The following is a 54,687-nucleotide window of genomic DNA, read 5'->3' on the forward strand; positions in this document are numbered from 1 at the left end:
GTTTATCATATAAGCACTCTAACTGCTCACCTGACTTTTCCCTGGCAGAACATTTCTGCTATAGGAATTTAACCCGTGGGCACACATAATTAGCTCTTCCACCTTAAAGTTGCTGAAAGAATGGTTTGCTTAAGAAGATTAGTCCTTTTAGTGTTCAATAGAAGTACCGACAAATGAGCCTAAAATGATTATAGGTGAACTCTTTTAACACCATCTTCTGATCTTTTATTTTAAAATGGCGTGCCTTTCAATCAAAAAGACTTTTTAGTCTAACCTTTTGTGTTTTTCCAAATCAAGGCTCAACTTCTAATACTTCCTGTATTCAAATCTTGTATGTGATGAGATGGTTTTCAAGCCTCTTTCGAGCCACATGGAAGATGACCAGAATAGTTTCTTTAAAGAGAACTTCAGTGCTACTTTATTTCTTCTGGACATTGTAACTGCATGCAGCTTTCTGTCTGCACTGGAGCACTTTACCATGTCAGTGCTGACAGGACAACTCTTTTTGAGCTCTGCTGTACCAGCTTTACTTGAGTTAAAAATAATTTTCCAGAAGGGGGGCAGGGTTTAAGGGCAGGTGGAAGACAGAAGAGGTGATACTGAAAAGCAAAGACAGGAACAAAGCTGTCTCAGATGGGCTATGGCAGGGAAATGGATTTTTCCATCAGTTTGCCTGCATACCATAAACTTGAGGTAGATTAAGCACAGTAATAGAGCAAGCATTGCACTTCACCTATAATGACTCTGCAGCTGTTGTTTACACGGCAGTCTATTTCCCCATATAAAAGCTAAGGATAAAATTTTGAATTACTGATACAGACTTACAGAGTAATCACCTTTTTTAAGGTATGGAATTATCTGGATCCTTCATTTGCTACAAAGTTTTATACAAGTATTGAGATTATGTGAATTATATTTCTATATTTCTATTTTTCCTATTAATATAATTCTCAAGCTTGGGAAATTTATCATACTGAGTTGTTAGCATAAATTGAAAAATGGATGCCATAAACAGAAATCAATTTATATTATTAATTCCTGCTCAGGAAAAAGGAGTAGACTTTCCCATTTCAGTTTTAAGTCATGCTGCCATCTACAGGTTGAACAAACACTTGCAATACTGTGCTTACGATAGCAGGGCAATCCAAGTTGGAAAAGGTCTCTGGTCCCTGCCTCCACAAAACAGGGTTGCCTCTGAGCTTACCTCCGGTTGCTGTCATGGTTTAAGCCCAGCTAGAAATTTAGCAGTGGAAGCTGCTCACTCACCTTCCCCTTTCTCTCCCAGCTTGAAATTCAGCAGTGGAAGCTGCTCACTCACCTTCCCCTTTCTCCCCCACACCCCAGTGGAATGGAGAGGAGAATCAAAGTAAAGCTGGTTGAGATAAGAACAGTTTAATAATTGAAAATACAGTAAAAGACAGTAATAATAGAAAATTATAACATTAACGATAATAAAAAGGGAAAACCTAAGTGATGCAAAATGCAGTTGCTGATCACCTGCTGTCCAATGCCAGAAACCCCTTCCCAAGCTCAGTTCAGTTTCCCTTCTGGGTAACTCCCACCAGTTTGTATACTGGGCATGATGTTCTATGGCATGGAATACTCCTTTGGTCAATTTGGGTCACCTGTCTTAGCTATGCTCCCCCCCCGCCCCCATTTCTTTTGCATACCTCCTCACAGGCAGTCCATAAGTCAAGAAAAAAGTTCTTAAGATAAACACAGCTTAGAAAAAACCCAAACCCAAAACACAGCACTGAACAGCTACTGAGAAGAAATTAATCCCACCCTAGCTGAGACCAGGACAGTTGCTCAGAGATTTGTCCCATTTGGTCTTAAAAATCTCCTTAGATGGAGGCTACATAGTCTCTGGGCAACCTGTTCCACTGCCTGACTGTCCTCCCAGGGAAAAAGTCTTTCCTTTTAACCAATCTGAATCTCATTTCGCTTTATGCTCGTCTCTTATTCTCCTGTGAGGAACTGGATTTTTGAATTGCCTTAAAACATTGCTGCTGCAGCAAGCTGTGCAAAGAAGCCTCCTGCCAGGAGACTGAAAACAAAGGCTGAGTGGAGGAGACCATAGCCTACAAATTGTTAACTTTGTGGAAGCCTGGGGGCAAGTCTTTAGGTGTGTCTCTGGGTGTGTGATGCTTATCTCCTAAGAGCCAGACTATGTCAAAAAAGGCCCTTAGTGCACACACTCATCCACTACCCCAGAGAAGGCCCCACTTTTAGCAGGGGGTGCCTCTGAAGCACACACACCACCCTCCTCCAGCCTAAATGAGTGTGGAAAAGCCAGCACCTCCAGCCTCTGACTTATTCCTTCAAAGCCAGCATGACTGTGCAAAAACAGCAGCCCCTCCCTACACAGGGAAGGTACCAGGAGGGTTTCTGAGGGTATATAAACCCACCAGACTTCATGTTTTGCAGGCTTCTTCCCCCATCACTCCCTGATGGACCAGCAAAAACCACCAGAGGAGACCTCGGGGTGGTGAATAGGAACTTTTATTTTTTCTCTCTCTCTCTCTTTTCCCTCACACATTTTTTTGGGTGGTACCTTTATGCTTTTATATTGCCATATTATTATATATAATAACAACCAAACAGCTACATACCTGTTTTCCTTTGCAATCAAATTGTTCTAAAATAAACCGTATATATATATATATATATAGGGTTTATTTTATATATAGTATATATATATATGTATATATATATATATATATGTAAACACTGATTATCTGGTTTAGATTTACTTTAATTCACCCCAAGGGATTTATTAGCAGAAAAAAAGCTACTTCTGCCTTGCAGAGTGGAACATAACACCTCCTGCCACACTGTGCCTGGCTCCATCTTCTTGCTAACCTCCTCATAGATACTGGAGAGCTGTTATTGGTTCCCCCCCCAAAGTTGTATCTTCTCCAGGTTGAAGAGGCACAGTTCCTTCAGCATGTCCTCAATGGCAAGGATTCCAGTCCCGTAATATCTCAGAGGCCCTCCTCTGAGCTTGGTTGTTTATTTATCTTTTTCTTGTGCTGGGGACCAAAACTGAACGTAGAGGTTAAATGTGATCCAACAAGTACTGAACAATGAGATGTAATACCTTCCCTTGACCTACTGGTTGTGCCCCTGCTAACACATTCCAGGAGGCTGTTGGTCATTCTTGTTGCCAAGGCACATAGTTGGCTCATGTTCAGCTGCCCACCAGGTTCCTGGGGCCATTCCTGCAGAGCTGCTCCCCAGCCTGGGCTGCTGCATGGGTGCTTCCTTCCCACAGGCACCACTTTGCATTTTTCTTCCTGAATGTCGTATGGTTCCTGCTGGCCTGTTCCTTCAGCATATCTCGGTTGCCCTGAACAGCAGCCTGATCCTCCACAATATCCATCTGATCCCTTCAGAGTCATGAAGGTGAACTCCATTCCCTTGTCCAGGCCACTGACAAAGACATTAAACAGGATGGGGCCCAGAAGATATCCCAGTGACACTCACTCCAGGTAGATGACCTGTTAATCACTATTCCCTGAACCTCATCATCCACTTTTTTACCCATCTGGCTCTCCACCCATCCAAACCAATATGTCCTAACTTTCACAATGTAAATATTGTGGGACACTGCCAAACACCTTGCTAAAGTCAAGGTAAATTATGGATTTTTTGTTCTTCCCTCTTTCACAAATCCACTCATTTTTATCACAGTTAATGGCCTTTTATTTTTAATCAAGAAAGAAAAGCTTTTTTATCCCAGAGTTGGTTCAATTAATATTTTTTGTGCTACCATAAGGCTTCACAGTAACAGGAATAGACTCTTTATCCTGTAAACAATATAACATAGTTTTGGTTTTATTATTATTGGTTTTTCAGTGACGTTAAGTACTCACCTCATCTTGAGGAGCTTACTGGAAAAGGCATTAACAACTATGCACTACTTAATTCTGGAATCCTTAACATTGACTTAAGTTGGGAGATTCATTGAATGTCTGATAAAGCAATAGACTGTACAATAACTTTTCAGTTAGATACATGTAGGCTGCAAACTTCTAACATTATTGCTTGAACAGCATTTAGTATAAAACATTAAAGAAAAATACTATGAAAAACAAGATACATTTGTTTGCTGCAAATACTTTTCCAGGATTTAACTCTGCAAGTCAGATATCTACACAAAGAGGAAATTCATGCTAGCTGCCCATGGTTTCTTTAAGTTCTGTTAGATCTGCCTGGTATAACATACAACTTTACTCCAATGCTTTCAAGGCTTTGCATTTAGAGTTTGGATAGTTTTTTGAGTATTCCAAAGGATTTGTGTGAGTTTTTTTCCTAATCTCTATGAATCTCAATCTACACATTTTTCCTGTTCATGATTTGAACCTGTTATTCTCCCTTATGTTCTTGGCATTACACATAAAATATAAACATTGAACAATATTCCTGCAATCTTTCATTAAGTGGAATCTTAAAAGTCCACTTTCATTATTTCTCTCAGACAGACCGTTGCATAACATGAAGGATCAAGGTCAAATGATATATGAAGAGAGACTTTTAAATCATTCAGATGGTTGTCCTCAATTTTGATCCCTTTTTCACCACCTTCCAAAAAATATGACAGATTCTGAACATTTTTCAAAATGAGTCGGTAGCATCCAGGTATATTCAGCTGTAATGATGACACTCTGAATTTGCACATTTCCAGTTCATCCTTAGAAAGTCTTTCATGGTACCACTCTCCAACTTTATTACTGGGATACTTGATACTATGTCCCACCATTGGAAGAACCACCTTCAAAGAAAAAAAAACAAAACAACAAACATATTTGAAGTAACACCCCTTCTTCTTTAAATACATGTAATAACAATTTCAAATGTTTTTGAACCTTGTGTTTTAGGGCCTGAAATAGTAAACCAGAGTGCTGCAGGTATCTCAAATGCAAGTAATGCAGAAAAAATAATCAATGTATCAGGATTCCTAAAACAAACTAGGAATATATTAAAAATAACTTCCTTGCTTGTTGGGAAAGATACAGCAATAAAGACATTCAGCTGCCATGTAAGACTACAAAAGTACGCACTCTGAAACCTTCAAAAATTAGAACGTCAACTATTTTTGAAAGTTTTTGCCAGTAGACTGAAATTTTTTCAAAGTATTCAGCTTCATGATAAATATTGCCATACTGCAAATGACACTGTACTTATTTCCATTACAAAGTAAATTTGTTATGAGAGTGGAGGTTAGTTTACGTGTGTTTTCTTTAATATGCCTTCTGGCAGGGAAGAAGAATACACCAGTTAAATTAATCACATTTTATTTAAAACAAAACATTTTAATCAAATAAAGAGATAACTCAGAATTTTTCAGACAGACTTACCTGGTATATAGAATACTTTCTAGCTGACTCTTCTGAAGCAGTGACTACATGAACCTGACAAGACATTTAAGAAGTTAAGAAAAAAGCACCCACTTTTTAAAAAGTAAAAACATATACTAGTTTTTTAGGAATTATACGCTGTACTCCCAAACTTGTAAAGGATTCTAAGGTTATTTGACTGCTACAAGGACAATAAACTCTTTCAGGGATGGAAAAAATCTTAGGATATGTTTAATATAATCAGTTTACTGATAGATGGTATTGCATTAAATATTTACTGATGCTAGCTACCACTAATATTCTTTGAATCTGAAGTTAACTAAGTCAGTGCAACTCCTTTTGCAGCAGCAAAAGCAAAAATACGAAGAAAAACGTTCTATATTAAATAGGAATATATCTACATAAAACTCAGTAACTCAATACTGAATTTGATACCTCTGCTTTTAATTTCATTTGATCTACTCTTTTATTAACATTTATTCTCAAAAATATTGTTAAAGAAAAATTTCAGTGGAAACAGAAGCCACTCCATAGGGACTGGAGGTTATCTTCCAAGTGCTCTTGCCTTCAAATTTGTAAGAGGTTCACCCAAAAGAAATTATTACATTCTGCCTATTCACACACCTGTTAATTCTCCAGTAAAACACTGCACAGTTCTATGATTTATACGATGATCAGGAGGAAGATATAATCATAGAATCATCAAAGTTGGAAAAGATTGAGTCTAGCTGTAAACCCAAGCCCCACCAAGTCCACAACGAAACCCTCATCACACACCTCCAAAGATGGTGCCTCAACCACTTCCCTGTGCAGCCTTTCCAGTGCTTGATAAGCCTTTTGGTGAAGAATTTTTCCTAATACCCAATCTAAACTTGTCTGTCACAACTTGAGGCCGTTTCCTCTTGTCATATCAGTTGCTACTTGGGAGAAGAGACCCAAGTGCTTTCACAGTAAGGAAAAGGTATGCCAACCCTAAAAGAAGAGATGGCTTCAGAATTGACTTCAGCATGCCAAAACCTGGGACCAGACACTCCAGTGCTGGATTCTGCTCATTGGCTCACCCACGGCTCCATGCACAGCTTCCAGGCTGTGTTGTGGGCAAGCAGAAGCACTTCCTGGCCCCTTACTACTTTCCCAAGAAGACTGCTATATTTTCTACATAGAATAACTGCTAATAGTTTAGACCCACTATCTGTGAAATTGTGCTAACCATGCTTTGCCTTTGTAGTTGCAATGAGATTACCAGTTCAATCTGAGGCCACCTTTCACCATTGGTTTACACTCAGCAATATATATAATGGGAAAGCCTGAGCTGGGAGTGAGACTCAGATCTGCACTGATTGGTAACACAGGCACACCCAGAGTCCACTCTGAAGGTTTTCCCCAGTCAGATCCTAAGAAGAGCATAAATTCTCACATGTATCAATTCTGACATTCTGTTCCTTCTTCCCACTTGAATAAAATGAACAGCCAAAACAGATAAAAGCTAATATATGTCTAGCTCCTATGTCTGTTTATGGTACAACAAAAAAAGCTACATTATGTTTTTCAACGTTTTCACTAATATTAAATATTTTAATGAATGAACCAAACTAAAGGCATTAGCATATGTCTGAGTATGCATTCAAGTGTATTAAGTTGGTTGGGGTTTTTTGGTTTTGTTTTGTCTGTGGGGTTTTTGTTTTGTTGGGTTTTTTTTGGTTTGTTTTTTTTTGTTGTCGTTGTTTTGGTTTTTGTGTTTGTTTGTTTGGTTTTTTGTTTTGTTTTGGTTTTGTGGGGTGTTTTTGGTTTTTTTGTCGTTGTTGTTGTGTTTGTTTGTTTGGTTTTTTTTACAAGAAACTACTTTGGGAAGACTCACCTTGTCATTTAGAGCAATGCTTTCATCACTTTCTTCTGAGAGGACAAGATCACCCTCAACCGCTTTTAAGCCATAAATCTTCAGCCTATATGATGCTGCTTCATTCCAAATTCTACTGCAATAAGCATGGACATAGAATATGCGCAAGGAATGAGGAATGTTGAGCCATCCTTTGGTACAGCCTTCATGATTTACACCATAGCGATTTAAAGCTCGTAGCAACATCTTCTCTCTTACTTTAAATTCTGGCAGCATCACGAGCGTGCCCTTTGCATCTTCTGATATAAACAAAAATAACCATGTAAGTAATCCCTGATTTTTCACATATTACCTGAGAGAAAAAAATACACTTAAGAAGATGAAATAATCAAGTAGGAAAAAACCGTGTCAGTCCAACCTCTTTAAGCCATTAGGTTATTATTTCCTTTCCTTCTACATGCCATGTTAGACAAACTTCATCTAATATGGATATCAACAGTCCCATGAATTTTATTATTTCATGCAGTATAAATTAAAATAGTTGTCATTCAGTTATTCAGTCTAGTTTGCCTTTTTTTTTGAGAAACTTATTTCATCACTCCTAAGGCTTTTTTAGATCAGGTAACAAAGTAAAAACTAAGCTATGAAAGAACATTAGACCACTACTTTGCATCATTTGAGAATATGTATTTCACAGTGGGTAAAAACATGTCTTTATTTTAAGGGCACAAATTACATTGGCCACTGGGAAGTCTGAGCCTCAACCAAGATGAAAATACATTTAATCAGATTCGTACTAAATTATTCCAATGTTGTATATTTAAAACGTTAAGGTTTACGTATTTTCTCATTACAAGTGAATACCTGATGAGGCCTTTTGCATAGCCTTTTACCTTTTGCTTTCAGGAAAAGGCAATTAGCTGCTTTCACGGTCCACATCAATGTCTTTCCATGCATCATACAGCAATGTACAGAAAAGAATGATTCATCTTATATTTTCTTGTGAAATGAAACATATGTGTGTCATTTGAAGCTATATATCATAGTTGTTCTATCAATCTACAGATAGATAGGTAAGCAGGCTAATAGATGTGGGATATTTGAAAAGAAAAAATATATTTGAAGTTGAGAGCAAGTCCAAATTTTTAGTTTTGGACAGAAAGTTCAGTTGAATGACAAAAGCAATAAATATGGCAAACAGAGCACTTAGCATACTTCTGCTTTTGATGTATTTTATTGATTTTAGGTCAAGACAGAAAGAGAGTAGATGTGTCAAGTTGGGTACCACATTCCTGTCTACTTCTTTTATTAGGAAGGATAAGTTTATAGTCCAAAAGCAGACAGATGGAAGGAGGCCAAAAATCCTCTGCTAAAATGATCTTAGTCTTTTCCAGCATTGTGATATACAGCGTTTGCTTCTATACTGTCTTGCACCTGAAGTACATTAATTTTCCACTATTTTGTACATTTAGGGCCTCATTCTCATCTAATTTTTAAGTGTGCAACTATACGGAGTTCCACAGAATAAAGTATAAGTGGCATAAAGCAGTGGGAAAATAAAAAGTATCTCCCTGTGCAGCAACACCTTACTCTCTCACAATAAATATGTGGACAAATTAACTGGACATACCAGTTTGAAGAAAGTATCTTTTTGCATTGTTTACAGGATCATCAGTATCTTCAGGTGTGAAGAACAACTTCACAGCTTCCACCTTTAAAGAAGAATATTAAAAATTTATATTTTTTTGCAGTTAAACATAACTATTTGTCAATTATACAGACAATCATGCATCCAGTTCTGTCAATATATTCTGCAAGGTCTCAAAATTGTATCAGTTCTTTAAGGGCAAAGTCAAATTCTCCCTTTCACAGAAAATGCCATGAACCGCAGATCAATGTGTTGTGTTCTTTCTCAAATTAAAGGCAAGTTTTAGTCATCAAGACACAAGACAGTTTTCAAAGCTCTGTGAAAAATCAGTCACTCTTCTTGATCATCCAGTTAAAACTTCTCCACTTTAAACTGTCATCCTTCTATCCTGAACAGGAAGGGCCCCTCTTTCCCTCCTGCATGCTGCATGCAAAATTTAGACTGAACATTTTCCACAGTCTCATACAGAGGGACAATCATCTTTTTTTTTTTTCCTTTTTTTTTAAATACTGATCTATATCAGGTTAGATGACACTGTGACAAGGAAAACACTACAGTAATCTCTGCTACTTGCAATATCAGTGGAGCCACTCAATTTGCTTGCACTTATACTGACCTGTGACATCTGGTTCTTGTTCTCCTCCATATTGGACTGTGCAAACACATAGTGGCACATTTTTAATATAAGTAGTAGTTCCTACCTGTTTTAAATTAAAGTAACTGAGTTAAGACTAGAGATTTAAAACATTACTACCCAGGGACTGGCACCTGGTACCAACTGCCAGCATACCAGAATTCAAAGTGTCAGATACATCAACACTAACTTTCATTGACTGCCCTCAAATCTTGATTCTTATATTTGGAAGATAACTTTTCCTGACTTTTCTTAGAATCAAAACAAGATTAGAAGAACAGGATACTCAGGTATCCTTTTGACTTTGTAGTCTGCGGTTCGTCTTTAGATCTGTGCCAAGTACTGTATCATATACATTGAAAAGTATATTTATTTTATGAATTATTACTTAAGAAGTAAGCTCTCCTTAGCTTACATAGGGGCAATCACTCAGAACTGAGTTTGGGAAAGTAGCCAAGGAATAATGGAAAGCAGCAATCTTTTCTATATAGCAGATAAATTACCATGGTATTGAAAAAGCAAATTGTTTCTTATGAACCTATGTGACTTTTTTAAGAAGTAAACAGACCCCAAGCAGGATAAAGAGGTCCAGCTCAAAGTCAGGAGGCAATCAGAACCATGAATAAACACTGTATAAAGACTACTTCATTTCAGTATTGAAACCCTGTATGGAATGCAATCACTTCCCTGCCAAGTGGCATGAAGACAATCGTAATCACGTTCCAATCACAGACAGAAAAATCACTTCCTGAACTATTTAAATCTGCACCTGCTGCTTAAAAAAAGATTATTTATTTCAGTATGAAGATCTTCATGCTTACGTTATCAAAACTGATCTGGCAATTGCTTCCAGCACACAGGTGGGTTTATCTCACAAATGAAATTGTTCACTGGGAAGGACAACTCTAGCCCTAGACATTGCAACAGTAATGTGAAATTGTCTTGACAGTAACTATTTAAATTACAAAAGGGAAGTACCATTTTTTCACTCAGTAAAGCCAATCCTATTTGATCTGTCTGAACAATTTGTCCTTGTCCAAATCGCTGAGGTCCGTAGTAATTTACAAAACCTTTTGTCTAGAATGGTAAAGAATAAATACGTTAAAAGCATGAAAGTACCAGGTACCATTAGTAAGACTATGCATACAACACACATATCTATATTTATATCCCAAATGCACACAAACAGGGTTTTTTAATCAGAAATAATACATAAAAACATTACTCATGATTCATTACAATATTTTAGAACTTAATTTAGAAACATCTAAAAAGACAATCAAGTTCTACTGTTGTCTTTGCATCATTAAAAAAACTCAGCTAAGTGAAACAATATTATTTCTATATAGTTAATTATAATAAATACAACTACAGGTCAAGTCAAAATAATCGAGCTTTTTATATGCATTGGATTACAAAATTGCTACTCAGGCAAATGCAGCATAGCACAGGCAATGAACAGTAAACACTGCTGGACATTTTTTCTTAAAAATACTAATTTTTTCCACATTATATAATTTCTATAATTATTGTAATATAAAGGCCAAGAGTGAATACTTCTGCTAATTGGGATTTTAAATCTCCTGATGAGTTCTAGGCCACACGTGAGAAGTAAAACTACAGTCACGTGACCCAATGAGAACACCTTTTTCTAGAAAACAGTAAGTATACATGGAGTAGACAAGCAAGAAACATATGGTATTTGTTTTGGAAATGGTTATTCAATTCAAATTATATAACCTTGCTGTGGACATTCATAGGTCCCATATGCAATTTTGCTTTCATGGAAGGTGAAAAATCCATAGTTTGGATTAATACACATCCTGTTTCGTCATTCATCACGTGACCAGTAGAGGCAAATCTAATAAAGCAAGACACACAATCGTAGGAATTTCTTTTCATTTTCCAAACAGTAAAACAAATCAAGTCAGATGGAGCAGAGAGAGAGAAAAGCATTATGGTACTGGTTGAATGCTTTTTTCAACAATAAAATTAATTTCCAAAATACATGTAATGTATTTTGCTTACGCACACTGGATAGTTTTCATTCAAGACTTTATTCCTGGATTAATCTTCTTAAAGTAAATTGTACTATAGTTATTATTTAGAAAGATAGAGCAAGAAAATTAATGCTGTAAAAAACACCTACAGTTTTTCCTTTCCATTTACTTTTACTTTTCTTAGTGGTTTAAGAATGTCTGATGATGGAGTTTTCTTCAGGGACTAAGGATAACAGAATGAAAATCCATTGATTTTCAAGGGATCTTCCTTCTCTGATATGGGTATTTTATGTGTGTTCATGCCATGAAAGTTCTTCACCCAAGCAGACCGTGCATGTTCCTCACATGACCAAAGAAGGCAACCAATTGACATATGTATTGTGTATATGAGTAACTATATCCTTTCCCCCTTCAAATCCTGCAGTGAAACCCATCACTTTGGCCTCAGGTCTGTGCAGCAATGGCTCATATATCCATACTCATTTGCTACTGAATTCCCCGTGTCTTTTGCTGCACCACTCTGCGGTCTGTAGTCCATAACACAGAATGAATTCACTTGTGGTCCCTTCTTGGAAGACAGTTTTACTTCTGATTCCATAAATAATGCAGGAATGACATAAAACCACAAGAAGCATCAAAATTAGGAAATATTGCCATTATTGTGCTATTACAAGCATTTTCCTTAAAAGCATTTTTTTTTAACAGCAAAGAATTAAAACTGTTCATTATTGGCAACGATGAGGCTTTTCTTACCTCAACATTTTCCATTGCTTCAGATATTCTTTTTTTTAAATCTGCAGAAGAGTCGTGACTGTGCTTTTGGAGATCTCTCACAATTATATCAAAGTGATTGCCTTTCAGCTGACCAAGCCTGAGGTGCTGGTAGGTTGAACGTATGTTGTATATTCTCATGCCCTTTTTTTCCATTTTGTTTCCAATTTCTTTCAACCTACATAAATAAGTGGGAGAAATTACAAACCATCCTCTACTAAAGCTATCCAACTTGTAATAAATATCTTCTTCACCTTTGCATTAGAATGAAAAAGCTCTTAAAAAATAAAATGGGATGTAAAACAGACTACTATGAGAAAACCAAAACAAATACAGAGCTAGAAGTCTTAAAATTTAGTTATAATCCAGAAATACTTTTAAAATGTTTGCATCATTTGCACTTATATGATATTGACATATATTGGAATGAAGCAATTAACTGAACTTTCTCAAGGTAACTACCCTGAATTTTTAACTTTTTTTTTTCGAAAAACAAGTCATTTATTTACTTTTCAGTTCTAAACCCCTTATTTTAATTTAAAAAAAAAAAAAACAAACGAAAACCCCTCCAAAACATAATTTCCCTGCACATTGATTCTCTGATATGCTTGTAATTGGAAACACAGCTGACAGTTCAAGTATGTGCCCTTTAAAATATCCAATCAACCTGTTTGTTCTTATGTGTAAATAAGTAATCCAAATTAAAGGAAAGTTTCAGCATAAAATCTTACATTCTAAGCAGTATTTTAATAACTTTATAAATTGTTTACTTATAAAATTCATTTATTTCTTCTGTTGCAGTAGTGGTTTGAATGCATTTACGTGTTTTGCTTCGTCATTTAAGCACTAAAGCAAAGTTTTGCTAATTATCTCTTGGACAATTGGCCCTACAGCCCAGTTTGCAGTAGAATTTTACCACTGATGTATACTTAGGTTAGTAATAAATCCTGAAACCATAAATTCTATTTTTCTTCATTCCTAAAGTGCACTTTGTTGCTATGAACAAAGCCCACTAGAAAGTTAAAGCTGAGGAAGAAATAAGTTATGGTTTTGACTCAGGAATTTTTTTTCTGTTACTATGGCAAACAATATATATTTTTTTCCTCACTCATTTGGCTACAAAAAGTAACAAAAATGAGGAACGGAAAGGCACATATTGTATTACAAACACATTGTTCAGAATGCATTTCCTTCCCTCAGGTTTGGTGATATCTTCTTTATTTAGTCCTATGTTTCTAAACTGGACAATATGGCAGAAGTTGATACTTAACACTCAAAGACAGCATCTGTCCAAAGTACATTTGTAATGATTTACTTTAGTTTTGTAGCACTATAATGCATTTAAGCTGTCGTCTGGGGATTACAAGACAATACTTTGACAGTATGTGGAAACCTGTTGCATTCTGTAGCATAGGCTTCTTCTCAATTCCAGGTAGTGGATGGTATTTCAGAAATTGTAAAGTGGATCCCATGAACATGAATTGCAAGAATACTGTCCCAGACAACACAGTATATTTGCATTACAAAAAATACAGAGAAAGGCAACACTTTTCTCCAAGTTCCCCACTGGGGGACCACTGCTAAGCTGCATATTCCCTAAAGCCACAAAATATTAAAGCCATTTTCACTATCCTCCAATATAGGCAAAGGGAAGACACATCAGTAAAAACATTTCACAACATTGTACCAGATTGATACTTATTAACATATAAAATTATGTGCTAAACTGAATGCACTCAGATTCGAAGTACCTCTCAGGAGTCACCTTCTTCACAACCATAGGTTGGAAAGTGATAGCCTTCTTATCTTTGATGCCAGTGTAACTGAAGTCTGAAGGAAGAACGTCGAGTTCTGCCGCCAACAAGCCAATTGCTTCTAGTGTTTCTAGATTTTCTTTCTGAAGGGTGAAAGCTGAAACAATCATCTCAAAATTACTAGGAATTTGCACTTCTAAATCATACAGGTGGTCTGCTGTGATAGATGAGCAGGTTCTTTCCCTTAAACTGTAATAGCATGGAAACTGCAAAGAAACAGTCCTCCCACACCACAAAAATAAAGGAAATGGGACTTTTTCAGCACAGAAAGAAAGAATTAAAGACACAGTACACAAAACTTAGAACAACCACAAAAACCCGCTGCCTTTAAAAACAGTACCTGAGTAAATGAAACACAATTCAAAAGACATGCATTGATGTATTTCTAGAAACATTCTCTAAATCAGAAACCAACTGCTTGTAGGAATGAGATCATATATCATGTTTGACCTAACTTGTCCAACATCTAGATACACCTCCTAACATCACCCAATTACTTTCAAGGGAAAGTTAACACACCGAGAATACCACAGTTAGTGCTACAACCAAAAGAACTGTAACCATTATCACAGAACAGTTCATTTAAAATCACTGCAGTAACTTGGTTCATCCATGTCATTCTCCAGTAATGTAACTACACTACATTGATAATGATTTATTTCAGCATAAACAATGAGTCAATCGGGCCTACACGTCATAGAAGAATGATTCAGTTTGTCTTACTACAGAACAGCATAATACCTGCCATCTTCAGTAAAAATGTAGTATTTACCTGTATAAACATCTTGTTTTTCCTGTGAACCACCAGCAGACCTTTTTCTGGACCCACATTTTTCTCGAAACCGTACCATTATTGACATATTTGGCTGATCATTGACATCTGTCACAGTAAAAGACTTTGTTTCTAAAAGTTTTCCGAATTTTCTATTGAGAAAATGGTGAACTACTTTTCTGTGCTCTTTGTTTCCATCAGGCTCAAAAGAAAAAGTCGAATTTTCTAGCTTTGCATCTAAAAATTTAAAGAAATCACTTGTTTCTTTTTCAGTCACTAACTGACAAAGTTCTCTGTAATCAGCATTTCCTTTTACAATCATTTCATTGTCTTTTGTAACAGTGACTAAAAAGGGGAATGTCTGCCTAACAGCACTGTGTAAATCAGCCCGACTTTTCTTATCCAGCCTGGGTCCTAGCGAGAGCTCCCTAGTGCCAGCACTCGGATTATTTTCCAAGCCCCACGCTTCCTTCAGATCGCAAGCAAACTTATTGAGCAGTTCGCTCATGGGTTTGCCGAGTAAAGACTCCAGTTTGGCTTCCTCGAGGCCGGATTTCAGCTCAGGTGCTCCCTCACGCTGTTTCTTGCCAGAGGATGCAGCACAGCCGCCCCCTGCCCGGCCCGGGTCGCGCTCCGGGGTCCCGGGCGCAGCCCCCCGGGGACACAGGGGGGCACCCGGGCCGGGGGCCTCCGCTCTTCGCTGTTTGGGCTGGGGGGAGCACGGGGCGCTTTGCTCCGGCAGCGCCTCGCTGGTTTTCTTAGGTAGTTCAGCCCCGCTGTCCCCAAGGAAGCGTTCGGGCACCTCTATTTCTGTCACTACGAAGTCGGCGGGGGAGTTTTTGATGGTGCCGCGGAAGCCGGTGTGTTCGGTCAGGTAACTGAAGGAGGGCAGCATGGCCGGGCCTGCCCTGCCCCCGGCCGGGCACGCCGCGATTGCAACGGGAGCGGATGGGAAACGGGGAGGGAGGAGGGCGGATAGTAACAACTGCTACTGGAAAGGATGCTGAAAGGCTGGGAGGGAGGAGAGTAGGCAGGCAGGGATGGGGGCCGGGAGACAGGCCTGGAGGCAGGGATAAAGGCCAGGAGGCAGGGATAAAGGCCAGGAGGCAGGGATGGGGTCCGGGACGGAGGCCGGGAGGCAGGACGGGAGGTAGGGATGGAGGCCGGACGGAGGTAGGGATAGGGGCCGGGAAGCAGGGATGGGGTCAGGGATGGAGGCCAGGAGGCAGGACGGGCGGGCCGCGGCTCCGCGAGCCTCCGGTAGGGCCGCCAGGGGGCGCCACGACTTCCCCCCCACGGTAAAAGGGTCCCAAGGACGGTACCAACTCACACAGGTCCGGGGGGAAAGAGAAGAAAGGAAGGAACCCCCCTCCCTGCTGCCGGACGTGTTGCGCGCCGAGGGGCGGGGCACCCCGAACAGCCTATGGGGAGGCGGCGTGGGAACGGAGCGCTTCCGCGTTCCCCTCACTGCGCCGGTGACGTCAGCGCCACCGGGGGATGGCACCGCCCTCTTAAAGGGGAAGCGGTGCCGGGGCGCTCCCGGGTGGGGTGTGGGCGCCGCTGCCGGGAACCGACGGGGGCGGTGAGGGGACTCCAGGGGGCTCCTGCCGCCGGTTGCGGGGCGGAGGGGGCTCCCGCCTACTAGGAATGGTGGGCGGGAGCCGCGTCGCGGGGAGTGGCCGCGGGCGGGCCGGGAGGCGACTGTGAGGACGGGCCGGGGGCCGGGGCCGGGTGTTGTCGGGCGGGCGCGGATGTGGGTGTGGCACCCCGACAGGTGACGGCGCCACTCGTGTCCCCAGGAGCTGAGGATGGGCGAGCCCGTGACGGCTTCTACGCTCGTCCGCTGCCTGAGCTACGGGCTCGTGAGGCGGCTGGCGGACTACATCGACCCGCAGGAGGGCTGGAGGAGGCTCGCCATGGATATAACAAATCCGTCCGGTGAAGGCAGATACAGCCAGATGCATATAAGGTCCTACATAAAAGTCATGTAGCGTAACCTCGTGTGTTACCTGTTTAACATAACTGCCTTGTCTGTCCCGTACCGGTGTCCGTCCCGCTTTCCATCCCATTACTGTAACTTGCTGTAATTTGTGTGCTATAAAAGTAAGGTACTCGTGTCTTACAGTGCCGTTTCCTGAGGGAACTCAAAGTAATTACTCCTAATTGTTCTGTAGCTCAGTTTTTAGACAAGCCCAAGAAAAATTGACTAAGGAAATTAGCCTTAGTTACAGCCACAGACATGTATTTTTAGCAATACAGCATTGGCTGTGTAACTGTATCCTACAGACCAGTAAAGATTGACCTCATTGTGCCCGAGAGACTACTGAGCTATAACTCCCAATTCACAGTTCCCAAGAAAACGTCCAACAAATGTTAGTAGACAGACCTAGGGCTATCTACAAGTTTAATTAAGAAGTAATGCCTGCAGTATTTTATGAACACCTTGTTGCTTGAAGGGCTTGTGGAAGGAATCCCAAAGCTATTTCAGAGATTGTGAGGTTTTAAATACTGTATCTATCATTTTGGGTTTCCTGTCTTTTCTAGTGATGTTAGCATTAAATCTTTGTTTGTCTTTCTATAATAGTAGTAAATCAGTCAGAATACTAGATCCCAATTTCTGCTTAATGCCCATCTCCAAACATTCAAAATGGAGTGTGAATGCCAAATGGACAGAAAACACTGAATTTTTTCCATTTGATCTGGCTCTGACTTACCCGCTGTCTCTTGTCTGTTAGCCCCATGTGCCAGTATATTATGTGTCCCGGACAAAGATGCTGAACCCACATATACATGCTTTTACCTTAGTTTTTCCCATATTTTCTAATATTTTCCCCTGATTTTGAATGTTTTTATGGCTTTTAGCTGCTTTTTTAGAAGATTAGTGAATTTGTACAGTACTTTCAGAATTTTTTTTTATGTGGGGTTTGGTTTGGGTTTTTTGGGCAGTTTTTGTGTGGGTTTTTTTTTTTTGGTAATTTGCCTTTAATCTCTTTCCTTTCTTCAGGTCACTTTTTTTTTTTTTTAATGTTGGTCTTAATTTATGTTTTAAGGAGATTTGAGGCATTTGTACAAATGGGAAAGAGTCCTACATGTGAGTTGCTTTTTGACTGGGGAACAACAAACTGTACAGTTGCTGATCTTGTGGATCTGCTGATTAGAAATCAATTCCTAGCACCAGCAAGCCTGTTGCTTCAAGGTAACTATTACTCTTGTACATTTTTGTACTGTATTCTCAGTTTTCTAAGATGCTAAAGAGCTTGATAGTAACTAAAAAATCAGAAAGGATTGGGTCAAAATAACCCAAAATGGATATACTTTCTATTACTTGTAATAACAATTCAAATGAGTTCCAAGTTTCAGTAGGAGTGCTGGAGTTGACACAGGGTGGCAGAATATAACCTTCTCATGATGCTTACGTGTCTCCTAATTTTAAAAAATACTGGCATTAATATTACATGTTTTTTTTCTGGTTTCTAATGTAGTTAACATTTTTTCTAAATTCCATTTTCAGAACCTGTAAGGATGCCACAAGAAGTTACATTACCTCTTTCTTCACAGGAAACTTTGCCTATACATGAGAAACAACTACCTGTACAGGAAAAAGAAGCAGCATCTATAAAGCCTGTTTTAGCTCAGGGTACTGAGAAGCAACATTCAGATCCTTCCCACTTAAGTCAAAAACCCAGCAGTTCACAGTCCAGTAACACAGGTAGGCAATTATTTTGCTAGAATTAAGTACTGTTTTTTTTTTTGGTGATCTGTCCTTCACCCCATGTGAAATAAATTACAGCAAATGCATAAGAGTGATGACTCTATTCCTATCATTGTGCATTTATGGGAAACAGCATCTTTCACCTTGCTAACAAGTCACCTAATGTGATGGAAGACTTGACTGTTAGTTACATTGCAATTTATTTTGTGCCACATATAATCCTGTTGCCCTTTTCCAATGCTTATTTTATAGACTGTTCAGCATCTTATGTTTTAAAGCTGGATTTTATATGTCAGAAATCACTAAGACTGTTGGAGAAAAGATGACTAAAGTAGGCATTTTAGGAGAATGTATGATTGATCTATTCCTTCCTAAAGGTCCACTTTTGTGTTACTGCCAGAAACATGATGTGGTCTAGGTGTATTTTCTACATCTAAGGCAGCATGGCTCTCTCTGTGATCTGCAGCATGTTTAATTTCTATTACCTGTATTACAAGTATGAACAAGAAATAGAATCAGAAGGCTGCTACAGTGCTAGTTGTGAAGAAAATTATGCATAGCTAGTTATTTATCTGCCTTTTTTTTTCTGGTATCTTCATCACAAATCTGGAAGTAGAGCTCCACTGTGTCAGGATTTGTGTGGTATCAAGTTTTTGTTTTAATAGAACCGAAGCAGGAAACTATTCAATACACTTGTTCCTTAAGTGAAATCAGAGCTTTATGCTAAATGTCAAATATGTCTTTCAGATTTCCATAATTTTTTGTTTCATGACTTGGAAAACATTACAAATAATTTTGATGCCCGACCAGAATCATCTGGAGGTAATAAACTGGGAGAAGGCGGCTTTGGTGTTGTATTCAAAGGCTTCATCAATGGCAGAAATGTGGCTGTCAAGAAGCTCGTTGCTGTGAGTTTCCTGGGTTTTTTTCATTTTAATGACAGTTTACTTTATAGTATAGACTTATCTTGCTTATTGTGGAAAGTGTAGAATGATATAATTCAAAAAGTGTCACCATGTTAAATATTAGTTGGGTTGAGAACCTTATCCTGTAGTCCCATGAATGAGTTGGCACAGTCGTGTGAAACAATTCTCACCTTCTCTGTAGCTCCCTTTGAGTGGCTCGGGCAAGTTGTCAGGAAGAGCAGAGTGCTCTCCCTGCTGAGAAGTGGCACAAGGGAAGGGTTGCTAAGGATGTTTCCATTTCAGATTCGTATAGGTAAGATTCACAAGCTAAATAGGTATTGCCATAGAATTTTAGTCTTCATAACCATTGGTTTGTGTGAATAAGTTAATTTTATAATGAGCATGCAGTGAATGGTAGATTGGTGACTGTGCTGAAACTGGATCTATTTGTCCAATAATGCTGTGTTCCAAGGAATTAAAAGTCATGTTCTGATACTTCATTTTTGAGCTGAATAAACAGTTAACTAGTTGTTACATGTAACACATCTAAAGAAAGGTTTACGATTCCATTTTTTTTTTTAATTAACAGCTGTGCATTTCAATATGTCCAGTGATATTAACGTCAAAAACTTCCTTTTGTAGATGGTCGATGTTAGTGTTCAGGACTTGAAGCAGCAATTTGAACAAGAAATAAACATGATGGCAAAGTGAGTACAGTCTTATACAATTTCTGTATTTCTAGGATAACTTTCATGGTAAGTGAGAATGTTTCTTGTACAGCATGACTATGTTTGTTTTCAAGCATCACCACAGAAACTTGGCTGTGTGCAGCAGAGCTGAAACAAGTAATTGGGAACCAAGCTCCCTCTGCTTTGTATTTTCCTCAAATGTTCAGTGTCTTTCAGAACATATATGAACAGATTTTTTTTTTTTTTTATCCTTTGCTTTAGGTGTCAGCATGAAAATCTAGTAGAATTACTTGGTTTCTCAAGTGATGGTGCTCAGCCTTGTCTGGTGTATGAATACATGCCCAATGGTTCATTGCTTGACAGACTTGCTTGTCTGGTAAGTAAAATCTTTTCTAGCCTCTAACTGTCCTTCTTTGCTAAAGTATAAGTATCCTTGGAATGTCTCTGAAACAGTACTGAATTGTAATGGCCAAATGATGTTTTGCTACTTGCTCTTGTGTTTTAGAAGAAAATATGATAAAAAGTATTCTTCCAATAACATTTTATTCAAATTGTTTAGATAGATTAAAATCAAATCAGTCTGATAATACAATGTCATGTACCAGTACCTGAAGCAGCACAGGAGGTTGGACTTGCTGTGCCTGTGTGAAGCAGTGCAAAGGGTGCTGCAGTACTGTTCACAGTTCTAAAGTTGGCATGTTCTCCACTAGTTCTTGAGATTCTGGATTGTAAAATTACCCTTTGTTCATTGTCCTAGTGATAGTGGTTATAACACAGTGCTCACAGTTTACATATCTCTTTCTAAATAAATGGGAATTACATTTTTTTTAAATTATTGTTTTGTGTAAATGCAATGTTTTATTCTGATTTAATCAAATGGTGTATCTTCTAGCCTTGGCTTTTAATAAATAATAAATTGCTTTGGTTTGATAAGGCAACTCTGTCTATGAAGGACAGACAGAGTGATACCAATAGTAAGTCAGACTTAAGCTAGTAGATCAGTGTCCATGTTAGTTTGTTGAAGGAGTTCAAAAACTCTGCTTTGTACTAAACAGTCCTTTACAAAGAAGAGACAGATTTACAGTATAAATAAAAAAATCTAAATCAGAATCTATAAATCAGAAAGAATCTTTTCCTGATAAGGTCAAATAGGTGAGGAATGTACTTACTGGATGTTCTTGCTGATAACTTCATTTTGTGACTTCACTGGATGTGTTTTGGGGCATGGACTCTTGCTTATGTCATCTTCTTGTCTAAATTTTGAGCAGGCGAGGGAGGTGATGGAATGGTGAGATACTGTAATCCTCTTCTCTCGGCCACTGACAAGATTAAGAAGTGGTTTTGAAATGTAGGTGTCCTCACTTCTAAGGCCTAGTTAGTGACACGAATAAAACTTAAACTCCTGAGAAGTGGTAAATCCAAAACCACTGGAAGATTGACTTCTCATTGTTAGTAAAAGCTGTGGATTGCTTTGAACTATTTGTTTTGGGTAAAAGGCTCTGGTATCAGTGCCAGAGTGAAGTGGAAGGTGTGGTAGATTCTCTGCAGGGCAGCTGATCTTGTAAGGTCAGAGTTGAATATTAACCAAGAACATTTTTTTGCAACTGGTGAATTAATCTACGGCAAAATGCAGGGAAAGAACAGAATGTGACAAATGCATGTATATCTGCCCAAGTCAATTAAGAAAGGTATGGTAGTGGTATTTTTAATGATTTACTTGAAAACAACAAATCATAGCAAGAAGTCCATTTTGGGTTATGAGGGTTTTGTAAATTTTGTTTTGGTTTATGTGACCACATATATATATATGTGTGTGTATGTGTGTGTGTATATATATATATATAATTTTCACTTTTTTACTTGCCTTTCTCTTTTCTTAACCAAGAATGACACTCCACCAATTTCTTGGAATACAAGATGTAAAATTGTTCAAGGTACAGCAAATGGCATCAACTTTTTGCATGAAAATAATCATATTCACAGAGATATTAAAAGGTAAAAGCTGCAGACTATTGCTGGCTGCATTTTCACTTTTTTTCTTTTTTCTTTTTTCCTTTTCTTTTTTTTTCTTCCCCGTTAAAATAATTTTAGAGAGAACAAACTAAAAAGCGTTGCTTCAGTCAAGGGCACAATCTTTTCTGCAAGTGACATCTATCACCGTAATCTTGTCTGTACCACAAGGACATGACCAGTACAGACTTCTATAGATAATTATGAGGCTATTAGAACCATAGAGTTGTTTAGGGTGGAAAAGACCTTGCAAATCATCGAGTTCAGCCGTTAATACAGCACTGCTACATTCACCACTACACCATGTCTCTAAGTGCCACACCTACACATCTTAAATACCCCAGGGATGGTGATTCAACCACTTTCCTGGGCAACCTGTTCCAATGCTTGACCGCCCTTTTGTTGAAGAAATTCTTCCTAATATCCCGTCTGAATCTCCCATGGCACAACTTGAGGCCATTTTCTCTTGTCCGAATACTTGTTACTTGGCAGAAGAGACTGACCTCCACCGTGCTAAACTTCCTGTCAGGTAGCTGTAGAGTGATAAGGTCTCCCCTGAGCCTCCTTTTCTCCAGGCTAAACAACCCCAGCTCCCTTAGCCACTGGACAGCTTTCCAGCCATGAGATTTTGCATTGTAATTGTAATTTGTATTATAAATGTAATTTGTAAAATGTAATGTAAATTGTAATTTGTATCGTAATCTGTTACTATCAGATAGTTATTTGAGTGCTGCAAGAACATGCAGAAAGTTCTGTTCGTTCACAACTGCTGCTAATGAATAAGCTGCTGTTGGAAAACAATGAATTTTTAAATAGGGAATTTTTCAGATGAAAACCCACACTTTTTTTTCCTTTTCCTAGAATATTTTTTCAGTGTCTACTTTGATTTACTCCTAGTTTTTATGAAGACAGTAAAATTGCTTCAGTCAGGTTTATGAAGTTCAGATTCTTCAATGATAATGTTCACTGTTTGTTATACTAGAATTTTTTTCTAGGGGGTATCAGAGCTCAGAAAAGGGAGGATTTTGTTGTAGAGTTTGGTTGTGTTTTCTGGTTGGTTTTTTTGGTTGGGTTTTTTGGGGAGTTTTTTTTTAGGGGGTGAAGGGGTTGTTGTCTGCTTGTTTGTTTCCCCTTTCTTGCTACAGTTCATTGTATTGGTCTTTTTAAAAATTAGTCCAAGTCTTTGAAGAAAAGCCCCAAATGCCTTACTCCTTTTGAGGGTTAAGAAGCAGCAGCTGACTGATTGGGTGTCATGGATGAATGTTTCAACAGCTTTCTGGCTTCTGGCACCTCTGCTAAATATAGGCATCTTCAGTTTTGGGACCTTGCAGCTTGTGAGTAACAAGCCTTTTCTTCAGCTGCCTCATGTATGTGCTTGCTGCTTTGACAATGTTTCTTCCTTCTTCCCTGCTTAAGCCTCTGGAGAAGTGTAATGACTGGAAGGTGTGCTCTTTTTTACCCTACGCTACTTCTGCCCTTCTAACTGCTGTGAGTTGATCATGTTACAGAATTGGGTTTTGTTTTTTGTTTGGATTCCATTTTGCAACTTGTAGTGTGAATAGTTCAGTAAATTCGATTGGTGTTATTAATAGTGCTGCCACTTACAGGTAAAACTTAAATGAAGAGACAGATATCTAAGAAGATTAACTTCAGTCTGTATTTTGCTGTGACATGTAGAGACCATTCATAACCACACAGGCACTAGAACAGCTTCTCTAGGCTAGAGGGTACATGATTGAATGGGTGTTCTCACAGTTGTTCATAGTTTTTTTTCACTTGGTTATGCCAAAGGAATAGTTCGTTTCTCTCTTGAAGCTTGACAGTTGCAGAAAAACTTGCTTCTGTTGTGCTCTTTGTGATGTATCCAAAAAATGACCACTCTTGGACTTTACTCAACTTGAAAAGAAGCTCAGATTTCTTCCTTTTAGAAGCTGAGCTTTAAATATGAAACCAGTTGGTGGATGATGCCTTGACTAGCGTTTGGCCTTTTGTAGCAGTCTTATATTTAGCATTATTTACAGCAGTTCTAACACCAAGTAATCTGTTCTAACTTACAGCTGTGTTAATTTTGTTAAGGTTTGGTGAGCAAGGGGAAGTTAGAAATACAAGTTTTTAGTAAGTGTTATGTATTGTATCAGGCTATGTGGTTTTCTTACAGTTCCATTAAGAGGACAGAAAATGAGGATTACAGAAATATTAAGTGACTTTAAAATGGTTCCAAGTGCTACAAGTTTAAAACCTAGTAGATTAATGCTGTAATTCATCCCACTGAGTATTTTCTGAAAGCGTTAAGGTCTCTGAGGTGAGCCTCCTTTGTCAGGATTGTTTTTTTTTTTTTTACAGAAAGTAAAAGCTGGAGATCAAGTGGAAACACAGCACATATATTATTCTAGCAGTAATAAGTGTTCTGGTTTTCTTCCAAGGCAAGAATAAGAGTATTAGTATTCCTCTGGCACGTGAATTTGTAATGGTTGACATAGTGTTAGATAATAGGTATAAAAAACTGCTTTTGTTAGTTCTGAGCAGAGATTTAGACTATAAGAATCATGCTGTGATCCACTACAAGTTGATCAGAGCTAAGTGTTCTCTATTGTCCTTCTTAAAGCCAAAACATAAGTGCAACATGTTGGTCTCTTATAAGAAAGTGGGGGTTTTTATGTGTGAATACGTGCACACACAATAAAAAATATGGATGGATCTTGGCTGTCAGTTCTTGATTTACTTAGAGAAATCGATTTTGAAATTGAGCAATTTCTAACAAAACTACTCATACATAATTTGCTATATGAATTATGTATAAATAGCTTTCAAGGCAGTCAAAATAGCAGGTTTGCATTTGGTTACTAAAGAGATATTAGTCTGTTACAAAACGTAATTATTGTACTGGTTTGGAAAATTCTCTTTTCTTTTTTTTCCCCTCCCTTCTCCCCCAGTGCAAATATCTTATTAACTGATACATACATACCCAAAATTTCTGACTTTGGCCTTGCAAGAGCATCTGTAACGTTCACACAGACAGTCATGACTGAAAGAATTGTTGGAACAGCAGCCTATATGGCGCCTGAAGCTCTGCGAGGAGAGATAACACCTAAATCTGATGTCTTCAGTTTTGGAGTAGTAAGTAGAATGTGGAAAGCAGTATATGACTTTTTTTTGTAAATTATAAAAGTGTACAAAATCAAGAATATCTGAAATTAAATAATCTACTCTGGGCTATACTTCTCCTTTTTCCCAATAGGTGTTTTCTTAAGATAGTGTTTCTAAACTTTGATTGTTTTAAAATCATTTGAATATGTTGATTTTTCTATGTGAAAGACCAGAGTAAAATAATATTCCAAGTTGTTGCTAAATGTAGTTTGAAGTGATGTGGAACGTTGTTTCTGCTTGCCTAGTATTGCACGAAAGTGTAACTCAGGCTGAAAAAGAAAATCAAGAAAATGGTTCAAAATTAATGTGTTTTACTATATTTCAGCATCAAAAGTACAATGTCCGTGTGGGATTTGCCTTAGACTTGAGTACAAAAAAGACATGAACTTAATATTTGGCAGAATAATGAATCCATTCCATGAATTAATGGATACCCATAAGATAATGAATCCAATAGATCCAAGACCCTAATGACTCTTGACCACTTCCTTCATGGCATTTAGTTTCATGAGAAGATAGGCCAAACACTGTGTCTGAATAGTTTGGAAATCCTTTCACCTTGCTTTGAAGGAACATCATATAGGGTGAGAAAAACTTGCATTGAAATTCGTAAGCCACACTGCTAATAATGGTCATTGAAAATAAAGGTAGCAACAACAGCAACATCAATTAATTATATAGATGACTGTATCTTCGGACAAACACAGATCCTGGGAGCGTTTGTTTGAAAGTCTGAGGGTCATGCTACTTCTTGCAAATGGTATATGTGCTGAGGATTATTCTGTGCTTCATTTTCTCTTCGGCTTTTTTTTCCTCCTAGGTCTTACTGGAAATAATAACGGGTCTCCCTCCAGTAGATGAAAGCCGAGAGCCACAGTTACTGGTATGTTCTTTTTGCCTTCTCCTCCCCTCCTCCTGCTCCAGAATTACTTTATGTGAAATCAGTCAGTTAACAGGTTCTGTCTGAGACAATCAAATTAGTCATCAAAATATGTAGTTGTGAAAGCAGCCCTTATGTCAATAATCTGTTTGTCTTAGAGGTGAGTCTGAAACTTTTATCTCTTGGCTGGTAGATTGTTCACCCCTCAAGGCTGTCATCTTCCAATTTGATACTGAAATTCTTTGGTTTGGTACTGGTTCTTATTGTAATACCATTGTGCTTTATTAGCCTACTCCCAGATACCTTGATAATTCTTCATTCCCTGGAACATTTTGAACTGTTCACCTCAGTTGTTTCTTTATAGTTCTATATCAGTTTCCATCTTCTTCAATTTTACTAATAATTTGCAAATACTTTGTGTTTTTAACCCTGGTTAGTGAAGTTTGAAATGTAAGGGCTTTTTTGCAGAGTGATGGGTGGGTTGAATTTCCTCTTCTTTTTTACTACTTAGGAAACTAATGTCTCAGCTCACTCTCTTGAATTAAAAATCTTACAAGGCTCTTCATAATTTAGTCTTTTATGTAGTTTAAAATTATGTTCTGAACTCTTTAATCCAAGGTTTTCCTAAAATACTTTTTACATAAAGATTAATTTATTTACTAAGTTTGAAATAGCATTGAGGTCTGGATTCGTATGTTCCATACTGTTTGATAGCAGATCACTTTCTTCCACAACTTTAGAAATACCTGTGTATTATTAATAGATTTTTTTTTTTTGTCCTTCTAAGCTATATCTTTTGGAGTAGCATAATAGTTATCCTGTTGAGCATGTAAAGACCTCGGAGAACTCAGTTTTTTTGAAGCAGGCTTTTTCACAGATAGGATCTAAAAAGGAATATGAAGTATGATTTGACTAGTACAGTTTATCTTTGTGAAGTACTTCTGGCAGCATAAAGAGAATGGTCAGTGTAAGATCATATGGTATCCCCAGCTTTGAAAATTTTGAGGTAGTTGGTCAGCAATTTCAGACTGACCCATGGAGGAAGGCACGACCTCCCTCTACTCGTTGCCTCTTATTTCTTACTGTTCAAGGAAATGCAAATGAAGTATGGGTTACTACAGATACCACATTTCAAGTGTGTTGGAACTGGAGACTTTTGGACTAAACCTGTGAGATTTAAAATTTGATTTCAGTCTAGAAGTTTCCTTTTAGAGTAGATACAGGAGCCACTGAGACTAGAAACAGAAGGCATTTTGTCACTTTATAAATGTGACAAAAAAGGAAAAATTATACAAACTTAAGCTTGCATATTTGTAGGTAAACATAAATAGTTTATGTTGATCATGCTTTGCTTAAAAAACAGCCAACACTAGGAAACTGAGCCTTGAAGTGGGAAAAAATTAAACCTGTATAATGTGGCTTGAAGAAAATTGCTTTATGATGTTAATTAAAATAATGTACAATAAAATAAATGATAAATAAAAATTTATAGTTCATTTATATTTTTTAAGGCTGTTCAGATCCTTACAATGTTATCTGCTCATTGCTTCAAACTGTCTTGTAGTTAAGTATAAAAGATGAAATTGAGGATGAGGAAGCAACTATTGAGGATTATGTTGATGAAAAGATGAGTGACTGGGATGTACCTTCAGTTCATAAAATGTATTCAATTGCTGATCGGTGTCTGAATGACAAAAAAAACAGAAGGCCAGACATTAAGATGGTATGTAGTCTTTCAGATAAATGGCTTTTTTTGAGTGTGTGTGTGTTGTGTGTCCTCATGTGTGGTTACAGTATCAGTCATTTATATTTCTCTCTGTTCTCTTGCAGATCCAACAGCATCTCCAAGAGATTAAAACTTGACATGTGTTTCTTCTGATACACAAATGTTTTTGTAATGGAGTAGACACCAGTAGCAAATATTTAATTAGCAATTAATGTGGCATTATCAGCTTTTCTGCTTTCCAGAACTTTCTGGACACAAGTAAGATTGTGCTGTTGGCCTGTCCTCTTTGAGTTAACTGAGCAGCCCTTTCACATATCCTTAGCCACTGGGCCCTTCACATGAGAACTTCTTCTGTGTTAACAAATTGCATCATCTTCTCCACAGCTTTTTAAATGCACTTCCATATTGGAATCGATTTGATTCTTTTTATTTCCAAGTTTCAAGTATGTCTTCTACAAAGGGCAGACTTTGTAACAGGGCAGAATGTTTTTTTTCTGCAAATTGCTTTCTTGATCAGGTGTACTAGATGTTCTTCTACTGAAGACAAAACCATATAATAGCTATAAATGGGGCTTAGTGTTGTCTTTTTGGGAAAAGACAATAGCATTACCCATTTAGAACAAACTTCTATTTAGGATTTTAACTTGAGAGTCCATATGAGCACGAATGGTCTGGTAGTGTTAGTGAATGTGACTATATTTCAAAAAGTCTTCTTGGCATTAGTATTTAGTCAAATAAATACTGCAAGACATTTTCTAGGTTGTTTTTTGATTTCAGTGATTCCTGAGCAAAATAATAATCTTGCAGTGCAAATGTATTTGCACTTGCAAATGCTTTCTTACAGTGAACTCTGTGATGACAAACCATTCCATTTTTATTCATAGGAAGACTCTTAGCTACTTTGACTATTTTAGGAGAGGATTGAGTATTTTAGTATTTTAGGAGAGGATTCCCTATGGATTATAAAAACAGTTGATTTCTTTTGTTAAAGTGGTTGGAATTACGCTGTTAAGACCAATTGTGCATTTTCCCTAGTCAAATAATTAAGCTATTTTTAATATACATATGCACACATATTAATTAAATATTAAAATACATTTCTAAAAATGGAAAGCTTTTTAAAATAGGAACATGGACAGATCAAAGCAGACTAAAAATGGAATGAAAGTGACTAGTAAGATTCCAGATACTTTGGACCAAGTATGAAAATGATACAATTGAAATAAAAGATAATATTTTATATAAACCCATTTTGCACCTCATGGACTTTCTTGACAGCTCAGGGATAGGAAAATAGTCTGGCCTACAATTAAATTTGAAATTCCATGATTATCAAAGATGTGACTGTATTCAGGGATATATATCTCTTTGTAGAAAGCATTTGATTTCTAATGTATTTATATAATGAAATTTCTGGCTATTAACTCATTTTTGTATTGCCTTTTCAAACTGATATCTTAATGTGGAAAAAGGGATCAACCTAAACTGCTTCTAGCATTATTGAGTATACATTGTAAAAAGCTGTTAACATAAATAAAAACTCTGCATCACTGGAGATGATTCTTTCTGCTGTTAAAATTTCTGAGCCTTGGAAATAATCATCATATTCTGTTGCTTGCATTTCTGTTAATAACATTATGCTAACCTCACTTAATGGAATAAAGCTGTACAGCTCTGAACCAGGGCTTGTGGAGAAAAAAGCTGCTATAAAGGTAAATCACAGTAAAATCTGAAGGCATTTTTCAGTTTTAAACATCTCCAGCTGTTATGTGAAGGTTTCTTATTAGATCACGTCTGCTTTTACTGTTCCCTGGAGCTGCAATACCTCTGTAGTGTTGTCCTGTAGTAACTCCCCCGTCAGCTCTGTTCACCTCTGGTGTGGTAGAACATTTTTGTTCATGCACCAACTGTGATAGTCTTAACTATTAGGAAAATCTCAGCTACAAGCATGTGAGTTCCTGTTCCGTCATACTAGACTGTGACTATTTGCAGTGCTGCTCTCAGCAACGAGGTTTTGGCAGTAGTTTTCCTTCCTTCACTGAAAATGAAGCATGTCAGCTACCGTTTCATACAATTAAAAAAAAGTTTTGAACTTGTTTAATATTATTCTAGTGAGGAATGAAAATGTGAAGTGTTAATTAGGTAAAACTAGTTAACCTATGTGGTAACTATATTTTGTTTTAAATACATATGGGGCAAGGAGAAGGAACTTCCCTTTCCCACCTCAGGGTTTTTTTTGAGGTCTTCATACAGTAAAGCCAGCACCTATAGACACAAATGGGATAAGAGTAGTCAACTTCTGTTTCCTTTGTTCCCTGGAAAAACATTAAACTATCCTAGAATCCATGATTCTTTGTGTTAACTACTATAGTAAAGCTTTCTAGGACACAAATCAGTAACTTAAAGTCATTCAAGCTATTTGTGAGTAAGGGGATGATCTAGTTTCATAGAACTGGAGGTGAGAGAAGTTGGGTACAGTTCCTGGTGGGTGAAGACAGCTCCACCTGGGAGGTGTTCTTGGGAGAGAGGGAGGCTAATATGGCTGGCCTATATCCTTTCTCAGTGGGGGAAGTGCCATGGAGGGCATTGGAGGATCACTGTCCTCGGTGAAACAGCCAACCTTTTGCAGGTTAAGGATCTGGAGAACAGTAACATGAGTTAGTGACCTCTAGAAGGACGTATGAATGAATGAAAAAAAGCAAGAGTGATTTATTGGAATTCCAGGTAAGACTTTAGAAAACAACAGCAAGACGAAAGCAAATGCTAAGGATCCAAAGAAAGTTGTCTTTTTTAAATAGAACCTGGTAGGAAGGGCAACAGTTCTCCCCTTAGAGCAGGAGGTAACAATGGCTGTTGTGAGCCAGACCAGAGTTGTCTCCACAGCCCTGGGGCCAGAACGTGAGCCATTAGTGGCTGCTGAGGAACAGAAGCAAGGACAGGATACGTGTATAGAGATACTGCACTGGAATATTATGGCTTTAGACAATTTGCAGCTCAGTAACTCTGAAAAGGAAGTGAGGTCTTTGTTAGTTAAGACTATTAAATTTTCTTTGATCAGTTTGTCCAGTTGCCTTTTGAGCCAACACACCTTTTACCAGACATAGCGCTTCATATTACTAACGTGGTAAGTGCCTCATCTTCATACTTGGGTGGGCCAGCTTGGAGTTTATTTACCACCCACTGACCAAAAGGCAAATAAAGCTGCCTCTGTTTCTCCTGGTCACATAGAGGCCTAGCCTCTTCCTTCCTCTTGCCTTGTACCTGCTCCTCTTACAGCTCTGGTTCTATATAGCATTTTGCATTAAAATTATCTCTGAAATCCTAGTTCAGCACTTCTTCAAATGTCCTTCTTTCAATTGCAAAATTGCTGTATCACAGATTTCTCCCTGGGGATGTGTTGGCAGGATAGTTAAAAGCCAAACCACGAGATGTTCTTTTCAGCTTGAACTTTCAGGACAATAGGAGGTCTTCAAATTATTTTCAGTTTAGACAAAAATTAATGGAACAACATAATTTGAGCGGTTTCATTATAGTAGCTCATGCTGAGCAAGTAGCAACAGATAGAACTGTTAAATCACCACTTAACTACTTCAGCATTTTAAAAGGACAGAAGAACTTTTTTAAGGGGCTTATTACTGAAAGCACGAAAACCTCAAGTGATGAACACACTTGAATACTGCTGTGGAGCCCTCTGTGCTGCTTCCATAAGGCAAGAGGAAAGTAGCTGTTTTTAACATGGTGATTTTTCTCCAATAGCAGGAATTCTCTTTCTGCTCACCTCCGTTTTTATACCTTGCAATCACTTTCTAGTCCCACAGGAACTGCCTTTTGCACATTCAGATGTTAGAATATAGATCTTTGTTAAAGACACCATGAAATGATTCAGACAACACCAAACTAAAGCATCAATCTTTATTTATAAAGCAAATTACAAAACAGATATGGTAAACTTAGTTCATTTTAGCATCTGAAGGTGGTTCTCACTGAATACACAGACACTGTAAATCAAGAGTTTCCTTTATCAATCTGTTTATCTGAGCAATAGAGCAATTATAACCTTGATTAGTTTAACCTTTGATAGGAGTGTTTTAAAAGATCAAAATCTCATGACCTTGCGACATAAACATTTAAAAAATAATTACCTGTTGTATTAATTGTTTAATAGCTTGTGAGTTAACTGCAAGCAGCTGCATTGCTTTTGGGCCTTCTGAAGGCCAACAACAATTTGAATGGACACTTTCAATTATTTAATGACCAGAGACACTTAAAGGAATAACACCAATTAATGCCCACATTTTATGCTGGCTCTGAACATTCATTAAAAGTAATGGAGGCAACTATGCAGGAGTAAACTTGATAGATTTCAGGAAAAGATCAGATGCTTCTTATTGCTCTGTCAGGAAAAGAGGCCTGGAGAGGCAGCCGGCAGCTCAAGACTTCATACGATTCTCTTTTTGGGGAAAGGTGAAGGGGAAACATGCTCAGGACGTGACTCTGCTGGTTGGTCAGGGGTTTGTACACCCCCACAGAATATTTTCAAGTAAAATAACTTAGAATGTCTGGTTTAGGCTGAACTCTAAAGCAGCTCATCATAAAGGCAATTGCATAATCACTTAACCAGCTCTCATCATCCTCCAGATTAAGTTTTCCACCTTCTATTCTCATCTACCTAGGGCAGGATTAGGAAAAGAAACCCAAACAAAACCCCCCCACAACATGCACATAACTGTATTGTGTCAAACTGATCATTATTTAAAACATTTAGTATTAAAAAGTTGAACTTCTTTACTGGCTAAAGAAAGCATAAAGATGCACTCTTGCTATGGCTGGCACATGGGCAGGAATACTAAATTCTAACAAAAAACTCTCTAGCAGTAATTTTTAACTGCTTCAAGCAAAGGTTTTCCTTAAAACTAAACCAAACAAAAAAAACCAAAGTGAATTAGGTGTGCTGCAAAGATTCAGAGTCCAACTAAAAATACATTTAATTACAGTGTACAATGAGCTGCACACCGTAACCATATTTAAAAAACAATTACACTTCCCTGACATGTAGTACATAGCAGAAACACTTCAAAGACCAGGTCCTTACCCTACAGGGAGAAGGCAAGAGGCAGGAAAAGAACACAGTGGCTAAGGGCAAGCAGGAGATTAGCTGAGGATCTACTGAACTGGACTGATGTAGTGTGTAAGATTATTGAAAAAAGCTGAAATGTCAAATTTCTACTGCATATAAAAAAACCACAGTAAAACCAACTATTGCAATCTTCACATTATATAGTGCAATCTCAGATGTCAATAACAAGCTAGTATCTTCAAACAAAATAATAGATAAAACAAATTTTATCAGGAACTAGTAGTGTCAAAGAATTATTTCCCTAAAAAACCTAGGTTAAAAACTGTCTTCCACCAGCTAAACACATGATTCAGCTCTATAACGTGTATATCCAGCAGCTATGATAATATGCAGTGAACCAAGACTGGCAACTCCCATGAAGCTTTAAAAAACCCCAAACTGACAAAACTCAAAAACCACAGAGCACACATATAAGACATTAAAATGCAAGTCCTCAGTGGAGAATATAATCTATCACTAGTATTTGCCTCATCACACAATTTTAAATATTTAAGGTCATCCAATACTTGATTTCCACATCTATTTCTCCCTTAGTCCACTTATTAAAATAATCTATTTTTCCTCTTCCTATTAAACACATTACTTACAGTTCAATCAAGTTTAGACTATTCTGGCTGATTTTAGTATTTTGGAGAAGGGAAGCAGGGAGGGAAAAAAACCAGACAAAATCCTAACCAGGTGCTTGCTGCCAGCAGTTATTCAAGACCTAGTTGGATTTTAGTTACTAATAAAATTCAAACACTTAGGAAAAGTCATTTTCAGTTAATACTGGAAATACAGTAAGATCTCAATGATAACTCACCATTATGAAGCGACTCTATTTCAATTTTTACTGAATTTACACATTTTTAGATCTGAGTGCACAGATAATTAGATACTTTAGGCATATTGCTTTGAAAGCAGCTTCATAATTTACTGAGTATACTAACTCATGCACTTTTAATCACCTTTTACTTGGTCATTCAGTACCTAATATGTAAGGCTTCGGAGTGATACATAAGACTGGAAAAGCTAGTGGGTTTTATGTTAGATTTCCTTAAAAGACAATTCCATGAAATTAGTTATAAATTTGAGATGACCAAGCGTTTGCGTAGGAAAATATCCAGCTATTCCTGAATACTTACATTAATTTAACGATAACTAATTTTTATCTTTTCCATTACAAGAAAAAAAAAAAGGAACAAAACCAAACCAAACAACAACAAAACGCAACAATGCATCCTGTCAAAATCAGAGGAAAACCTTCTACTGTACTACTGTCCATAAGTGCTACAAGGAAAAATAAAGATTTAATTGGGACAATGCTATGTCATCTTTATCTCTTTTCACATGGAAAGTCTTACATGTTTCAATAGGCTGTGCATAAGAATACGGCTGCAACTTGCCCACAGAATACATGGGTTTCATAGTATTATGTCTATAAAGTTTATGATCGCATGTACAACTATTAAATAATGGATTCTAAATTAAAATAAAGGGGTACTAGCTTAGTCTTACTTTTCTAGCTTTAAAATAATTAGCTCTTCTACATGTCATAAAACATGGTCAACAAATATAATCACGTAACAATATAAAAAGTGTTGAGGTCAGAAAAGAGAAGAGTAAAAAGAGCCTTTTTCCCCACTAGAATCTATGAATGGAATGATTTCAGTTCATTACCAAAAGCCAGAAATTAGTTTCCTACTGTAATAGTTTAACAAATATAAACAACAGTTTCTAATCACTAGGTGTTTCAGTCTCTGCTGGACCTCTGATCAGTCTTCGTATTCCCCTCTTCCCCGCAGGACCTTTTGGTTTAGCAAAACTCTGTTTGTAAGCATGTTGTTTTGGATGAACCTCTTCATAAAGAAAATCAGCAGTTAACTCATCACCATTATCAATTTCAATCTGGCAGGAAAAAAACCAACATTTATCATATTCATATTAAAGTTGAACTTAAAAAATATTTTGAAATTTTGCTGAAACTAAATACTATATTAAAACCATATGTGCAATAATGTTAAAGTCTTAGCATGGAAAGTTCTCCAACTTGTGCATAATGCCCTGAGAAATCTTGGATAGTTTTTCTGAGAATCCCCTTGATTCTTACCAGTATTAAGTGTGACTTAATTATTTTCCTGAAATATAAGCACAACTACACAGTACATCTGACAAGAAGAAACTGGTTTTGTCTCAAGCTTTAGCACAAGTGCACCTGTTAACACTAACTAGGAGAACACATTCCATGTAAAACTAATGCTTGTTTACTTGTTTTAAGTATTTACACATTTTAAGAATTAAAATTTTTCACCATAACATGCTTTAAACACTAATTGTAAAAGCAATGTGCACACATATTGTTGTCTCTTGAGAAAGAGGGGGAGGAGTATAAACAAGCTTATATTATTAGCTGGCTACTGCCACTCAGCAAGTATTCAAGGCGGGGAAAAGGTAAAATAAGTTTAATGAACAAAATGGAGGAGTGGGTGTTTTAATTTTCAAAATTTAGACATATGAACCCGAACAGAAAGAAAATAGTGTTCTCAAGCCAAACTCCACTGTTCTGAAATGCAAGAATTTAAAATTCAGAGAAATGCTTTAGCCCTACTCTGCTGAGCATTCAGCACTTCATGCCCTGCCAACTGTAACACTTGACAGACTTGCCAGCCACAGTTTTGCTGTTACAAGTACATGCCTCAGAAATTTCTGTCTACAGGAATTTTCAGGAGTCACATGGTGCATTTATTTTGTTGTAGAAAGAAAATTTCTGAGAAATAATTAAATATAAAAACACATATTAATGTCATCTCAGTAAAAATGGTTAATATTAACTCTGCTATTTTTTTAGATAAACATCATCTCCACAGAAACCAAGCTCTCGCACAAATGTTAAGAAAATAACTGTAGGTCACAACTGGACCACTTCTATGGTCTCTGCTCTGGAGGTGAGAAGCAACTTTTTGCATAGCAGTACAATCCATACAGTGTGAAAAGATCAGCTTACTTGAAAATCCTTGTTTGCCTCATCAAGGACTCCTAAAATAGCAGTTCTAATTTCCAGAACTGCAGCTTGAAATTATTTTGAAAATCCTTACATAACCTTGGCTTTAAGGGAATTTAGTTTTCAACAACAGCAATATGTTGTGCTCCAAAATATGACTCGGCTTTGAGTAAGAAATCATGTTAGTTCTTCAAAGTACACTCAAACACTTCCTTGATGCACAAGGATGTATTTGTTAAAGTTCTGAAAGTGCGGAAATTATGAAACAGAGAAAAGCTTCCATGACTTAACTCTGTATCTGGAGCTTCATCAACAATTATTTCCTGTTCAGGATAAACTTTAATAGTTACAGAACATTTTTCGTCGTTTAGAGAAGGTGGTGACAGAGACAATTACAGTTTTACACAAAGAAGTGAAGAGAGGGATGGAGAAAATACCTATACACTCCAATGCACTTACCTTTCTAATTATCTGCATCCACAACTGTGTTTCTACAATTTCTAACAGTGGACTTTTGCAACTAGAATAGAGCATTCGTTCTCGTATGCTACAGGTATACCCTGGCATAGAGTAGATGAAAACTGCAGGGGAAAAAACAAACCAACCATAAATCAAACCATACCTACACTCCATCAAAGCTTTATCATAAAATCATTTACAGCAGAGAGGCATTGGAAATCAGCTGTGCAGTCTGAAAGGGAAAAATGTAAAACCATTCTGGATCTTTTTTGCTTCAGCAAGTGTTTAATTTCAAATGGGGGATAAGAGAATGGCCGGTATCTATGTTTTGACATTTATGGGTGTTCATAATCCAAAGGGATAGCTCATTACTTTCCAAACATAAGGACTCTCCTTCACAAGACACTTTCACAACCAAATGACTCTAAAATTTATGATCATGCTGACAGATTACTTCTATGACACATCTTTCTCTCTGCCTCAAAATTCCTAAAGTATTTGAAACAAGCCAATGAAGTTTCATATTGAGAAATTTTCTCATACTTATGGATTCCAAATAGTCTCCTTCATGTGTGTGCTTATACAGGAAAAAGTGGTAACGCGCAGCATCCTTTGGAACTCTTTTTGGCAAGTCCTTAAGTTCAGTATCAAGTGTGTTGGCCAAAATAATAGTTTCATTTTTCATATCAATTTGCTGTTAACAAAGCAAACATGAATACAGTTAATAGGCAGAAAGCAAACCAGAGAACACAACAGGATTAAAAAAATTTTATTTAATCTAATAAGAGTAATTTATCAGTGTACTACAGCAACACATGTTTAGCATGCAAGTAATTTATTTTATACTCATTATTAAAAATTAGTTAAAATATTTTATACTTGCCAGCTGTACATAATTGAGTTTCTTATTTTTCAATTTCTCCAAAGCCTGAATAGCTTCTTTAGCAATGGGGAATGCTACTCCTTGCAATGTTTGATGCTTGGTGTCTACACCAACGTCTGCCTGTACCTGGAACGCAAGTTAACTGAGATGTTAACAGAAACCTTTGCAAGCATTCGTTTGGTTTCATACAATGACTGGCAATGCATTGCATATGGTTACACACAGAGTTAGCAGTAGCTATTCCAAGAGTAAACTACCTCAAAAAAATCATCCCTATATACAAGAGATTTGCATTTTTTAATTTACAGGTCATGTTTGTTTGCTAACCTGAGAAGTTTCATATCTCTGAAATGGCTCTGCTCAGCAGAGTAACAAAATCATCAGAGGGAAAACTGGTTCAAGTGTCAGTGAAGAAGCCCTAAGTTAAATTCTGGTATAAAGATACAATAATCCAGGAGGAAAAATCTTAATTTTCATATGCTGTTTTATACTTTTGAACTGACAATATTGCTTATAAACTTTGTTGTATAGTGAAGAATTTTAGATCAAAACATAGATTTGATTTCTAGGGAATCAAAATTTTTGGAGGAACAGAGAAATTATATCTTATGAGACAAACTGATCTTCTTGAACGAAAAGAACAACTATTCCCCCTCCTGCTTCAACACACTCCCCTAAAAAGCCTATACCAAAACCAAAGCAAACAAAATAAACAAACAAAATCTTCATTTCTTAAGGATTAGACCTTCTAGAAGGTCCAACACAAAGAAAAATTCAGCACAAGCTAAACAATTTTTCATAATCCAGTTACATTAGGCACAAATTATTTGAGAGAAAAGGACAGTTATTTTAAAGCCATTTTTCAAGAATTTATGTTTATCTTAATATTCATGTAGTTTCTCTTAAAATGAGCTCTGGCCTCCAATATTCTCCAGTCTTAATTTATTGTCTAAGTACTAGCTTTTGAATATATTAACTTTCTTCTATGATTTCACAAATACATTAAACATTGATTATGAAGGAGCAAAAGTCAGAAAAGTGTACCAGATAGAAAGTGTGGGTCTTAGATCTATCAACTAGATCTATCAACTTATTCAGCTTTAATTAAAAAGAGATGCTAATGAAATATAAAACAAAATGATAAGAAAAATAAAAAACAAAGGTACTTGTGGCAACATTAGATTATACTCCAGATTTTGAAGAACAACTTGTCAGCAACAAGGAAAGAGGAAAAGAAAGCAGGTGGAGAGCTTACTTTTGTATAAAGATTGATAAATTTATGAATTAGGTTATAGAAAAAAAATTTTCAAAATATATCTGCATAAAACCCTGATCAGTAAATGTAAAATTGGCATCATAAAAATAATAAACTGTAATAAAATACCATACTATAGAAACCACATTAAAACACAAGTACAAAAAAAAAAATGCTTCAAACTTAAAAATGAACTGTGAAGTGTGAGAGACAGGCAAGGGAAGAGAGTAACCCAATATAACTCCAGATACAAGAAAACAAACAAAACCTACTTGTCTATACTGCAACATATTTCAGACCTTTAAAGCAAAACAAAACCACCTAAGTCGATTATGTATATTTAAATTCACACCATAAGCTTTAGTTAGTGATGGTTGCTGAGTGGTGGATAAAAAGCCAGATGAAATTTCCTGTGAATAAATATAAAGTAATATACGCAGGAGGAAACAAACCCTCTCTTCTACCTCTATGGTAATGGCGTTGAGCTAGCTACTACCATTCAGGAGCCAGACCTTGCAGATCATTCAGATAATCTCTGAAAATAACCCCAAGCAAAACAAAAAACAATCCCGAACACTCCCAACCCACAAATGAAATGTTACGAATTGTTAGAAAAATAGAACAGAACACATCATTACGCACTGTAGATATCAGTAACATGCCTGCATCTTGAATACCACATGCAGTTCTGGCTTCCCCATCCCTCCATCTCATAAATTATATAGCAGAACTGGAAAAACTGCAGAGAAAAGCAAAAGGATCAGAAGTATGGAGTGCCTTCTTGAGGAGGAGGAACTACCTAGATTAGGACTCTTCAGCCTGGAAGAGATAACTGATAAGGAATACAACAGAGGTCCATGGATATAGAATCATAGGACAGTTTGGGTTGAAGGGACCTTTAAAGGTGATCTAGTCCAACACCCCAGCAGTGAGCAGCAACATCTTCAAATAAATCAGATTGCTCCGAGCCCTCTCCAGCCTGACCTTGAATATTTCCAAGGATGGGGCATCTACCACCTCTCTGAACAACCTGAGCTAGTGACCCACCACACTCATTGTAAAAAAATTCTTGCTTATATCTAATCTGAACCTGCCCTCTTTTAGTTTAAAACCACTAGCCCTTGTTCAACTGCAACAGGCCCTGCTAAAAAATCTGTGCCCTTTTTTATAAGCCCCCTTTAAGTGCTCTGTAAGATTTCCTTGGAGCCTTCTCTTCTCCAGGCTGAACGACCACAACTCTCTCAGCCTTTTGTCACAGAAGAAGTGGTCCAGCCCTCTAATCATTTTTGTGGCCCACTCCAACAGGTTCACATCTTTACTGTGCTGAGGACCCCAGAGCTGGATGCAGTGTTCCAGGTGGGATCTCACCAGAGCGGAGTAGTGGGGGACGATCACCTCCCTTGACCTGCTGATCACACTACTTTTGGTGCAGCACAGGATACAGTTGGCTTTCTGGGATACAGCTGGCTTTATCTAAGGGGAGGAGGAAACCGAGGATTGACTTAAAGACTTTTCTTTGCCTTCCCCACACAATCTGTAGGGTTAACAGAATAAATTAGTAGATAGCAATCAATGGTTCTTTATTTACATAGTACTCTGTCAAGCTGTAGAACATGCTGTCATAGGATCTGCAGCCAACAAAAACTTTATGTGGATTTCGAAAAATGACAAGTCTAGATGATGGATGAAAAACCCATTAAGAACAATTATATAGTAACACATCATCTTTTGTGCAGGAAGATCCCTCCCTGCAAATGTTGAGGCAAAAAAGAGTATTTAAGGTAATTATCATGGCCTTCTTGCCCTGCTCTTACATGCTTCCTAGATTTCTGCTGTTGTTCACTCAAGGACTTGACAACAGACTAGGTGATCCTTTGATCTGACCCAGTAAAATATTTCTTAGGGTAATTATGAAAGAATATACATATGGAAAACTTTTTAAAATCAGAAAGCTTTTAGTTTTCTAAGTCCAATTACAGGCTTTGTAATGGTGGAAACAATAAAGAGAAAAATAACGTAAATTAATGTATTGTGAGATGTTTCAAACAAAGCCAAAATGGCAGCAATCTTTATGTGTTTATCAGTTTATCTGTCTCTGAAAAGCACAGCTATTGCTGTTAAAGTTTCATAATAACACATGAAGTTTTAGTCTGGATGAATCAGCTATTAACCACATTGTATGTAGTGCATAAGAGATAATATTAATACCAGAGGTGATCACCGATCCCACAGAAGTTTTACATTCATTAATTTTATTTTTTAAAAGCTGATCAAGTAAAATGCAGTGTTTGATGATGGTGAATGCATTTCTACGTTGAATTAATTAAAACCAGAAATGAATAATAACAAAAGACACAACCAGGAAAAAAAGTCAGTAAACAACAAAGCTTCAGCAAAAACACAGTAGAGTGAAAACATAAGAGAAGATACACAGCTGAATTTAACATGATGGTTTCCCGGTATCCAGCTACAGAAATAAATCATACTTCAAATACACGTACCACAGCTGTAAAATACAAGTTTTGAAAACAAACAAGGTCACCACATGACCTATTTTAATATGCATCTGAACACAAACAATGATCAAGTGAAGGAAAAATGTGAGAAAAAGAATCCTCTGAAACTTTTCAGTCACTAGCTAGCTGGCAATCATCAAATTATTTGGTTAAAAGCACTTGTTAGAGGTTTTTCTAAAAAGTGTTCATAGCATAAGCAAATCAGTCTCTTAAAAAGACTTGGATTGGATTTCTATTTTATTTTTATTGGAATTCACTTCCTCTCAGTCTTAAAGATAAGTGCACTGGTGCTGGAAGCTAGGTATCTCTCCTCTAGGAATAAGGTTGCTGAAATACTCCTGGCAATCATTCACTGCAATAGTTGCTATTTTGTGTTTTCTCTACAATTTCTGCCACCATGGGAAATGTATGTGGACAATCACAGAATGGCTGAGGTTGGAAGACCTCGCCGGAGGTTATCTTGTCCAACCACCCTGTTCAATCAGGGCCACCTACAGCCAGATGCCCAGTTCTCTGTCCAAACAGCTTTTGAGTATCTCCAAGATGGAGATTCCATGACCTTCCAGAGCAACCCATGCCAGTACTCTGTCACCCTTCCCAAGGAAGCACATCCAGTGATATTAAAAGCCAATGCTGCAACAATTAAGCTCTGCAGTTGCCAAGCCTCTGATTCAGACACGAGGCCTTTCAAACTCAGCAAGATCATGCCACTCCAACTCGAGCCATCATCATCCTGCAGTTTCAACTCCTTGAGAAATAAATTTATATTCTCATCCACTCACACTTCCTAAAACTTTCCATTTTTCGCTCTGCCTTTTTTTACCCTAGAAAGACATTTCCCTACAACACATTTGGAACTCTGCACCCTGTTTCCCACCCATGCTTGAAGATGTTCTAGGTACCTCGTTAATCTTAATTTGTCGAAGTTCCTCTTCTGCTGCAGTCAAGGGTGCAGGGGAGGATTGTGATATCAAATATTTTTTATATCCATTCAGTGAAACATCATCCTGAAAGCACAATATCAATGTTGAACATTTTTTTATAATAGATAAATAGTTTTCTTCAAAGATTTTCCATGCAGCAGTGCAAAAAGCAGTTATTGTCCACACATTTATGATCATTTTATTTGAACAGAATACAAGTGTAGGTGCATTTGCAAATTCAGCTCATCCACAACAGAGTCCTCTGGGCTGCTCTTGTTTTACCATGGGTAGCATTTCCACAATCAGTCCTTAATTACCTTGCTAATTAAAAAATGAGCATTAATGAAGACTGTGTTCATGAAGTTCTTCAGCCATCTTGGACAAAACCTCACAGAATTACCACAATTCTAATAAATAATTAAAAAACCTATTTTCTTATAAAATTTACATGCCCAAACTGGTAGCTTATTGCTAGTTTTCTACCTATGAAATGGGAGACAGAAATGCTACCTTAGGTCAGGGAGTAAGCACCTGATACTGCAAATAGTTTAAGATGTGACATCACAGGAGCCTTTAATTCTGATAATCACTTTTATTATTACTCAGTGATGGTTGTGTCCCTCTACAGAGGGGTTGATACCACAGGCAAATGCTGTTTTGTTTTTATTATTAAGGTGGCCACTCAGAAAAGGGCAGGACTTCATGCAATCATAGGAATGTGATTTTATACTGAAGTTCTGAGAAGAGAAAGCTCCTTCTTAGCTCTTCCCCTTCTGAAAGAGACAGACTTTCCCAAATACAATTTCCAGTGCCAATATTCCATCATGCCTTGTTTCAGAAGCCCAGAGGTATTGAGGTTAATACATGTGAATTAGCAGGTGGTACCATAACCAGGTTCCACCGGGATTAAGGACCTGGTTGCAACTAAACTTTCCTTATGTTTAACAAAATAAAGACAAAGTAACATGCTGGATGGTGATGATCAAGATTCTGAGTGAACTTAGAGACTTGAATACTTTGAAGAAGCTGTGATTTTCACACGGATGTACATTAAAGGCCAGCTACAATTCAGAAGCTTATAAAGCACTGAAACCAACAATGCAGAGATATATAAGCTGCAACATAATGAGCTGGGAAAAAGTGAGCTGCATCAACGCCATCCTCTATGTGCCCCGGGGCCTATTTTGAAATAACAGTAAGACAAATGTAATGCTCCTTTCTTACAACTGAGATTGAAACTCAGACTTGTAGGGATAGACACAGATTCTATATGTTGCATGAAGTGCTAATGGTTTGGTGCAAGTGGTGGTGAGAGATTAGTTGACTGAACAAGCAAGAAAAAAATAACATGACCTCTACCAGTAAACCCTCTTAGCAACTTGGTTATCTACTTCCCTAGAATACAGCCTCTCCAGAGAGGTTTATTTGCATGTTTGTTAGGATAATGAAGCCTCCATGACAGGTTAATGCTAAATATAACAAACTACTCAGTGAGCAGCAGAATTATTAGCCTCATGTCCACCACAACAGCCCATCTCTCTTTTACAGGCTTTTTCCCACTACAATATCCTCTATTCTTCCCCAAACCTCCAACTCCTTCCATTCCTTCAGCACCAGCTGCCTGTCAATAGTGGCAGTGCTTTGGTTCAGATTTTTTCAGATGAAGTGATTAACAGGTCAGACAGAAAATAACTGATGCAGTCTTTGCTGAAAGAGGAACTGAGTAATTATAATTTGAATCTCTGTGTAATCTCAGTTCTTATGAAAACTATGGGAATTCTTTATCTCTGAGAATTCTAACTTGTATTTCTTTTAAAACTGACAATGGATTAAGTCAGAACTGTCTGACATCTGCTTGACAAACAGGCAGACATCACAACCATGTAAAACTTGTTTCTCCCAGAAACTAAGGTAATAGCCCCATATTTCCCTACATGCACAGCACTTGCAGCCTTTGCAACATCCTTTAGACACTTGTTAGATTTCATATATGCACCTTCCAATTATCTTACCGTAAGTGAACAATCAACTATTAGTATTTTCATTGAACAAATCAGTAGCTACTAAAAGTTTGTTTCCCGAAGTCAAGATGGCAGCCTTGCATGTGAGGTACATTCTATGGCCAAATCCTAAAGAACTGACAACTTCATAGCCTTAGTTTAAGAGAAAAACATTTGTTTTCAGGTGTTAGCTTACAGATCACTGTTCTAGCCCATCCAGAACCACATATCTAAAGTGGCTTGTGTATACAACTGGCCTGGAAGTTAGTGTTACAGCTTTTAGAGGACTCACATACATGCAGTGAGATTGAGAGATGTGCCTATTATGTTTAGATTATTTAGTTTTCATAACTTAACTATTTGAAGCAAGGGCTTCTTAGCCTGAAGATACTAACTATACTTAGTAACTTGTCCAAATGAGATCAAATACACTTGAACATTGTAATAATACACACAGCTTTTAAGTCTTTTTTTCCTTAATCAAAAAAGAGCAGAGACACCCTAAATTCATAGCAGTAACATCAGCTAGTATATTTAGTATTTAAAGTCAATGTCCTGACTTTAAAAAGAAAAACATACCTGTACCGTTCCAAATACTTCATCCTTAATGTGACCACCTCCAAATTCTTTCTTAAGTGTTGCTCGGGTTGCTGCATATAACATTTTTTGACGAACCTAGCATATAATAAAACAGTGGGGGTTTGATTTGGGTACTTTTTTGCTCTTTGGTGTACAAAGAGAATCTAACATGTTGGTGTACCATGTCCATTAACTAGTATCTTTCTTGAACAAGTATTTTAAATGTTGGAATTGCACTATAATCTTGTAGAGCTCTGGATCATGATACTCACACGTGTTATTAAATTTACCAGGTCATGATACTATGTATTATTATCACAGTAATTGCAAAACTGAATTGCAGCTTTAGTAAGAATATGAGGGTTTTTTAAAGTAGAAAAAAAGTCAACATAATCTTTACTAATTTTAAATGGGAAACCCCACAACTGTATAGATCTTTTGTCACTGGTCTGTGTACTAATGGATACCACAGACAGCGAAAGAGCAGACTGGAAATAACTCATTATTATTTTTTATTTGATAGTGACTCCAGATACTGATGGTTCAACTACAGAGTGGAAAAGTTATATTTGCTCCCTATCAAATTGTGTCTAACATAGTCACTTATTCCTCTCTCAACAGTCTCATCTTCCCACCTTATTTAACCATCATGACATCCTCTCCATAATACTTCACCTTTTCCACAATCTTCTCTACACACTTCAACTTTCAGTGTCTTACTATTTCCTAACTACTAGTGAAAGCAGTATGAATATTGGAATAGTTTTACTTTCTGTCTTCCCTTATCTCACATTTCCAGAACCTGCACACAGTATCTTAGTTTCTCCTATAAAACCTTAACTCTAAGGAATTCCTCTCAGTTCCCTCCTGTGCTCTCAAACTACTGATTAAGAAGCAGTGTATTCTGTGGTAAGCCAAACAGAATAAACAGCTTGAGCTCACACTATAATCCTTCTCTCTACGATAACACCCATTAAGATTTCTGTCCTATATCTTTTCACGAATTTTTATGAAATACTACAGTAAGACAGACAAACAGGGCAAAAAAATTGTACTTAGTGCTCTAGTCAGGTTAAAAATATATTGGATCAGCTGCACTCCATCTAGACCTACTGATTTGCTCTTCAATCAGCTTCAAGAAACATTTTTCCAGTTTTCTTGTGGGAATGTAGGGGGAAGGTTGGGGAATGCTTCATTCCTTAAATCCTTTTGCTTCATATCTAGGATTCAGATCAAATGGCACTGTTGAAAAATCATCAACAACATGCATGAAGCCTCTGATGCCTGTTACTTACAGGAGAGTGATCAGGTGACCATGCAATGAAGATCCATTCATATCCTTGAGCATTCTGAGAATCTAATCTGTATAATATATAACATGGTTGCTTGTCTTCAAGAAGGGGAAGGACAAAGCAATCGTAATCCTTTTCCCATGATCCAACTGGCCGTCTAGAGGATCCCACAACAAGCTGCTCTACAACCAATATAAAGCTACAGGTTAGCAACAATACAGTTAATATTGTTTTTCAAAATTAACAATTAAAATAAGCAGTTAATTGGACACTTTTGTAATTATGTCCACAAGAATGGGAGTCAAGAACAGTTAACATGAAAGCAACTGAATTCCTATAAAAGCTGTGTATATTCAAACTCTAACTCACTTTAACCAAAATACAGTTGAAAAGTAATGTGCTGATTGTCACCAAGTTCTCTGATCTGAAGTGATACTACTGATGTTAATTTTTTTAGCAGCACATACGCAGAAGGGAAATAAGAACTGTCTTCTGCCAGTTTATTTTTTAAATTGAAATGCCTAAGTACAAATGAGAGTAACCTTTCAAATTTTATAATTATAATTATTGATGCTCATGCTATAAAATATTAGTGTTTGCACCCATTGTAAGAAGTCAATAACTCAGTTATACAGTGAAAAGAGTCTGGAATGAATATGCTTGCATTAATCACTTTAACTTGACTATGTAAGTAGATAAACCTCTTTCTAAAACAGCTTCATAGCTATGGTCTTTAAATGACTGAAGTTGTTTATCATGTATAATTGGCTTAAGTCTGTATAGAATACTTCAAATAGTATTTAATTATGTGAACAGCTGTAGCAACAAGATTCTTCTCTTATTTATGCATCATATCTCAGCTTCCAAAGGAAAGTATTAGTATACTATCTTATAAAACATTTATCAGCTTCCCAATAAGTACTACCCCTACAATTGAAATAGAAATACCTTGTTTAAATGGGATCCTACAACAGTTTGAGGACCATCATAGTAGCTAGTATACAAGTTATCTTTTCAGACTCTAGGACTTAATTTCTAAAACTTCAGACAAAAGTGAAACAGTATACAAATGCCTTTACAGCAAAATTTTAAACAAAGGACCCTTCCACAGTAACTCATAGAACATGAACAGCTCAGGGCAAGGGTGTTTGGCCTTTCCCTAAATTAGATGCGAAGTATTTGAAGTTGTACACCTAAACCAGAGTATTCAGAATGTACTCACCAATTCTGAACTCTAGGTGGATTTATACCCACCTGGATTTAAGACACAATCAGTGGAACTCTACTGCCCTGCAGCAAACCTCCTCTCTTATTAACTCAGATTAGCAGAACTCTTATTTGCCTATTATCTGTTGACTAAGGGCAAGGACTATAATCTGTTGCTGAAAGCTCCTACAGACGGATGAGGCAACTGTCCTTCTTCCAGTATTCTGGGAGTTTTACAGGTTTCTTTTTGAACTGCAGAAAATAGTATCAAAGACTAGATTTTGCTTCTATATAGAGATGAAATTGATATATATATAAAAATATATGTACATGTATACATACACACAGAAATGAAAAAAATAGGGAAAGTTTTCCATTTGTATCTTATTTCTAGGCTTCATTTCATATTATGAAGTTGCATATATACAAAAGCATATAGTTTTTCCTTGCTTAATGGGAAAGAAAAATTCAATGGTATGTCAACATTTACTACCTTATGCTACTGAGACTTTACCACTGAGTCCTGCCTATAATATTACCACTGCCACTTCCTTAAGGAAAGCTATATTAAAATGTCAGAAGACTTCCCAAGTAAAGCAAACCTAAAGAACGTAACAGTAGGTTATTTGCCTAACAATAAAATATGTATATGTATACACATACACGTACCTTTCTCCAGCTAACAGCTATTTCAGTGTACTGTAAATGAATGAAGTCAAGAACAAAAATCTTCAAAGTGGATAAATTACACACTTGAAAAGATGGACTAAACCATCTTATACAAACGTCTTATACAACCAATCTGCATTTCTATTAAAGAAAAAAGTAATTATATATTCTATCTTTCAATGTTTGCAGCCTTGATCCCTTGCCAAGAAGTTCGAAGATCAAACTAAAGTTCTGACAGAAATTATGTAATTTTCTATTTATACATACATGTGAGTTTTAATTTTGAAAATGTATGTAAAGTTACAGATTTTTAAAGATATTTTCCATGTAGTCAGATTACTACTTATATATCTGCTTTAATAGGACTTTCTACATGCAGCTGATCCCAGCATAAAAGGCAGATAAAATTTACAGTTCATCTAAGGTGACTAGCTATTGTGTAAGACTAGCTTTCTGTCTCATGAAAGTAACCAGAGTGCTAAAACACCACACAGGTGTAGAAATTTTCTTTCCCTCTACTCTTTCTTTACTAAGAGATAAAAGTAAGCCCATTTATATTATCCATATGATAAATGGATCCAAGCAGTTATTGGTAAAATATGACATCTGGGAGAAATATTCAAATGCAAAAATGTAGTAGTATTGTAGTAAAAACCTTAGCATCACTAAAACTTAACTTTTAACTTCTGTATAGGAAACACCTTAGTAACATTAAGTTTGGCAAAGTTTTGTTTTTAAAACAATTGTACATGTAAGTCATTAAAACAACTAGGAAAATACCTAAAAGAATCAGGGAAAAAAAGATTAAAATTTTACTAACCATTATCAATGACTATTTTTAAAAGCCTATATTGTCCATTTCTTGCACCAACAAAGATGTCTTTAACACTTCCACTAGCTGAAAAAGAGAAAATAAAAGTAATCAAATTAACACATTTCACTTCCCTTGGACAAAGAACATTCATGAGGGTAAGAACAACACTGGAAAAACTTACAACTGGCCCTTTGCTAGAAAGCTGGACTGAAAAAGGAACACAGGAGTGATGCTCCTCCTATTCTGCATACTGCTCCAGCCACCAGCATGCCACAGAAAGATGAAAGGCAACATTATGAAACAGCTCTGCTTTCTAGCATACCATATGATTTTCAACATTGATGGTATGTCATCTTTAATTTTCACAATCTCAGGTTTCAGAGTTAACACAGCAACACAATAAAAATATGATGCCTCTCAAATTACGATAGCTTCGTGAAGTCTGGAGGCTTAGTACAAACTTTCAGACAGAAACTTTACGCCTGCCAGGAAAATGTTAGAGTTTGTCTGGCAAAAGTGATGATCTTTCCTGAGTACACCTTTCTGAAGAGTACCAGTGAAAGCTTCCACTGATTGCTCATCTTTCATACCACCTTATTTCCTTGTGTGTTTGATGACATTGTTCAAGCTCCAACCTATTGCAACGAGATAGGTTTATGATGAATTTACAAAGAAGTAACTAAAATATTTTTGAATGTCTGTAAATCACATAGACAAAACACCATAAACGTAACAGACTCGCTTTCCGAAGCACACTGCAGAACTGTGCTTGAGTTCCGTGAAGATCATTCTTATCTCAACTGCTCTGCTATATAATCCGAGTGCAAATCAGTTTAATTATACCATGGGCAGGATTTATTGAAGAACATTTATTGCAAGATGGTCCTTTAAGTAATATCACAGCATAGATCATTGTACCAGCAAAACAAACATCAAACCAGGAAACATACAAAATGGATTATTTATAGTCAGGTTGAACAGGTGGTATCCAGCAACATTACTGCCCATACTCAAAAGATTTTACATTTATGTCCATCCAAACGATGCCAGGCCCATTCTGAAGAGTCCAAAATGGCATGGGAGGGAAATATTATGTTAAGCAAACTGAACTGCATCGGGTTACCAGTTCAACCCCAGTTTCATCCCAGTTAGTATCTCTCCACTAACCAGTGCAGACCCTCCCAGTAATTTGCTGCTAGCTTTTGTAATCATCTCTGCTGGTCCTCACCATTCCATTGAGCAAGCAAACATTGCACCACTTTCTAGACCTTTTGGTTCCCCCAGGACTTTTTTTTGTCCTCTTCTTGTCTATTATCTTTTTGTTCCTTATTCTCTCATTTCAACTCTGCACACCAAAACAAGACCAAAATACAGCAGTCCCTACACCAATTTCAGAACTGTGACAGCTCCTCAAAAAAACATTTTGAGACACCTCTGAAACCATCTTACTATCAAAATTATCTATGAGTTTTTCCTCATAAAGGCTTTTCAATTCATAACAGAATATTATTTTCCACTTAAACTTTTTGCATAGCAGAGGCCTAAAGAATGAAATTTGGGATTTATTTCACAAATATTTTACAGGGAATATTATTTTAAAATTATTTAGAAGATTGTGAACATATTCTGTTGTATTTTCCCACAGCTTAATGCATTCTGTGACTTCCTACACTATTTATCTGCACTGGCCTGTTTGAAAGTCCAGTCCTTTTAGCAACTGCCTGGTACATATCACTGTGCCCATGACTTCATTTCTGTTTCCAGAAAAGAGCAGCCCATGCTGCCAAATCTTGTAATTGTTTATGAGTGACAGTAGCCTGTTTGTAGCTAAAGCCAGCAATGGCACAAATAGAGCTATTCCTCTTCCAAATTGCAGAAGCTTTGCTGCAAACAGGACTCCTGATTAGTGCCTGCTGAGGCAGGATCCATGCAGGAGAGCTGCAGAGTTCTCCACAACTCTCCTCAGAGGACAAATGATTCTCAAAGACATGAAGGGGAGCAGCAGAAGAGGGAATGAAGAGCCACTAACGCTTTTCTCTGGACTGGAAAAACAATTCCAGATGCACCTCTAACCTGAAAAGTGTTGACAAACTTAAAACAGGCAGCTGCAAAAAAGACCAGAGATTGGCATGCAGAGGAAGGAAAAGAAGAAAAGCAAAAGGGTGTAAACTACGTACAGCCAATGGACAAAAAAGGGCATAGACGAACAACTAAGAGCTGTCGTGGCTGGGACAAAAGTCACCTTCAACAATAAATATGGGAGAGCAGGCAAAGTACATGGTACTAGTCACTGAACACACAGATTGCAGAAATCGAGACAGTAAAACCCGACCCCTCCATAATCCTGCAGTATAATCCCTGCTTAGCAATTCTGTGATTCGGGGGACCTGCTAATAACTGTGAAACAATACGCTGTCGTCTTCTACTTGCTCTTCGCTTACTCCAAGGCCTGGAAACACGGGGAGAAAACGTTCCCACGCACTTTTCCCCTTGGTGGCCTCCAGAGATGGGCTTTTTAGTGGACTCTCCTGCTCCAGGGTTCCTGCTTCTCCTCGGGGCTCCAGGAGGGACCCGGCAGCGATCCCCGGCATTTCCCTCGCTGTCCAACCCATCCCAAACCCGCGGCGGCGACCCCGAGCAGGCGGTAGCCCCCGGCTCGGCGCACACCCCGCCGCGGCAGGAAAACCTGCACCGGGGGGAAGTTACCTGAGCCTAGGGTGGCCCTCCCCGCCATTCATGGGGCTCTGCAGGGAACACCTTCCAAGGGGGAGGACAGGGGCAGTTCGCCGTGCGAACTGCCTATCCACACAGCCAAAGGCTTTTAAACCCTGCGGGCTTCGCCTGACTGTGGACGGAGCTCTGGGCTCGACCCCGAGGGGCGTCGGCCGCCGGGGCCGAAACCAGCAGCAGTTCCCCCCGCCCGCTCCCCCCTCCATCCCGCGGCAAAAATGACGGACTCCTCCGGCAGCAAACAAAGGGCGCAGCAGTGGGAAAAACCGCACCGGGAACGGCCCGTTAACCGCCCGCCGCGGCCGCCTCCCCCCGCGCCGCGCCCCGACCCGCGGGGAAAGGCGCTCCGCCCGCCTCCCGCCTGGCTGGAGGGGGACAGGAGAGACGAGGGCCGGCTGTCAAGAGGAGCAGCGAGCACCGCGGAGCGGAGGCGGCGGAGAGAGCCGCGCGGGTACCTTGTATGCCGGTCTGGTGGGACATGTCGCACCGCCGCTCCGGGACACCGCACCCGCCGCCGCCTCCCGCCCGCCCGGCACAGCCCGGCCCGGCCAAGCGCACGTGACGCTCCGCCGCCACTCAGCGGCCGGGAGAGAGCGCGGCGCCTTCCGGGCCCCGCCGGCCCGGGCCGGCACGGGGGCTGCGGGCGGAGGGCACCGCGCTGGCGGCCCTGCCCGGCCCTGCCGCCGGGACCGCCCCTGCTTCGCCGCCCCGTGCCCGCTCCTCCTGCCAGCTTCTCTCGGTGCTTTAGAACGGGGAATGCGGCGCAGCCCTCCCTTCTCCTGCTGCCTTTCCTCTGCCTCTCCTCTCCTGTCGCCCTCTTCATCTGCCGTCCCAGAGCCTGCGGGACAGGGACATCTCCGGCGCAGCGCCTGCGGTCATCCTGCCCGGCAGGAGGGGATATGTGCCCCTCCCCGCCCGGGCTGACCGAAGTACTAAGAAATAACTTAGGTGAATTTAGTTAATCTGTACGAGTCTGCGGTGGAGACCTCTTGCTCTTGGTTGGAGCAGCAGGGAAGGAGGCATCAGGTGTGACAGCAGGCTGCCTGTGTGTACTGTAAATTTTATATTGAACAGTCCCTGACAAAGAGTCCACAAGTCAGGGCACACAGCCCAGACCCACGGCTCACTCGGATCAAGCCCTTGCCCCTGACAAGGCAGTCTTTCTCTGTTAATTTTGCAGTATTTGGTACATGGTGGCACTGCATCAGCAGAAACAGTGGAGATTTCTTCTACTTCACTGGATCTGGTGGGTGAGCCACTCATCTCCCTAGGCAGGGCATGGATCCAGGCAGAGAAAGGGTACATCTGCTTCTCAGAGCCCTATCCACACAGCCAAAAGCTTTTAAGCCTTTTCAACCTGTTTGCCTCAGCTTTTTCTTTTAAAGTTTTCTGTGAAGCAGAGTCCTGCCTCGTGATTTTAAGCATGCTCTGAAGGTAGGTTTGCTTTTGCTAGCTCTTTCCCAGGCACATCTGTCTACAGGTTGAGAAGCACCATCCTCTTAAGAACAAAAAGATGGGTACTATATCTCCTTTAAAAATCGCTTTAGTGCCACGTAGTCTGCATTTTTAATCTGTGCTGTGGTCTGAATTAGACTCTACAGGAGAAATGTGCATGCTGTAGGCACTTAATGGTGATGATTCCTTCAGATTCCTGGGAGTTAGCAGGTTTTATGGGGTGCTGATCAACCTGAGAACCTAAGTACTGTAAGAGGGTATACCAAATATCCAGCCCAATGGACCAGTCAAGAACTGAACAGTAAGGCAAACACATGGTAATCCTTCCCTGGTTCACCTTCCCAGCCTCCAGAGTGCTGCAGCTCAGGAATTTCTGAAGTCAGCTGTGTTGATAAATGTGAGTGCCTGCACTTCGTCAGATCCCCAGTTTAAAGAACATGAGGGATTTAGTGTCCTATTTGGGAAATGTAAAGTAGCACTCTTACTATTACACAAACTGTGCCGTGTAATGCTAGTCCAGCAAATGCAAAGTCGGTATGAAGACACGTCATCAGCTAATGAGCTGGGACTAACAGCGGTTGGGGAAAAACATGAAGCTGCAATTTATCTTTCTTCTAGCAAAAAGGATGAAAGAAACAGGGAAAAGACTTAATGTGAAACCAAGAAATGAGAGACAGGTGGTGCCTACCACCTCAGAGATCAGCTCTAGTTCCTCTATTGTAAGCCTCCAGTACCATAAGAAAGCAAGCCTTGGAGAAGAGTTTTTTCAACAGGAAAGGAGTACTAGAGATCCAACCAGAGAGGCAACCAAAGATGTGGTTCTATCACAATTACTTTAAATCACTTGACCCCATGCCTGCCCCAGATTCTGAGTTCTTAGTTCCTCCCTCTTTTGGTGTTAGTGCTTGTAAAGAATAGAGTTGCCTGAAAATTTACAAGGGAAAAAGAAGTTTTCCTTGATAGACAGATGTCCTGAAAAGATAGATCAGTTCCTTGTTCCAGTTAGTCATGTGCTCCCAGGAGCACTACTGGATGTTCATACAGACTGGGGAATGAGATACTGGAAAGCAGTGTCAGGGAAGGGGACCTAGGGGTCCTGTCAATGGCAAGCTGAATATGAGTCAGCAGTGCTCTGGCAGCCAGGAGGGCCAACCATGTGCTGGGGGGCATCAGGCAAAGCATCACCAGCCGGTCAAGGGAGGGGATTGTCCCACTCTGCTCTGCAGTGGGACAGCCTTATCTTGAATATTGTGTGCAGTTTTGGGCACTGCAATATAAGAAAGATATTAATATCTTAGAGAGTGTCCAAAGGAGGGCAACGAAGATAGTGAAGGGCCTTGAGGGGAAGCTGTATGAAGAGTGGCTGAGGTCACTCGGTCTGTTCAGCCTGGAGGAGTCTGAGGGAAGATCTCATTGCAGTCTACAACTTCCTCATGAGGGGAGGAGGACGAGCACTGTGGTGACCAGTGACAGGACCTGAGGGAATGGCCTGAAGTTGTGTCATGGGAGGTTTAGGTTGGATATTAGAAAAAGGTTCTTCATCCGGAGGGTTGTTGGGCACTGCAACAGGCTCCCCAGGGAAGTGGTCACAGCACCAAGCCTGACAGAGTTCAAGAAGCAACGCTCTCAGGTACATAGTTTGATTCCTGGGCATGGTCCTGTGCAAGGCTAGGAGTTGGACTTGATGATCCTTGTGGGTCCCTTCCAACTCAGCATATTCTGTGATTTTATTGTTACAATGTGGTAATAATGATGTGTAGCTAAGACTGCGGAAGTGTTCTTTCAATGGAAATCCATGCTTGGATTGGAAATATCAGAGTGGTACGAGACTATATCATCTGTCACCATATTCAGATCACCTTGATTATCTGAGGTCATATCACA

General features: G+C 38.4%; 3 protein-coding genes across 9 annotated transcripts; 1 reads left to right on the plus strand and 2 right to left on the minus strand.

Moving 5' to 3' along the window:
- Window positions 1–3,998: 3,998 nt before the first annotated feature.
- On the minus strand, window positions 3,999–15,846 carry PUS7L (pseudouridine synthase 7 like). 3 transcript variants are annotated; one of them, XM_032687168.1, is made up of 9 exons: window positions 15,639–15,711; window positions 14,837–15,073; window positions 14,002–14,161; window positions 12,233–12,428; window positions 10,458–10,556; window positions 8,828–8,909; window positions 7,219–7,496; window positions 5,361–5,414; window positions 3,999–4,774 (listed from the first exon to the last, which is right to left on the minus strand). In XM_032687168.1, exons 2-9 carry the CDS (start codon window positions 14,922–14,924, stop codon window positions 4,451–4,453), a joined length of 1,281 nt encoding a protein of 426 aa, XP_032543059.1. In that variant the 5' UTR covers window positions 14,925–15,073; window positions 15,639–15,711; the 3' UTR covers window positions 3,999–4,450. The 3 variants fall into 3 exon arrangements, with proteins under 3 accessions (XP_032543059.1, XP_032543058.1, XP_032543060.1); XM_032687167.1 differs by having other exon boundaries at window positions 14,837–15,846; XM_032687169.1 differs by lacking the exon at window positions 15,639–15,711 and having other exon boundaries at window positions 14,002–14,147; window positions 14,837–14,958.
- On the plus strand, window positions 15,523–31,229 carry IRAK4 (interleukin 1 receptor associated kinase 4). 3 transcript variants are annotated; one of them, XM_032687172.1, is made up of 12 exons: window positions 15,523–15,710; window positions 16,636–16,805; window positions 17,887–18,032; window positions 18,348–18,545; window positions 19,296–19,456; window positions 20,096–20,160; window positions 20,404–20,518; window positions 22,028–22,137; window positions 25,086–25,269; window positions 26,120–26,182; window positions 27,744–27,902; window positions 28,010–31,229. In XM_032687172.1, exons 2-12 carry the CDS (start codon window positions 16,645–16,647, stop codon window positions 28,040–28,042), a joined length of 1,395 nt encoding a protein of 464 aa, XP_032543063.1. In that variant the 5' UTR covers window positions 15,523–15,710; window positions 16,636–16,644; the 3' UTR covers window positions 28,043–31,229. The 3 variants fall into 3 exon arrangements, with proteins under 3 accessions (XP_032543063.1, XP_032543061.1, XP_032543064.1); XM_032687170.1 differs by lacking the exon at window positions 15,523–15,710 and adding an exon at window positions 16,298–16,418; XM_032687173.1 differs by lacking the exons at window positions 15,523–15,710; window positions 16,636–16,805 and adding an exon at window positions 16,814–16,939.
- A 574-nt stretch (window positions 31,230–31,803) lies between these two features.
- TWF1 (twinfilin actin binding protein 1) lies at window positions 31,804–51,906 on the minus strand. 3 transcript variants are annotated; one of them, XM_032687175.1, is made up of 9 exons: window positions 51,804–51,906; window positions 48,625–48,702; window positions 45,933–46,111; window positions 44,638–44,733; window positions 42,038–42,142; window positions 37,365–37,490; window positions 37,025–37,175; window positions 36,482–36,603; window positions 31,804–34,929 (listed from the first exon to the last, which is right to left on the minus strand). In XM_032687175.1, exons 1-9 carry the CDS (start codon window positions 51,826–51,828, stop codon window positions 34,759–34,761), a joined length of 1,053 nt encoding a protein of 350 aa, XP_032543066.1. In that variant the 5' UTR covers window positions 51,829–51,906; the 3' UTR covers window positions 31,804–34,758. The 3 variants fall into 3 exon arrangements, with proteins under 3 accessions (XP_032543066.1, XP_032543067.1, XP_032543065.1); XM_032687176.1 differs by having other exon boundaries at window positions 45,933–46,106; window positions 51,804–51,820; XM_032687174.1 differs by lacking the exon at window positions 51,804–51,906 and adding an exon at window positions 51,325–51,399.
- Window positions 51,907–54,687: the final 2,781 nt, after the last annotated feature.

The sequence above is a fragment of the Chiroxiphia lanceolata genome, chromosome 5 (assembly GCF_009829145.1).
Source record: "Chiroxiphia lanceolata isolate bChiLan1 chromosome 5, bChiLan1.pri, whole genome shotgun sequence".
In the NCBI taxonomy this organism is placed as follows: Eukaryota; Metazoa; Chordata; class Aves; order Passeriformes; family Pipridae; genus Chiroxiphia; species Chiroxiphia lanceolata.

Excerpts from the sequence above, each read along its gene's own strand:
- PUS7L (XM_032687167.1), bottom strand. The coding sequence starts at position 15,731 with ATGCTGCCCTCCTTCAGTTACCTGACCGAACACACCGGCTTCCGCGGC. Across the intron at positions 14,162-14,836 it reads AAAACAAGATGTTTATACAG|CTTTCACCCTTCAGAAAGAA; the intron begins GTAAATACTACA and ends TGATTGTTTCAG. Across the intron at positions 5,415-7,218 it reads GCATTGCTCTAAATGACAAG|GTTCATGTAGTCACTGCTTC; the intron begins GTGAGTCTTCCC and ends ATGTCTTGTCAG.
- IRAK4 (XM_032687172.1), top strand. The coding sequence starts at position 16,645 with ATGGGCGAGCCCGTGACGGCTTCTACGCTCGTCCGCTGCCTGAGCTAC. Across the intron at positions 18,546-19,295 it reads TTCACAGTCCAGTAACACAG|ATTTCCATAATTTTTTGTTT; the intron begins GTAGGCAATTAT and ends TATGTCTTTCAG. Across the intron at positions 20,519-22,027 it reads TTGACAGACTTGCTTGTCTG|AATGACACTCCACCAATTTC; the intron begins GTAAGTAAAATC and ends TTCTTAACCAAG.
- TWF1 (XM_032687174.1), bottom strand. The coding sequence starts at position 51,352 with ATGGCGGGGAGGGCCACCCTAGGCTCAG. Across the intron at positions 42,143-44,637 it reads AAGTATTTGGAACGGTACAG|GATGATGTTTCACTGAATGG; the intron begins GTATGTTTTTCT and ends TTGTGCTTTCAG. Across the intron at positions 37,176-37,364 it reads AACTCAATTATGTACAGCTG|CAAATTGATATGAAAAATGA; the intron begins GCAAGTATAAAA and ends CTTTGTTAACAG.